The sequence below is a fragment of a genome, unplaced genomic scaffold (assembly GCF_019419815.1).
Source record: "Pyrus x bretschneideri cultivar Hongxiangsu unplaced genomic scaffold, Pyrus_bretschneideri_v1 Contig8, whole genome shotgun sequence".
Classification (NCBI taxonomy): domain Eukaryota; kingdom Viridiplantae; phylum Streptophyta; class Magnoliopsida; order Rosales; family Rosaceae; genus Pyrus; species Pyrus x bretschneideri.
This window is the reverse complement of record NW_025999820.1, coordinates 3690691-3762254: the sequence shown is the minus strand read 5'-3', so window position 1 is coordinate 3762254 and position 71564 is coordinate 3690691. Positions and strand designations below refer to the sequence as shown.

The 71564-nt window shown below is 35.4% G+C and overlaps 7 protein-coding genes across 13 annotated transcripts in view; 4 read left to right on the top strand and 3 right to left on the bottom strand.

Moving 5' to 3' along the window:
* Window positions 1-6639: 6639 nt before the first annotated feature.
* On the bottom strand, window positions 6640-11562 carry LOC125473191 (BTB/POZ domain-containing protein NPY2-like). Of its 3 annotated transcripts, none has more exons than XM_048575667.1 (5): window positions 11163-11562; window positions 10036-10753; window positions 9218-9287; window positions 7771-8934; window positions 6640-7550 (listed from the first exon to the last, which is right to left on the bottom strand). In XM_048575667.1, the coding sequence occupies exons 2-5, from the start codon at window positions 10095-10097 to the stop codon at window positions 6963-6965; spliced, it is 1884 nt and encodes a 627-aa protein (XP_048431624.1). In that variant the 5' UTR covers window positions 10098-10753; window positions 11163-11562; the 3' UTR covers window positions 6640-6962. The 3 variants fall into 3 exon arrangements, with proteins under 3 accessions (XP_048431624.1, XP_048431623.1, XP_048431625.1); XM_048575666.1 differs by having other exon boundaries at window positions 10036-10701; XM_048575668.1 differs by having other exon boundaries at window positions 10036-10698.
* Window positions 11563-19561: 7999 nt separating this feature from the next.
* On the top strand, window positions 19562-22443 carry LOC125473004. Of its 4 annotated transcripts, none has more exons than XM_048575214.1 (7): window positions 19562-19693; window positions 20122-20302; window positions 20388-20532; window positions 21075-21234; window positions 21489-21561; window positions 21672-21737; window positions 22188-22443. In XM_048575214.1, the coding sequence occupies exons 4-7, from the start codon at window positions 21203-21205 to the stop codon at window positions 22272-22274; spliced, it is 258 nt and encodes an 85-aa protein (XP_048431171.1). In that variant the 5' UTR covers window positions 19562-19693; window positions 20122-20302; window positions 20388-20532; window positions 21075-21202; the 3' UTR covers window positions 22275-22443. The 4 variants fall into 4 exon arrangements, with proteins under 4 accessions (XP_048431171.1, XP_048431172.1, XP_048431174.1 ...); XM_048575215.1 differs by having other exon boundaries at window positions 20388-20537; XM_048575217.1 differs by lacking the exon at window positions 20388-20532.
* Window positions 22444-22753: 310 nt separating this feature from the next.
* On the bottom strand, window positions 22754-24493 carry LOC125473003 (glucan endo-1,3-beta-glucosidase 13-like). Its single transcript, XM_048575213.1, has 3 exons — window positions 24339-24493; window positions 23092-24225; window positions 22754-22996 (listed from the first exon to the last, which is right to left on the bottom strand). The coding sequence occupies exons 1-3, from the start codon at window positions 24400-24402 to the stop codon at window positions 22965-22967; spliced, it is 1230 nt and encodes a 409-aa protein (XP_048431170.1). The 5' UTR covers window positions 24403-24493; the 3' UTR covers window positions 22754-22964.
* An 11548-nt stretch (window positions 24494-36041) lies between these two features.
* LOC125473218 (formin-like protein 6) lies at window positions 36042-40444 on the top strand. Its single transcript, XM_048575749.1, is given in 5 exon segments — window positions 36042-37262; window positions 37265-37730; window positions 37813-38012; window positions 38797-39038; window positions 39134-40444. Coding segments are annotated over 5 exon segments (2643 nt in total). The 5' UTR covers window positions 36042-36319; the 3' UTR covers window positions 39926-40444.
* A 503-nt stretch (window positions 40445-40947) lies between these two features.
* LOC125473219 (BTB/POZ and TAZ domain-containing protein 4) lies at window positions 40948-44950 on the bottom strand. The gene is made up of 6 exons (XM_048575750.1): window positions 44792-44950; window positions 43566-43845; window positions 43103-43233; window positions 42435-42741; window positions 42012-42325; window positions 40948-41338 (listed from the first exon to the last, which is right to left on the bottom strand). Exons 2-6 carry the CDS (start codon window positions 43824-43826, stop codon window positions 41197-41199), a joined length of 1155 nt encoding a protein of 384 aa, XP_048431707.1. The 5' UTR covers window positions 43827-43845; window positions 44792-44950; the 3' UTR covers window positions 40948-41196.
* A 17422-nt stretch (window positions 44951-62372) lies between these two features.
* Window positions 62373-64405, top strand: LOC125473146 (cyclin-D5-1-like). Its single transcript, XM_048575555.1, has 4 exons — window positions 62373-63068; window positions 63144-63230; window positions 63332-63842; window positions 63929-64405. The coding sequence occupies exons 1-3, from the start codon at window positions 62796-62798 to the stop codon at window positions 63656-63658; spliced, it is 687 nt and encodes a 228-aa protein (XP_048431512.1). The 5' UTR covers window positions 62373-62795; the 3' UTR covers window positions 63659-63842; window positions 63929-64405.
* Window positions 64406-70258: 5853 nt separating this feature from the next.
* The window catches only part of LOC125473184, a 5645-nt gene continuing 4339 nt past the window's right edge, over window positions 70259-71564 (top strand). For both annotated transcript variants that reach the window (XM_048575649.1, XM_048575648.1), the window contains exon 1: window positions 70259-71497. In XM_048575649.1, the coding sequence (XP_048431606.1) occupies window positions 70409-71497 (1089 nt within the window). In that variant the 5' untranslated portion in view covers window positions 70259-70408. The remainder of the gene's footprint in view (window positions 71498-71564) is intronic.

Below are 71564 nucleotides of genomic sequence, written 5' to 3'. Positions count from 1 at the left end.
GTAACCCATCAGTTTGATCACTTTCAGAATGATTTAGAAATTGGGCAATGATCTATTGGGGCTGTTACCAACTATTGGTTTACTATAATCTTGTCAGTTAACAAACTGAGCGAGTGCGAATCGTCTTCTTTTATACAGATTAAGAGTGAGCAACAACAGGTATATGACTTGTTTGGTATACATGTGTTGAGTTTAGTATATAGAACTTATGTGGCGCGCAAGGTGAGTAACTACTAAACTAATTACGTTCTTCTGCGATATTGTCGATGCAGGTGTGCCAATTCGCTATTGATCTTGGACGGGGGCGAATAGGATGAATGTAGTGCTGTGGTGATGAAACGCGTTATTGACTTTTGACCAAGGAAGGAACACTCTCAGCCTTGGATTCTAGAACCTAAAGACAAGGCTATGCAATTCACTACTAAGTTTAGGATCTTCTGCTCTAGGTTTGGCTGCTTCAACTATATGTGTAAAGATATAGGTGTGCCGAAGGAATCAGGTTGTAGAGACAAATATGCTCAAAGGAAATGAGCATCTTTACGGTAAAAGTAATTTGGCCGTCTAAATGCCAAATAATGGAATTTTACTACCTGCAAAAATAAGGATAAAAACACTTTAACTTACTCGCAAGAGAACAAGGTAATTGTAGTATAAACAACTCAAGTAAGGTCGTTCTCTACAAGAATTGATATGAATAATTTGTAATTAAATGAATCCTTAATTAATTATTTGAAACAGATTTATAAGAAGAATTGAGATTGTGAAATTAAAAGATAAAAGAAGAAATAAAATAATCAAAAGTGAAAAAGAATTATGTTCGGCAAAAACAGAAAAAAATAAAATAGTTTTTGGAAAATTCAATTATAAATGGGACTAGGATTTACCGTCGCCATTAACAATTTTATATAATTCTACCAATTAGTTATGAATAATACATGCAAACTTTGAAGATTGGGGTTTTTAATGCATATTCTCCTCGTGATGTTCAAGCGAAAAAGTATATCTAACATGCAATTTGTCTGTAATGTTCAGATCAAATGTAAATGCAAGCCTCATTAAGTTTTGTGAAAACCCTTCGAAAGGCCATGCAACCCTTAAGAGCGTAATGTTTGCCTTAGGTGAAGTTACAATTATCAATCACAAAAAGCCCTCCTCAATATTTCAGGGTGATGTTCCAATAGAAATTACATCAAATTACTTGTCTAAATATCCTAATGGTGATCAAGAATTAAGAAATATATAGATAGTTTAAACGCAGTGATTAATAATTCAAAGTAAGCATGCATAGTTTCATAAGCAAATTGATAAAAGACTACATACTCATGCTAAGACTCGTGACCTCGCCCTAGTAAAAAGGAATTAGTTACGCATTACCATAATTGAAAAGAAAAAATATCATTAAGAAGAAAAGATAGAAAACACCCCTGAAAGAAAAATACAAATTGCCAAAGCCAACCAAGTTCTCTAAATTGATGCGTAGAGAAACCTTAATGGTCAGCTGTTGCTTATAAACAACACCTTATTCCTAAACCTACCTAATTAAGGTCTTCTAGAAAACAAGGAAACAAAATAACAAAAGGATAACTTAAAATTACAATCCTAATCTAACTAGGCAATCTACCTAGTCATAAATACTTCACGTTTTTGGACCAAACCAACACCAAATCTGGCTCAAAAGATTTTATTTTTAAAGATCAGGGCGTCCTCTACAACTTCGTAGAAGGGTCCAACTCCAGAGAACGTCATATTCATGCTCAAAAGTCACAATAAGTCCAATAGGTCAATCTGCCAACATTGAGCGCTGGTCCTTTAACTACTCCAACTAGAGATTCTCCAAAACTCCATCATTTCACCACTTTTTGCATATAATAAAGTCACATGTCCTACATTTGAAATATAAAACAAAGTATTAAAATCTCACCAAAATAATAACCAAAATATACTAAGAATATGGTAAAATATATAATATGAAATCGTCATCACCAAAATCTGTAATGCACTTGTGAGTAACTAATCATGGTACACCTTACTTCACTGGGAAAGCTGATGAGGTGACCTCTTTTAGCGAAAGTATCTGTAGGCTTTTCACCGGCTAAGACTTAGGATAGATAACTAATCGAAATGTTAGTGTTGTTTAACCAAACTAAAGGTACTCCTAGATCGACTGATTATAGGGCTCAAGTGATGTTCAACCGAACTAATATGTTGTCGGTTAGCGAACCTAGTGATGTTCAACTGAACTGAATGTGTATAGACAAAGGAGTTAGTGAACCGGTTAGTGTCTTATCAAATTTAAGAAGATTCCGTATAGAGCATTTGTATGTTGAGTTGAAGATCCTTTCTACATTGTAAAATCACTTGTATTTATATAGACATGCTTTGCCTTGGATGGTAAGTTGTAGAAACAATTTTAGTTCCGCGTAGAAACAATCTGGAGCTTCATCCCATCCTAATTTCACGAATCCTCGCAAATAATTATAACCATTTGATGGTGACTATCCCACCTTGATCCTGATCTTTATTTGAAGGTAATGATTATCTTATGAGAAGCCTAGAAACATCATCGGATGCTAGCCATGTATTTTAGCCAAGACCACGTGACAAATGTGTACATGCTAATCCCATCTTTTACCAGCCAAAGATGACCATCTTTTGTCTCATCTTCGTGCTAGTTCTTTGGCTGATCCCAACCTAAAGCCTATGTTCTCCCTGTTTGCATATCCATATACACCCAACCAACCTCATGCAGAGTAAAACTTCTGTCGCAAATAAATTGTATAGATACTTGTTGACATCTGATTACGTACTTATCTTCCTTTTGTCTGAAAATAACATCAAAATACATGGCAACAACACACATAAATTCCTTGCACCATTGGACTCTTCCTACTCGTCCGTTACGCAAAAGATAATTCCACAATATCATCATGATAATTCATCCAAGATAAAAATTTGAATTTCCCTCAATTAATATTCATCATTATATTCGATCCAACGACCTCGATTGCACGATCCAATTACATAATATTGAGTTCAAACAACATGATTGAACTGAAATAGAGAATTCTCAAATTTCAGGGCATACTTAATATGGAAGTAACGGTTTTTTTTATTTAGAGAGAATTAAAAGAGAATTGGCTATGAAAAAAAATTTCATCTCTTCTAATCTTATCATTTTAAGGAGTTGTTTTTTTTTTTTTTTGTCAACACATTTCAAAGAGAATTAGAATCGATAAGTTTTCTTCATGCGCAACTCACCTTCTATCCTTTAGGTGGCCATAATTTCGTATGTTATTCTCCCTTTAACATCTTTAAATTTGTGATCCATTTCAATGCAATTATGTGTACCAAACGATTAAAAGTGGTAGGATTAAACACTTTGAAATTTTTAGTACATATATTAATCTTTAATGAATATCGTTGATTTGCTTTTCCGGGTTGTGTTCTTGTAATAAAGTTCATGTGTTGTACACATCTCTTATGTATTGTTGTCTTTTTTTAAAGAATATCTTGATGAATAAGAGAAAGTTATTAACTATATATTTCAAATTAACCAACTATTTTACCCTTATTTTATTTATTGCAACATCTTTTTCAAGTGGGATTCAAGGAAGATTGTGAATACATAGATGGACAAACATAGGGAGATCTTCTCTTCATATTTTCCCCTCTCTCTCTCTCTCTCTCTCTCTCACACACACACACACACACACAAAGTCCAAAGTGAACTGGTACTGTACGTGATCTCTGTTGATGCATTGGTCTTCAAAAGTATCCTGGGTAATCCTGAGAAATGTTTCCATCCATCTTAGCTGACGGCCAATCAAAACCTAATCATGATTCAGTTGAAAATAAATGGTCATAAACGAAGAACCAACCCTGAATTTAAGCATCTCCATACTTACATGTACCCAACAAAGATAGATTATTGTAAGAAAGTTCGTATCGTATCCTAAATTCCTAGTTAGTTCCCACGTGTACGATGCTCATGAGCACGTGTAATCCAACTTAGCAACAAAACAGTAATCTTGGCATAAGACCGATTATTTTAGGATTAACAAGGAGCACTATAAAAAGAATTAGGCAAGTTGGGTTGAAAAATGTAAGGCAACTTCTAATTACCAGGGTCGTTTTCATTAATATATGGTAAACCAAACCTATTTGCATATAATATATTAAGATATCTAGCTTAGCAAGTGTGGAAACTCACTATCCAAGTCCTGTCTTTTTTAAGTTGAGTAGGAAAAGATGTTCAAAAGGAAAGGGATTTTGTCAATTTCATTATTTGGGTTGACACTGCCCCTAATTTTTTTTGGTGGAGTTGTGGTAAAAAAAGTTTGGTCGGCCTTATCTTTTGCTGGTCTTCTTGGCAAGTCAATGGCCGAACGGCTAAATTAAAGCCTTTTTTGCTTAAGTGGTGGTGTTTTGTGGTGTGATGTGAGTTTTGTAGAGAGCATCTTCTTTTGAGGTCTTCCCCTTTGTTTAAGTTTCAATGGACTAATTGCTTTTTCTCTTTCGATCGAATCCCACAAAAATTAAGGGAGATGATAAAAACCCACATTGACTAATTGCTTGCCTAACTCCTTCCAAACCATAAGAAAATATTTGAATTCTTATGTTTAGGGAATTCTCTTTGACCATCTAATCTAATATGCATTGTTTTTATATTAAAAGTTTAACTTATTTTATCAGATTAAATATTCTTATTGAAGTATAATTTTTTTAAAGTAAATAGGATATTCATTAAATGGCTACAAAATAAGATAGGGTGGCCTTGTTAAAAAAAGAAGAATGCTATGGAGACTAAATTTATAGATAAAATTTTATAAACTAAATGATGTGGAAGTTGATGATTGGTTTATTAATTAAACAGTTGATAAACGTGCTCATTTCCTATTGGTGACACATCATTTACTTTGCGCACTTTGTCTACAAATTTAGTTTTCCTATCATTACTCGTTAAACAATTATCAGAAATTTCAATCTGGTTGAAGAAAAAATATGTCATGCATGCAGCAGTAATGTTACATAACTACACAATCCTCTAACAACAGATCAACAAGCATGTCAGAAGGTTCTTCAAACTATAGAAACGCATGATCCTAAGCCACCCCATTCCGTGCTAGTTGATGTGCTTCCCCATTAACTATTCTTCATTCATAACCCATAGGTACGAGTGGTTCTCGGCTTGTTGCTTCAAGGTTGTCAACACCATCAACAAATCACTTTTTGAAGGTATATGATTTAAGGTAACAATTTGTCGTTATCACGTGTAATATATTTGATAAGAGAACATTATTTTTATGTTAAACTGGTTGATTAGTAATGAAACATATATAAGTTAGGCTAGTTGGCCAGAACCGTGTGTTCATCTCCTTATATTTAGCTGAATCACCCACCATATAGAATATTATAGTTTAGAGTATTCCAACTTCCTATTTTGTCAGTGTAAAACGATTATAGAGAGCATTCCGCTTCTAGTGTTGCAGCAATCTCCAACCCACTAGACAGTCACACCACCCACCGCCACCGACAGTTTCTTGCACCACCGATGAGCTTTCTTCTTCCCACCATCGACAATTTGTTACACTGTCAAAGTTTTGAGTTTGATTCTTCGTCCAATATCACTTGTATATAAACAAAAATTTAAGAAAATAGAAATAAAAACTAGTCTATGGCGATCTTTTTGGATAAGGCCTTTAAATACCAGGTCAAACATTCAACAAAGTAGGTTTTCAGCCTTTCACAACATTTGATAGACTGATATTGGACTGAGTGTGGCCAATTTAGGTTGAAAAATGGAAAACGTTTTTCTCGTTGCCATAGTGCGCTTTTGGTTGTAGCAGAATTTCTCCCCTGAGCACGTGCTGTGCAGGGGGGTTTAACACCCATCACATCCGTTCGTTTAAGAGCCTTAGAAGTGGAAGGCAAGGATTTGATTTCCAAGACACCATGCGCACATGTGAATAAGAGCCGTTAGATTACACTGATCAACCTTCCAGAGCCCCCAACAATTCAACACAAAACCAAATTATAATTTATACCAAAAACGAAGGCAAAAAGGAGAATTGAAAAAAAGGGTTGAGATGTTTACCAAACGAAAAAGGTACCATCTTGGTCTTGGCCCCTCAACGAGGATTGAAAAAGAAAAGTTCCATGATTAGCATAGACATTAAACAATGGGAAGAAGCATGTATGAAGTTTTGGGTCACAAGCAACATAGGATAACATTCTCTGGAAAAGATTAGTTTGACAATGTCACAATTTGCCAGACTCTGCGTCTAATCCATTGACGAGTTACTAACTAGAACTATATTTGTATCGAGTTCGATACCTAGTTAATGACTTGCGTATTGTGTGGCTCTATCTTCCTTCCCCTTATGTAGAATATTGTTGCCTAAATAATGATTTCATGAATGGTTTAGACTCACAGTGCTTTATCACCGGAGATATATTCGTTTGTCTCTACCGCGGTTATCATGTGACTAGACACAAGAATTTACGCCCGGTTGTAGCATAAATTTTCTCTATATGGTGAGATTACTGGACGGTATGACACTTGGATGCATATATAGGACATAGTCTTGCCTGAAGATCACCTGATATTGCAGCAGTTGCTCTGCTTAGACTAGAAGAGCAGATGACAATTGCCAATTTTGCACTAGAGTAAATTAAAGCCCAAGGAAGATAGATAGGCAATTACAAGAAGAAACTTCTACTTAGCTGTTAGAACTGAAAACCAACAGGTAGTCTGGGAACATAAATGTGATCATGAGCTCTTCTTACAAGAAATGAAATACCAAATCTCCTTTCTTCTCCAACAACACGACCTCTTTGGCTCAAAATCGCAGTGGAAAAACAGCTAAAACATGTCAGTTGATTCTATTCTCCTGATGTCAGATACGCGAGGCGGTTTTACAAGTCAACAGTGTATACTTTTAATCTACTAAGCATGCCTGTAACTAAGATACCGAATTCCTCCTACTCCTCGAACGGGTGAATTTTGTTTCTTCTGCATTGCTAGAAGAACCAGGGCTCTCTGATGTATTAGAACTACTGATTTCACCACTCCTTTCTTTGCTTGACCACAGCTTAGAAAATATCTTTTTCGAGATGAACATACCTTTCACTTTACCGGATGGAACTTTATCAAGATTTTTTGAAGCACCGGGGTTCCCATTTCTATCACTTCCAACTCCAACTCCTCCATTCACTTCGCCTAACCTTAGAGAAGAAATCTCACATTTTAAACCCTTGATTTCTTCTGCTGTTGGCACAGCATCCCAGTCGTCTTCTGTGTTGGTTGTAGACCTTGAGCTCCCATGAGACCCACCAGGGAGCAAGGCCCTGATGGAGCCTTGTAGATCAGGTGTACTGTTGCCACCGGATGCCGAAGCCCTAATCTGTTCAAAGAAAAGGACCTGCACAACAACTCTTAAGGGCAGCCGCTCATTTTGCACAGCGTGCATGCAGGCATCTACTGACAACTTCCTGCAGTCCATTAATTTGCACATTCTCTTCCTCTCACCCTTGCTGATCCCCGGGTGTTCCTGCATCAACACGCAATGGATCAGTTACATTTCAAAACTGAGAAAGCTCCCTACTGTTAGCTTTTATGTGAGTCTCACATTTAGACTTGAAATTATGTTTAGAAATTCAAGTGATTAATGATTATGGTAGTTGTGCAGGTTTCATTGGAACAAAGGTACACTGAAGCCTCAACAACCCAAAAAATGAAATGGGGGGGAGGGAAGAGTATCATGAACTAACCTTTAGATACATGTCAATGGCACGGTAAAGACCATCATGAGTTGGTCTCGAGAAGCTTGATACCATTTCAGCAAGATGGACAAACTTTGACACGGGTAAGTTGGGATCACGTGAAATCTCAGTAAGATAGCCGTCAACCAGCTTTGCCACCTTCACCTTGGAAGAATCCGATAACCTGGGACTTCTAATCTCCTGGAATTCACTTTCCATTGAAGGATCAGTCTGAGCACTTCGATCGTGTGTCACAAACTCTTCAATTAAGCTCTGCACTATATCAACTTCATATTTTATTGCTTCATCGGTTGGGGCTTGAATCAAAAGATCAGAAACTGTAGCCTCGTCAAGCTGCTGGCCAATTTTGCGAATTAACTCACATATTTCGACCTCTCCACATTCCAACAGTCTTGCTGCTTTTAACAATTTAAGTAAGAAACTGCAAGGAACACTGCCTGCAGGAAGTAAGTGGATTACAGTCTCCACCAATGATTTATTCTTTAGGACATCCCCCTGAATCATACCCTTGCTAAAACCTGACAACCTTCTGGTGGTATATGCCTTTAAGGCTTCCCCTATTACATCACCAGACATTCTTCCTTTGGTCTTAATTATTGTTATCACCCGCTTGTATAAATCAAGTTGAAGCCCACAGAGGTCTTCCACCCACCAGTCTTTTGGAACCATCTGTTGTTTTGCCACACCATTCCAGTGTGAATCATCCCCATTATTAGACGGTAGTTTTTTGTGGTTATATGTATATGACCACTCCACCTTTGAAGTATCAATGGTAGCCTTGGAAGCTATGGAATCGAGGCAGTGGCTCACCACCTTAACTTCCTCGGACCATGGAAGAAGAGACCTCGTAGTCTGAAGAACAATAATCAAGTCTTTCCAGCTCCGGAAGATGCTAGAGTTTAGGAACACTTCAACCTTGTAGACTAGGTTTCCTTTATCAATAGTTTCGTACATCTCCAGGTACTCTGCTGCGCATCGAGTTGCAACCACATTGTATGCATTGAGAGTGACAGTCATGCCATAACAGAACTTGGCACATATTTCAAAAGCAGCAGGTCCGCCAGGAATATCATGGATGTGGATTTCATCGCTGTTTTCATTTGTGGTTGCGACCAGTTTCTGCAGGCGTGCACTCTTGGACAGAAGAGGAAACTACAGAAGCATCACAGATATATTAGAATGGATCATAACTAATGTTTTATATTAGAATGGATCATAACTAATGTCTTAAAGAGCCTAACAAATTAACTAACGAACTATTGGTATCCCGAAACACCATCAATGTGTCTAAATTCAATGCAAGTTTGGCTAGTTAAGTAGTTATGGCAATCAAACAGATGCCATTACTGTCTACCCCATCAATCCATAATGTTAGAAAACAACAAGCTACCGACCAAAAAGTAGGATCCTGTTTAAGACCAAACAGGTTTCATACCTTGTGCAAATAAAACGTCACATCTCCGACATTAACAGCTACATCAGTTGCCAACTCAGTTGCGACATATCTGGATGCACAAAGGGTCACGCGTCAATCATAAACTTGACAAAATATGCACTTAATTGAATTAGAATAACCTGAGCAAACAAATAACAAGAAGCAGAAATTACACAAGTAATGCTAAGCAGAAAGTTCACCCGATGAAATGTAAATTTTCTTATAAGTTTAACAGAGAGCACGGGCCATAACCTTTTTAAGACTACAATTTTAAAAATTTAGTTTAGAAAGCATTATTGAACATGAACAGTGAATAATTAACTTTCATGGAGGAAATGGTTTTGCCTTAACAGTGAGATTTCACATAGCTCTACAATTTTATTTAAACTGATATCACGTTCGAACATTTCCATCATCAAAACTTCAAATACAGTAACACCGTTGAATCATAAGATAACACTAAAGTCGCATTCAATGACCTTGCAGAACTTAAATCTTGGTTCCTCATGTACCTACACAGACAACAAATCTACACCAGAAAAGGCGAGCGAGTCTAAAACGTGAAACAGGATTATTCAGAAATTCCGAAAGTTCTAACTTTTACCTAATCCATGTTGAGTAAATGAGGTCAACTACATTGTGCCTCCACTAAGAGTAAACATCTAAATTTAGGAAGGGACATTGGTACACATCTCACAAACTATGGCAGAGGGCTAAATATACCAACAACCGGGTTAATAGCACACTTCGATTCATTTTCCAGCAAAAACTAAAGAAAAATAAACCATGTTACTCAGGTGGCAAGATCTGATACTAACCTTATATTGTCTCCATCGGTCTGAAAGAAATCCGGTTTCGATCCAAGTTTCATGAACTTCATTTTTGGCAAGGAAGAGATCTACTTCTTAGTTTTCTCTCCTCCACAATTCCTGATTCCTGCTAATGCTACAAATATTCAACCACTACTGCGAATTCGATACCAAAATACCCCCGAAAGCAAGGGGAAACTCCCCGAAAGTGGCGATTGAACAACTGACGACCTTGGATTTTAAGGGGGAAAAAAAAAAAAAAAAAAAAACAGATCTTAGGAAAACTCTGGTGTTGTTCTACCTAGTGTGACCGAATCCTTCCCACAAAATGTTCACTTCCCTTGAATGAAAAGAAGGGAAGGGGTTGCTTCCTGAAATGGTTACACGACCCAATGACTCCGGAGAAACAGGGCCAGCTCAGGAGACATTAGCCATTACCAACTGACCATCCCAAAACATATATAATTCTCAAAAATCCAGAAGCAAAGAAATTTTAAATAAAAAAAAAACCCCACTTGCTTAAAACTGACACCACCGCCCCTGGCCCTTATTTGTTTATCCTTCTCTCACTCCAGATATTTGCCTTCTCAATACTTTTATTCAGAACCCAAAACCTCCACAATCCACATTCCACCACCAAAAAATGTTCCTTCCTCTTTGAAATCAGAACACCTGCTGCAATGGCAATTAGCAAACAATGTCTGTGGTATTAGTTGAATTAAACCACCTGTAAAGTAGACAGAAAGCATCAATTTTTGGGGTGTTTAAGAATCAGCATCAAACACCACCAAGTAAGTGTGGGTGGTTTGGGGGGGGGGGGGGGGGGGGTGTGGGGGGTTGAAATAAAGATGATCAGAATTGGTCAGAATATACCATGTCGCTTACCAAAAAAAAAAAAAAAAAAAAAAGAACTGAAATTTCATCCCAAGCAACTCATGCTGCAGATTTTCTAGCATGCGACCACGTGGTTTTCTGGGAAGGATTCAATGCCCAAGATTTAACGACTAAAAATTCGTAAACATTTCGCCTATGCTGTGATACATATACTAAATGCAAGAAATCTAAACAAGCACAACTCAATATTAATTTTTGAATTTGCATAAATTTATTTAAACAAGAAAGCACCGAAAACCCACCTGAAATGAAGATCAAGGGGACCAAAACGAGCAAAAAGTTGTCAACTTCTAAAAACTGAATGATGGTATGAGCAAATGGATCAGAGTGTGTGAAGAGGAAGAAGAAGGAAGCGTGAGAGCGGGAAGTAGTGGGTTGTGGTCGGTAAAGTACAAGGAATCAAATATTCAGTGGCAGAAACAAACAAACGCAATGAGGCTGCACGATATATGAGTATATCCTTTATCAGAATTAGGCGGAGAGAGAGAAGGCAGCAGCTAGCAAAAGCTGAAATCAGCCCAGAAAGTAGAAAGTAGAGAGAAACCAGGCAAGCAGAAGCGAGAGAAAGAGACCATCCATAAAAAGGATGAGGTGTTGCTTATCTTTGACAGCCACCAGAGCTAGACAGAACACATAAAGCCAACCTCAGTCTGTTCCCACTTCATTCTCTCTCTTTCTCTCTCTCTTTGTTTTAACCCCTTTTGAATCAGCACCACCGCCCCCACCACGCACATCATTTTCCGCTCCCGACACGTCTAAACGGTTAAAGATGAAATCATGCAACTTTTTTCTTTTTCTTTTCTTTTCTGTAAACATGCGACCTAACTATAAACATGAACTCATAAATCGTCAAACATTACTTGTTGCTTTGTCGGTATTAGTTTAGTGGTACATACTAAGGGAGATGTAATTAGGATTAGAATGAAAGTTAGTTGCAAGTTAGGCTGAATTTCCACAAGATATTACTTGTTTATTGTTTATATATAAATACTAAATTTTATCATAAGTTGAAGTTGAAACATTTCACTTACAAGTAAGAAAGAATTTACTAAACCGTATCCTAATTGCAAGATGATTTATGTTTTTCATTTCTCAAACACTGAGGTGGGCCAGAAAACATAAGAGCCGATATCTAGCTCCACTATTGTTTATTTTCTTTTGACAACAATAGAGAAATCGATTTGCATATATTCAACTCAGTTCGACTCTAAAACCGATTTGCATATTTACAAAAGACCGATCGCCTCAACAAGCTTCATATTTTGATTGCCTTCTTCATTAAATTCGATCGATTTACAAACCCAATTACTCCGTAAGAACACTATAAAACACATCCAAAGAACTAGCTATATGCCTCACTCCCTCCCTTCACTAACACCATGTCTTCTTATTCATTAATTCCTCATTCTCTCGCAGCCACACCTCGTCTTCTTCCTTTTGACTTATTTCATTTGTGTCAAATCTTATAGGTTTAAGTACGAGGTGGGTTGGCTTTTTTGTTTTAGTTGGTACTTTGTTTCTCTCTATGAGTTGTTTCGTGCTTCTTAGGGGTTATTTTGCATGATGCATATGCACTTCTGTGTTGCTTCTCTTTTTTGTTATTTTCTTAAAAGAATTTGTCAAATATTGTTGATCATGTCGAGGTTATAAGAAAAGTAAGTAAGTTACCTCCTTTAGGAGCATTTTATACTTTCTCAAGTACTATCGAACTCTCTCATTCAAGGCACTAAACGAATAAGTTTTTTTCACCTCTCAAACGGATTACATTTTTTATTTTCTAATTTTACATTATTAACGTGGTAAATTTGGGATTTACATATCGGATTTTATTGAGCTCAAGCAAATTGAAAGCGCAACATCTGTTGCTTGAGCTAGAAAATAACCAACTAGGGCTACAAATATGGTCTGAAAACCAAATGCACATGAAAACCACGTGATCCATTGATGCATTCCATTGCTATATACTCTACTGATTCAGTGAACCTAGGGCAGGATATGACTTCAGTCAGTCTTGTTTTCTGGAAAAATCTGATTGGATAATACCTCAATTGTTTATTGTCTGGTCCAATCAAAATGCTGGACCTATTTTTCTTTTTATCTTATCCAATCTTTTATATTCCCTCACATGTAATGCTCCAATCCACTTCTCCAATGTCACTACAAGATTAACCAAAGTTTTATTCAATCACTAGGGTTAGTTTTGTCATATATCGTATATATATTCTCCTCTAACACACATCCCCAGATTAATGCTTTCATAGTTTAATTTTTAATGCATATATATATATATATGTATGTATATATTTCTTAGCATCGAGAATCCAATGACCTGCACGTAATACACACACACATATATATAGATGTATGTATGTATGCAGCAGACCGGAATATCAAATGTGAAAGAACGTTGCACCCTTAATTAAGATCTATATACGAAGATCCATGCAAGATGAGATTGATTCCTGAAAAGATGTCTGGACTCTCGACAAATTCTGAAACAAGATTTGAGTCACAAATCTTTGGTAAGATCTTCTCCATGAGAATTGGTCGGGTTGAGACAGGCATTATATTAGGGTTTAGTCAAAAGGGTTTCATTATATCGTCAGACATTGCAAATTTGCACAACATGATCTACAGGTCATTGGAAGTTTTTAATTAGGTCCTACATTATCAATGGAATTGGAATACCACAGAAATCTTATAGGGATGTGACCACAAGAAGAAGATAGGGGGAACATTGTGGATGCCAATTGTACTTTGATTGACTTATATATGTACACTGTGACCCATACCATGTGGCCTTGCTAGCTAGTTGAGTTTCTTTGCCCAACATTATCTAATTTATTTGTTTTTGTTTCTGATAAAATTATTTCCTTCGAGCTTAATAGAAAGTTCGCTAGCTATCAAGTTAAGGGACCACTTGAGTAACTGTAATTAAACCTACTTATGAACCTAGGTTGTGTGTTTGTGTGACTGAGATAGTTCAATTTATCTTCATGCAGATGATAGTGACTTTTCAGATTCTAAAACAACTAGATAATTTAGTGTTGAAAATCTGAATAGTGCAAAATAAACCAACAAACGAATTACAAAACTACGATATATTAATCAATTAACTGAAGAACAAAAAAACGCTACAAAAAGTCTAAGAAGATGCAAAACTCAAAGAGGCAACATCTTATCAGACTTACATCTAACTGAGTTACAAACCACCCTATTAAAAACAAGAGCCAACGCTAATCTCAATAAGTAAGGAATACAAATATTCACTTACAAGAAAATTTTAAGACATAAAATACCACAGATCCCCTTAAATAACTAATATTATTTTTCCAAACACTAGGGCTTGAGTGGATTTCATACGATCCAAAGTAGCTACTTAATTTACGTGACTTGTAGTCCAAAATCAACCAAATGAAAACCTGGGTTAAAGCAGAGATGATGAACTGGGCTTAAATTATTTGCAGACAACATTATAAAGAAGGGGGAAGAAGCGGTTTATGCGAATTCTTGTAATTATGGAAGGGCACATGGCCACAGATTGTTTTATAATTCATGTTGATGGCATCAGAAAACTTAATCATAAATATGTTCTTATAATATTGTGAGGACCATATGGAGTCATTATGGTAGCTAATGGTTTCAATATATATAAATATATAGCTTAATTAGAAAAAAATATTCTGACATTATAGTCTGTGATCTGTTATCTGTAATCCTTGTATTTTGATGCTGAAATCTTTTCCAAAGTTCATATATATTCAATATTGTAAAGCCGTTCCATCCGTTAAGCCGTCCTAATTCTTTCCTTTGGATCCCTAGCTAGCTACTTAGTTAGCTAGATCGATGTTAACAAACTAAATCATATCTGCCAAGATTAGACAACATACAAATTGCATCTAGAAAATGATAAGTTAAATTCACTGCCAACTAGTCTGGTGTTGATAACCCTAAAAAAACTTTAGAATCTTTCCCAGTTGGATTTCATGCATTTGTTAATTAATTTTAAGTTTAGGAGGTGTCCACTGTGTTGAGCACATCCTTTAGGAAGTACTACTTCTATATTTCATTAGCAAGTCAAAAGCATGAAATGATTATTTCCATCATTTCTAGGTTGAGTTTGGGCACAATATTATTCATTCCTATGGCTCGCCTGTTGGCCTAGAGGCTATCGTTTGGCTTAGTAACTTATAATCCTAAGTTTTTGGAACTTGTTTAACATGTTATCCGATCCAAGCCATGTTTCCAAGATGACATGTCCTATTACACCAACTTCTTGTTGGTTTGCACGTACGATGCGTAGTGAGGCTGCATCTATATGTTTATCTTTCGATTGTCCAGTTTTTACGTGCATGATGAAAGTGTAGTAGTAATTTGATATACATTGTTGATTTATTCCCTAACAACTTAAAATTTAGAATTATTGTTGTCTAGCAGTAATTAAGTTGGAATAACGGTTGGCTTAATATTAATTTAATACAGTGTGCATGTCAATGCCCCAAACGTCAAATTTTTTCTCTTTTGGTTGTAAGCATTCAAGTTTTTGGTCTACTGAACACTCCATGAGCAGCTGCTATTGAGCCCATGAACTCAAAACTAAAACAAGCATGTCCTACAACATGATTTCTGTATTGTTAATTACTTGGTTTCTTTACATTAACCTTAATTAAGAGTTAAAGATACTTTGTTGCGTGGAACTTGGTTGTGTGGTCCAAATCCTGAAAGTTAGGCTTTCGTTTTTCAGCTTTATAGCTTTTTGCCGAGTGCCAGCTGCCAAAGTACTTACCAAAATCATGAGTTCATGACCATGGTTTTGTTCCATAAATAAAGTACACAAAACCAAGTTCAATTTTTATGTATTCCGTTTTGGTAGTATGGCAGTTTGCCCGCATTGCTTAGAGGCCAACTCAAACTCAAGTCCATAAAAGTAAACATCTAAGAAATTCGCAACATCGTTCCATCTTGGTGCTTCTTTTGTCACCCTGTTTTTCCATAACTTAACCTGTTAATTCATTTACGAATTAAATTATTTATTTGAATAAAATTGTTTATATGAGTTGTGATAATGATATATTTACACTAAGAGGTGTGGAGAATAAATTGGTATCAAGCTCTCTATTCATAAGATTCGAATCTGAGATCCCTCACTCCCAAGTAAAATGGAATATCACTAGACTGTAAAACTAAACGGTGACTTTTGTTTTTATTTTGAAGAGATGCAACTTCTGTTTCTTCAAGAAAGGATACAACCTTTCTGAAGTGTTGCATAGGAGTGAGTTCGATTCCATTCGGTTCAGTTCAGTCTTAGTTTAGTTCGGCTTTTTTCAATTTTGTTAAGTTTTTTATAAAATTGGAAAATTATAATTATTTTTTAAAATATGAAAATTCGTTCTAGAGTCGAAGGCGAAGAGGCGGGAAGAGGAGGCCCAATTTCTGGGAAAATTGTAATTATTTTTTAATGGATTGTGTCATGCCAAACTTATTGAACAGGTAATGTGACCTGATTCGAACTTGATCCATTGAAATTAACGAGTAATATGACTCAACATGTTACCCGTTAAAGAAATTATATTTTACTTTAATAAATAATCAAATGAAAACCGTCATTCTAAATTAGTATCTACATACCACGTTGCACTAAAATAGTATCCACACACCCCAAACCTTAAAACCCTAATCCTAAAAACCTAAACAACAATGTAACCATTGTCAAAGCGTAGAGAATGAGATCACAAGTATCAACACAGCTTTTTCATTTTTTATTATGAATTATTATACATTTTCAACTCCACCTAAAAAATAGGGTTTGGAGGGTTTGAAAATTAAAACAACAATGTACCCATCGTCAAAGCGTGAAGGATGCGATCACGAGCGTTTGCATATTTGTTTCACATTTTTTGCACTTATAAATTAGTTATTATGAATTTTAATGTAATTTTATTTTTCCTACAAAATATAAAAGCACATTAAAAGAATAATTAATTTATAAGTGTGAAAATGTCAAAAGATATGCAAACGCTCGTGATCACATCCTCTACGCTTTGACTATGGGTATAGAGTTGTTTGGATTTTTGAAACCTTCAAACCCTCATGAACAGTGTTTTTAAGGGAGTTCAAAATAAATGAAAATTCATAATAATTAATTTACAGTATGAAAAATGTGAAAAATATACAAACACTCGTGATTACATCATTTACGCTTGAAGATGGTTACACCGTCGTTTCGATTTTTAATTAAAGCCCTCCAAACCTCATGAATAGTGCTTTTTGTCTGAGTGCAAATTAATAAAAATTCATAATAATTAATGTACAAGTGTGAAAAATGTATAATATATATATAGGTATACACACACAATACTCCTAATGACAAGCTCTACAACTTTCGTCGAGGGGTCAACTCCATAATTCGACATTATAATCTATAAATTCTAGATTTATATTTAATCGTATATTTTACGTTTATACTCCATTCTTCTCACTAGATTTTGTTTTTTCATATTTATTTTTGAAAACATGATCTTTTAGTTGATTCAAAAAGATGAATTATTTGGATCGTTGACATCACGTTCAAATTTTTACAATCAACGAAAATATTGCTCGAAGTTTATAAGATTTATAGAAATTATATAACATTGACTCATATTTCAGTTAACCATAAATATCGGAACTTGATATTAACAATCTGAATTGTTCGTAAAGGAAGCATTAAAGCATATGGCAAGGGCCATAAGTAGATAGTCTTCAATGGAGTCTGGAACTTCAAGACCTTAGAGGGCATTTGATTCAACAAAAAAACAATAATAACAACAATATTATTCCAATAACTACGAGGAGCATGTGATCCAATAAGTAAAGCACATGCAGTTTCAAGAATACGTCGAATTGTACCCTTGACCACACCATTTTGTTGGAATGTATGAGGGCAAGTCGTCTCATATAGAATGTCATGAGCCTCAAACTAATGTTCAAAATTGTGATTTACATACTCTCCACCATTATCAGAATGCAAGGCTTTTATTCTTAATTATCAATACGTATAAACATGTCATATGTGTGCAATCAACCACGAAAACGCAATGTAAAATGTCATCCTAAATTAGTATCTACATATCACGTTGTCACTAAATTAGTATCCACATACCCCAAGCCTTGAAACCCTAATCCTAAAAGTCCAAATGATGATGTAACCATCGTCAAAACGTAGAGAATGTGGTCACAAGTATTAACATTGTTTTTTCACTTTTTATTATGAATTATTATACATTTTCAACTCCACCTAAAAAATAAGGGTTTGAAAATTTAAACAACAATTTACCCATCGTCAAAGCGTAAAAGATACGATCACGAGCATTTACATATTTATTTCACATTTTTTCGAACTTATAAATTAGTTATTATGAATTTTAACATAATTTTATTTTTCGTACAAATACAAAAGCTCATTAAAAGAATAATTAATTTACAAGTGTGAAAATGTCAAAAGATATGCAAATGCTCGTGATCACATCCTCTACACTTTGACGATGGGTATATAGCTGTTTGGATTTTGAAACCTTGAAACCTTCGTGAATAGTGTTTTTAGGGGAGTTAAGAATAAATGAAAATTCATAATAATTAATTTACACGTGTGAAAAATGTGAAAAATATACAAACACTCGTGATTACATCATTTACGCTTGGAGATGGTTACACCGTCGTTTCGATTTTTAATTAAAGCCCTCCAAACATTTATGAATAATGATTTTTGACTGAGTGCAACTTAATAAAAATTCATAATAATTAATGTACAACTGTGAAAAATGTATATAAAAAAAAATACACACACAAATACTCCTAATGACAAGCTCTACAACTTTCATGAAGAGGTCAACTCCGAAATTCGACATTATAATCTATAAATCCTAGATTTATATTTAATTGTCGATTTTACGTTTATACTCTATTCTTCTCACTAGATTTCATTTTTTCATATCTTCATTTTTGAAAACATGATCTTTTAGTGGATTCAAAAAGATGAATTGTTTGGATCGTTGACATCACGTTCAAATTTTTATGATTAATGAAAATATTGCTCGGAGTTTATAAAGTGTTTATAAAAGCTATATAATATCGACTCATATTTCAGTTAACCGGAACCTGATATCAACAATCTGAACTGTTTGTAAAGAAAGCATTAAAGCATATGGCAAGGGGCCATACGTAGATAGTCTTCAATGGAGTTTGAAAATTCAAGACCTTAGAGGGCAATCGATTCAACAAAAAAAACAATAACAACTACGAGGAGCATGTGATCCAATAAGTAAAGCACGTGCGATTTCAAGAATATGTCGAATTGTACCCTCTACCACACCATTTTATTGGAATGTCTAAGGGCAAGTCGTCTCAAGTAGAATGTCATGAGCCTCAAATTAGTATTCAAAATCATGATTTACATACTCTCCACCATTATCAGAGTGCAAAACTTTTATTCTTAATTATCAATACGTATAAACATGTCATATGTGTGCAATCAACCACAAACCATCAGAATCCACGTGGTATTCATGTACTAGATTATAATTCCTCGTGCTCATGCGAGGTTTGGGCCGGGTTGTACACCTCAATAATATGGGCCCTCTTTTTCAGTTAACTTGGAGAAAGAAAGACAAGGCCCTGACTTGTAAGGCCCAATACCTCCTCAAACGTCAAGCGTTCCCCTCCCAGTCGTCGAATTCCTTCCGCGGTTGCGTCGATACTCTTGAGCCGCCGTCGAGGCGCATTTGCCCATCTGCTGGTAAGTTTCAGATTTGATGATATTTTTTAATTCCTGTGATTATTTTAATACCTTTAGTCGTTAAGCAAATTCTGATTTTTTTTTTTTTTAAATTTTAGATTTTCGGATCCTGATATCATACTTGTTAGGGTTTAGGGTTTACATAAAACCTTCAAAATTGTGCTAAGTTTCCATTGTTTTCTTCATCAACGCATGCAATTTTATAACTTTGATGATCTCGTGCTGTTTAAATCCTAAAAACTTTGGATATGAACTGAAACTTTCTAGCTAATCTTGAATTGGTGTTAGCATTTGATATGAACTTGTGATTGAATTTGTAATGTTTTATTGGATGAAATAGTTCTGGGAATTGAGATTGCATTTGGTTTCAAACAAAGCATTAGGAAATGTGTAACTGTAAAATTGAAGTAGGCGAATTTTTTTGACAGTCCCTTCAGCTTAATCATGGACCGAGCAACATTTCCCCGCTAAATATGGACCGAAAATATTCCGGGTCAAACTCTACATCTTCAAGTAGAGGACTTATTTACTCCTGCTTATATTCTGGCAGCTCATGAATTTCTATATCTTCTACCATCTAGGTGACCTTTACCGTCATGATTCTTCATGGTAAGTCAATAGCGAGCCAGGACGTACGGTAGCATACCATTAGCACTTAGCACTAGCAATTTTCATTTGAATTTAAAATGTGCAGGCTGATACACAGATCAAATGGCTAAAAAATTGGTATCGGATATTGAACACCGTCTGGCAGTATTCTCTTCTTTTGTTTCTCCCAGCTTTGGCATTAGACACTTAAATCACATGAGATACGGAACACACTTTCGTATTGGTGAACGGTACTGTATGGTTTCTTTTCTTTGATCATTTTGTTTTGCATCTTTCTGTACCTCGTAGGCTTGCTCTGTTCCTGCTTGGTTTCTCAGATTAACTGATTCAACAGTAACAGAAACTCTTTGTTTCTCAGTGACAATTTGATCGCATGCGTGGATAGCTCTTGATTTCTTGTTTCTTCTGTAATTAATTGGTGTTTACCGGACAACCTAAAAATATATCAATTCAGTTCAATACAAGATTATGATCGAGACCGGTCTGGTGTACCTAAAGGAGCCTAATTTCACTCCTTGTCCTGTGCACCCATTAGCAACTAGGATTTCAAAATTTGAACATGAACCCTAGTGTCAGCTCTTTTGTGGTACATTTGCTTTATTGTGTAGATTTGGGTTGTAAATTCATCATAGTTCTTTAAGTCATACCGTCAGCTTGTGTGATGGTGTTATAGTTTAGTATTTTCTGTTAGTAACTTAGTGCTGGATTTTATGTTCGAGTTCCATTTGAATCTGTCTCTGATTTCCTTTCTTTGCTTAATTGGTATTTGCAGGACAGAGCCAAATTATCTTGACCCAGTCCAAAACAACACCAGACAGACCCAGCCAAAGGTCCCTAAATTCTCAATCTTTGTCTTAAGCTCACATCAACATCTAGGATTACGAATTACAGATTATTAACATGGACCCTAGATACACCGGAGAGATTTTGAAGTAAGTCTTTCAATCATACATGAGATTTCACCTCATACGGCTCCTTGTTCAATTCTTTTGAAGTCAATTGGATCCTTTTCCTAGTTCAAGATACTCTTCCCTTCTTCCACTCCGTTCGGAAGCATAGCTAGGGCCAATTCGGTCGCGTTTTCATTCATTTGGAACCTGCGCTCTTTTCTTTACATGAAATTTAATTTTGATATGTATAACTTTTGTTTTTTGTAAGTTTATTTTGGTTTATTTTCTGTGTATAGGCATTTGGAGAAGCAAAATGAGCTCCTTACGGAAGCTAAAATATCAATGTCTGAGGAATTGCACCAACTGAAGGTTGTTTTTCATTCTACCAATTCTAAAACACTCTGAATTAAAATATGCCTGCTTGTTCATATGTGCCGAGTATAAAAACAATCTAATTTAGATTGCTGTACAATCTGCAGGTCGAAGAAGAAATGCTGATGCGTAAGTTTTATGAGATAATGTCAGCTCATGGTAAAGTTAAAAAGGTACAGTTCTTTCTTAATTCTGTCGTCCTATACTTCTGCTTACATATGTTGCGTAGTTCTGGAATCTGGACCAACTATTTTAAATGATCTGAGTTGTTTGTATATTTTGTTTTATATATATATATATATAAACGGTGAAGGTTGGGTTGTATCCAAATTACTCTTATCCCATTAGGATGTCAAAAAGAAACAAAAAATTCACCCAAAAAAAAAATCCACGTAGTGGGAATGGGGGGTCTAGGCGTGTGGCAAGGGCTAGTATTTCCTTTGGGGATTATAAGATTGCATTGAAATAAAGTACCAATATAGTCAGCATGTAAGGTTAACATTAATCTTTTCCGTTGATGATCTTTCCTCAAGTGAGTGGATACTTGTTGTTTTAATCCTGGCTGTTACTTCATGTAGTTATTTATTATGTTTCCGTTTGTCTGATTGTGTGCGTTTTTGCAGAATGAAGGTTGTGGTAAAGTTTCAGATGATGGTGAAATTGGAAGTTCCGCAGCACTAGCCGGTACAACTAACGACGACGAATGTTGATGACTTCAATTTCTGCTTTCACATTGTCGAATGAATGTGTATGTAGTACTGAATATTGAACCTCCTTTTACTACTTAAGCCAAGTTTCGATCAACGTTATGTTGTCAAACGGATCAAATAGTTGCAGAGCGTGAATGCTATGAGATAAATGCCGCATTCGGTTTCAAGATCCGAAATTTTTTGCATCACGCCGATGATGCTGGATTCTGCATCTGTTGTAGAGTTACACTTTCTTGTTTAGATCATTTGTTTGATGCGATGATATACTCTTATCTTACAGCAGCACCACTTTTATTCAATGTGCTTCCAGGCTGCTTATTACATTGGGAGGTTAAGTTTTGATTGAGCTCTTCCTTTTATCTGCCGTGTTCTTTGACCGCACACGACTCTAGCTTCGAGTCAGTGCTTGCGGTATTTTATGTTGCGGTTTTGCAAGATCATGCGACAAACATATCGTTCAGAAAACCAAAAGTTCGATGTTTGGACGGGTAAGCTGAATCTCTCCGGTTATAGCAAGAGGAGCAGGATTACATATCAAAAGAAACCAGATATTACTTGGAACTAAATAATGCTATACTAAATTAAACTAGTAACATAAACTAATGGCTGAAAAACTACAAGGTCACCTCAGAATCTGATTTCCCATCGTAGAAGAAGAGCTACCAGTCTCAGTTTCCGCTCCGACTGCATTCAGGTGAGAATGAATCGACACTGAAGATAACCTGCAATCGAAAAGATAACACTCCCTATCAGCAAGCTTGCAAAAGAGGAACATTTACAGACTAATCAAAATTGGGAGATGAAGAGGCTTTTTTACTTGGATCATTGTTAATCAACATTGCAGTGCCATCGAAGCTGCAAGTCCCTCCGGTCTTCTTGTTCTTCTGCCAGTAGCTGTTGAAGGCGTAGGAAGCATGTGCCACAACAGAATCGGGGCTGTAGCAGTTGCCGTCCGGCATGATCTCCGAGCAGTCAGCACCGCCGTCTCCGCAGGCGTAGTCCATTGCCACCTGCAGAGTGTCTGAAGGAACTGTTGGCTTGGCCACACACCACAGCTTGTTGTGCACTGCAGTCTGAGGGGCTGGGGTAGGAGGCGGCACGTGTGTCGGCCTGCAGGGTGGAAATGTGGCAGGGGACGGCGGAGGGGAATCATCAACAAAAGGAGGGCTTTCTGGGGCTGAGGAGAACCCCGTATCTGGTGGAGAAGCTATTTGGAGTGGTGGTGGAGAGGCTTTTTGTGCCTCTGGGGAAGGCAGTAGGAGTGGTGGCGGAGAGGCGGCGCTTCGGGGTTGTGGGGAAGGAACTTGGAGCGGCGGAGAGGCAGTTTGGGGCAGTGGAGGATGAGGATTTTTAGCCACATTGGCGGGAACAGAGAGACCAACAGTGGAGTGAAGTGGGGTTTCTGAAACTTTAGGCAATGGCGTCGGTCTCGCTGGAAAGGGGTCCGCAGAGAGCTTTCTGCCACTGGGTTTTCTCTCTCCGGAGTTGTCAAGAAGGACAGTATAATCGTCAAAGTTAAAGCTAACGCCCATAAAGTCTTCAAGGCTTTCGGAGTGAGAAGACACCAACGTTGGAGAGACAGTTTGAGATGCTCCCTTGAGAAAATCTAGGACAGGCCTCACAAATTTCCCAAAGATATCGGAGCTTCTGTCGAAACAAGAAGGAGCGAAGGCGGGTGAGAGTTTGATGTGTTCCTGGAGGCCCCACCGTGTGAGGGAGTGGTGCAAGTTCTTGACGGCCGGGAGGATGAGAGTGAGAGTGTGTTCTTGCTCTTTCCGGCAGAGAAGAAGAGGGACGCCGCCAACGCCGCCGACGACAATGGCGGTGATGGGGGTGGAAGGGTAGTGAGCAAGGACGTGGGTTTTGAGCCAAGTTTCTGCCTTTAAAATGCTGCTTGCAACCTCACTGAGATCTGCAGATTGTACAGAAACAATGGAGTCTTGCCCTTCACCTGCACAGAAAATAAAGACCCAGAAAATTTTCAGAAAAATAAAAGATAAAAAACCAAGAACTTTAATAACAAAAAGTGAGATTTATTTGAACTTGGTTGAACCTTTTTCTTACCAGAAACACCAAAAGAAAGGAGAAATAGAAGATGAAAGAAGAACACCATCTTCTTCTTCAACATTGTAGCAGTTGAAGATCCTTCAACTCTCTCTCTCTCTGGTTTTCCTTCCTACACTACTTGTTGGAGTTGGTAGTGTTGTAGAAAAAAAGCGAAATGGTGCTTTTGTAGTGAAAAGACCAAACTGCCCAGTAAGACTACGGAAGCAGACTATTTTGGCTTAGAGTCAAAGCAAGCCAAAAATTAACACAGGGGTAGAATTGTCCTTCGACCTATGGGCATATTTAGACGTGTGGGCCAAGAGTCCAAGACCCAACTAACAGAGTTGTCCCTCTGCCCCGTCTGCCCCCTCTGCAGATTCACTCTCCATAATTTTACATGTTTGTCTTTATTTGCCTTGAACGTGGAATGTATTATAGCATTCTCCCGAGTATTATATATTTTGAAGTTAAACTTTTGGTTAAGAATTAAATGATTAAAATTCATCGGCTAAAAACTCACGGTATATGATATCTCAAAGCAGGGGCAGGGAGTTAGAATTTCAGCCTAGGAAGAGTCTAAATGTCTCAATCTGAAACGCTTTTTTAAACTTACCAAAATTACTCTATCATGTAATGAGTAACTGACCAACGTTGTTCGGGTTTGATATGATGTCATCTCATCATCTTCTTCTTATACCTAAACCCCAAGCCTCTCTAACTTTCTTCTCCTCTCCTCCACTGATCCCCAGACTAAAGTCCTCCTCAAAACTCACAACCAACTCAGTGCCTAAACTACATAGGAGCTATCAACCTCAAATCAAACAGAAATAAATTAAAGTAAAAATGTTGGAATTGGGCCTGAGCCTACAAAAACCTTGAAAATCATAAGCATAACACTAAATTTTTATGACTGAAAAAATGTCATGATGGGCCTGAGACTATCCTGGTCCTTTCATGGCTCCGCCACTACCTCAAAAGATTATAAGTTTTTTGCAAACTATTAAGATATGACTACATTTTTTCTACATTATTGACTTTCTTAAAAACATTATTCTTTTTTAGTGTCATTTAACATTCTAAACCATTCAGTATCTAAATTCTCTTTGAAAAATTATCTACGTAAAAATTAGTTAGCCCTAATTGTTTAGTCATTGTATTGTACATACCATATAAACTTTATTTAATTGATTACAGATTTTTGCATGTTTTAATGATTAAATATTGTTGGAGTCGGATAATCTTTTACAAAAATGATCTTTAAATGATAATATGAAAAAAATAGACGATTCGAATTGTTGAAATACATAACAAAATAGTGTTAGAAAGGACTTTTTTGTTAGGACTATTTTGAGCAAAGTAATTAAACTAATGAAACGAAATTATCTAATCTTGCCTAGAGATTTTTAACTCTTACTTTTATTGGAGTGGAGTGAAGATGGCCGTTATCGTTGTACGACCAGTGGGACCATTATCATGTGGTAACAAAAGTTAAAAGGGCACAGGTTTAGTGGGGCCAGAGATAACAGAGGAGAAGAAGAAGATTCCAATTTGAAATGGGCCTGCACAAAGATAATGGGTTGGGCCTGATCTTAATATTAATTCAACCCCTTTATCTTGCATGTGACAATCACTATGAGTGTACAACCCATTGTAAGCACTTCAAAATACTCGCTATGCACTAATTTATTTTATTTTTTGGAAATTATTTTTGGTAATTCAAAATTTTATTTGTCAATTGCTCGTAAGAGATTTTTTTTAATATAAAATATATGGAGTACAAAATTAGATTTTTGGAAGATTAATAATATATATATATTTTTTTTGTCAATTAAATTGTTATTAAGTATTGGTGCCTAATCTTGGTTTTTTTTCTTTTAAAAACAAATGATATTATCTTATCTACACTGAGGGGGGAGGAATAGATTTAGTCTCACAATAGGCTAGCAATAATGTGGTTCAAATTCGACTTTGACGAGAATCGAACTAAGATTTCTCATATAAATAAAAAGGAATATCATTATACCGTAATAGTGGCAACCTTGGTTTTCTTATAGTAATTAGAATACGACTATTTTTCAGTGCCAAATAGTTCCTGGGCTTAAAAATATATTTTCTTGTAGTTAACACTAAATAATAAATTATTAAAATACAAAGTGAACTTTCTATCACAAATTATTATGGACCAAACTGAACTGATTCGTGGGCTCTTACCCTTCTCCCTTCTTATGGCCCAACTCTGACTATTGTACCATTTTTTTCATTCCTACACGATTTTCATCCAATTCCTTCTAGGGTGGGCATCAATATGGCCGAACTAATCAGACCGACCGATCCGGACGATAGTGACCGGTTTGCTTTGTTTTTCACGAAAGAAAAAGTCAAAGTGTTTAAAAGATGAATTGAATGAATTGGTTTGATTACAGATTGACCACTTACGAAATGGTATTTAAACGATTTTATTTTATACAGTATCTTTTTATGGGCAACTAGCAGGTATGATCACTTTTTGACATGCATAAATGATTATTTGTAATTAACGATCACATATTGATCATAGAATGACGACACAACAATAACATAACGATCACACAACAATGACACAATGACACCTGAATCCTTTTTGCAACAAAATATCAAAAAGTGATCAATTCTGCTAATTGTCTTTTTTACTGTTTAATAACTATGCAAGAACGATGAATTTGAAGGTTAATTGAACATTAAAGATCTTTGACTTGTAATTATTTTAGTTGTTAAACTTTAAACTTTGATGATGGATTTTAGAATGATTTGATGTGCAATAAGAAAAGTATGTAATGATTTGTTGAATTTTTGTTATTGTTGGGTTTACCATTTTGTTTTGGTTCTCTATTCTTAGTATTTTTGGTCAAAACTGAACCAAATCAAATCGTTATGTTTTAACTGGTTTGTTCTAGTTTTAGGGTGAAACCAATCCAATCTGGATCGTACACATATCTACTTATGTTTTCTTTTAAACTAGGAATTATGTGGTTAAAATAGGAATTATGTGGTGTAAACTTCACAAACTTTGAAATCTATGCTACTTGATATCATTTAAGCATAATGGTGGAAATACACATTACTTTGCAATTGCAATCTTGTGAATTAATCTATCTTTCTAATAATGTATATATGCACCTGAAAATAAACGAAAGATTATGATCTAATGCGACATACTTGACGTGTGTGTTTAGACCTTTAATGATTAAACCTTGGTGCTTGTTTTATTTCTGATTGCATGGCAATGAAGCAAAGCTAGATGCTTGACGTGGCATATGAGATTAGAACCTCTATACTCCACATTAATTACATGAATAATTAGTCCTGTTTGCATGCATAAGACATCTCGTTATGTGATGAGAGATGCAGATATAATCGTTGCATATAATAGTTTGTGTTAAATTTTTCTCCGGATTCTAATCACCTTGTCACCTAAACAGATGAAGACACAGCCGGCGCACACAACGGCTTGTGCTAAGTTCTTCTCTAGCTAGGTGGGGTTTTATGTACCATATGGCGAGTGAACTTCATTTTCTATCTCAATGGAAATTGGACTCACATTGGCAATTATAACTACGGCTTCTGACCGTTGCAAGCGATATTCTAATTACACTAAAGTAAGGAATTGGGGAAGCATGAAGTTGAAGAAGACGGCCCTAACCACGTTTTAAATTTTTTAGTGTGTTCCAAACACAACCACATACGTAAAATGTCATTATACAAGTGGAATGACATTTGAAATAAAAGCTTCTCTCTACTTGTATAATGACATTTGGCGTACCATCTCGTATTCCGAACATATTGAATAATCTCTCCAAATCACAAATCAATCCACCACCACACCCTTAATCTTTAATTAATTAGTAACATTTGCTTATTTGTTTAAACTTTAAAGGATATTCTTAATTCCTCTTGGAAACTCTGTTGCTTAATTATTTAAACCTCACTAATTAATTAATAAATCAAGTCCTTAACCATGAGCCTACTATTGCTTCCAAGCCAGTAGGCCCCCAAGTAGCAAAGAAATCACACTGCTTCGCTTGCCTCCAGCACATTCCATGATTAATAATTTATCTCGATTATTTTTCCTTTCTTTTGTTTGTTAATGCTGTCACAGAGTTGGCCTTTTCGATGATTTAAAGGGTACAGTTAGGGGAACGAGGATCCTCTTCGGATTCATTTTGTAAGGATCTCAGGAATTCATTAATGATGTATGTTTATCGTATATCTTACGGTTAGAAATTATTTAAATTTTATATTTAAAATTGAACACAAATAGTATCTGATAAAAACTAACCAGTACGATTTACAACAAACGAATACAATTAAAACATCTCCTGAATCCTCACAAAGAGAATCCAAAGAGAATCCTCATTCCAGTTAGGGCTTCCGTGATTAAATTTTAACAATAAAATATAGCCAATCACCATTTTAAAGATAAATCAACTCAAACAGCAAGTAAAATTGTCGGTCAATAGGATCTCCTGGCAACTAAAAGAGCCAATTAATTTTATGTGATTAAGGAGTGTTCCTTTGGTCATATTCCTAGTTTGTAACCGTTACACTATGTCAGAAGCAAACTCTACCATCCAAGATTCCAATAAAAAAAAATATATATATATATATATATATATATATATATATATATATGCTCTAAGATAGTGGCATTATGCATTATTTTATAGGATGCATCAATGTTTGAAACGTTAGATAGTGACTATTACAATTCAATCATTCACATACCTGCAATCCATACACAGATACATTTTACGAATTTTTTCATTATATGTAAGGAGTCGAATATTTCTTTCCTTATTAGAACCTAAATTGCATGGTGCAAGTTATTGAACTACATCAAATGTGAGAATTGGAAAAAGTGGTGTGAGAAAAAAATGGATTTTTGAAGCATCTTGAACATATCGTCTACATTGTTTTGTGGAGATTACATTGATGTGAACTGTTAAATTCATGTGGAGAATGGATGGTTTGAGATTACTGCACCATGACAAGTCTTTCAGCTTTTCAAATCTAGTAAATATAACCCTAAAATCTTAAATCTCAAACAATAATATGCAAATGGATGGTTTGAGATGCTTACATTAATCTCTATGTATTAAATTTCAATTCGTATTTTGCCAGCCCAGTAAATAAAAAGTCTTTTGGTTTGAATATTACGATTTTGATATCAATTTATGTATTGCAATTCTCAATATAAATATATCGTTATATAAAAGAATTTTTCAAAAAATTCAAATATTAATTGTATGATTCCTTTGGAGCATTGAATAATAGTATAAAAGAATAAATGAAGAGAGTGAATTGAAAAGCACAAATTTAGACAGCCTTAGGGCATTTGGAGATTGACATAATTTTTTACTTTGGTCACTGATAATTAAAATCGATAAAACTAGTCTATGAGTTTGTTCACTATCAATCATTTTGGTTATTCCGTAAAAAATCTTTGTTAAATAAGAAAAAAATAACAAAATGCCCTCAATTTTGGTCAAATCTTTTTGACCCAATGTTTAATATTGTTGATAATACATTGTCATTTTGATCCTTATTTAACAGAGATTTTTCAAGAAAAGACCAAAATAGTTAACAGTAAACAAACTCAGAAACCACTATTAATTTCAAATCTTAAGTATTAAAATGAGGATTTATACCAATTTTGAAGATCATTTTACAAATTTGTTTACTCGTATTATAGAACTAGAAACTATGTATACGAAGGACATATAGCATTGTATTGATTGTCCTACAAAAATACCATTACAAAAGAAAAAGTGACAAATAAAAGTGAGAAAGCATATGCCATTGGGCGTGTGCATGTCCCCCATCCACACCAAAGAAAAGGGGAGAGGTATACAGAGAGAGGAGTATGATTCTCTTCCTTCTTATTTTCATTTTTTTTTTCTCATTTCACATATTATTTTTTATCTTATTTTCTTTATAAAAAAAATTAATATAAAATACTAACGTGATTTAACTGTAACTTTTTAAAGTATAAAAGAAGAAAAAGAAAAGCGATTAAGAGATGAGAGAATCCTCGTTCTATAGAGAGTCGGTGGATATATCTAATCAGCAAAAGAAACTAAGAAAAGCACAAACAAACAAAACGTCTGCTGAGCAAAATAACCTAAGAAAAGCACAAACAAACAAAACGTTTACTTAGCAAAAGAAACTAAGAAAAGCACGAACAAACAAAACGTTAACTTAGCCCATTTGGCTTTGTCCTAAAATCACAAAAAGATTTTAGATTTTACGGTTACAATTATACGATAAGTTATTAATTTACGTGTTATAAGATAAATAGATATATAATGCATAAATTCCTTAAAAATCACATGCATGTTGCCTCACATACATAGGCTTACAGTGTCGTATTGTAAATACATATATTATTGAATCATTCATTATGTTGATTTTTCTTAGAAAAGACGTGAAATCTGACCGTTTATATTTTTGCATGTAGATGCAAAATAAATCGTGAGGATTTTACAAGTTGCGGAAAAATTTGTAAATAATGCCAACAATTTATGTGTACATTTGAAATTGTTTTTACAATGATTGAAAATGTTTTATTTTTTTTAATGAAAGTGTTTTTGAGTAAGCACTTGAAGTGCATTTTGAGATAAACACTAGTTATGTGCTAGGGCTAATTGCAGTAAAACCAAGGGGTGTGTTATCCATACATTCATTTTTCTCAAACACCTCTTGTTAATTTATGTCATTTGATATTCTCCAATTCAGTTGATCTGATGATCGCAAATTAAGAGAAATTTGTTGAAGTAAAAAGGAGAATGTAGATAATAAACCCCAAAAACCAATTCTTATTGTGAGTTAATTGATCAATAATTATCAACTAATGATCAAGATAAAAAGGGAAAATATTTCAGACCTCATTTGGCAACTCGAACTGCATTGATTATTTCAGTCGGATATGATAATTACTGACTAAATTGACCAGGTGTTTGGTACATTATCGAATTAAAGACTCACCTATTTAATATTGTGCTTGTAAAAGGTTTTCCATTTTGTTATTTTTTGTTTGTCCATTGCACCGACAATAATTTAAAAAAAAAAAAAGGATTGAAAATGGAAAACCCTGGTTGTCCTCTTCCTTTATTCATATCTTTTCCACCGGTAAACCCCATTGATGGACCTTCCAATCCAGTGAACCTAACCTCCTAGTTTCTCATACCACTCTACAAGAACCTTTTCCTCCGCGAAATCCAGAAAAACAGATAACATATACCCCGCATTTTCATGTCTGCAATCATCCATTGATTACTGAAGAACACTACAATACAAGCTCCAAATTCCAAAAATTTTCAATTTCCAGGAAACATGTTTCCCGATTCAATAAAATCCACTCCAAAATCTAGCATTCAAAAATGTAATGGCCACAACGGCCCGTAATTACCAAAAAGAAAATCAATATCGAATTTGATTGAAGATTTATACTTTAATTAAAACCCTCAACTCAGAAGAGTACAAAGCTCAGATGCACATGAAAAAACAAAAAACAAAATGTTTGTATTGAAATTGGTGCTGCAATAAAAATAAGGAAAACTAATGAAAAAGAGTATGAAAACTTTGAGTTTTAACGATAAGGGCGAAATAAAAGGTAAAATGAATTGTATTAGGATTGACTTTTTAATGTAAAAATGTGATTTTTCGTTAAAATAAACAGTACAAATTAGAATTAGAATTAATCCACCAAGAAGAAGAAGAAGACGACGAAGAAAAACTTGGTTAGAGAAGAAGACGACGAAGAAAAGCTTCGGCCGGAGAAGAAGAAGATTGAACATAGCAGGCGTTTTATATATGGAGTCGACTAATTATACAGACACTTTGGAGTGGACTATTTAGCAGGTGTGAAGGGATTTGGATCCTCTCCTGAGCTAGCTAATGGAGAGGATCCTTCTGATCCATCATCGTGGGTCGTTGGATTTTTATCCAACGACCACAAATAGAGGGATCCCTTTAAAGTTATAATAATTGTAGCCGTTGGATAAAAATCCGACGGTCTATGATAATGGGTCAGGAGGATCAGGAGAGGATCCAAATCCGTTGTGAAGCGTATTATTTAGGTGGGGCCAGATTATTAGTCAGGTGGCTATTTATCCGGTTGGGGCACCAAATAATTGGCTCCGTATAACTAGGCCCATCGAGTGCTTTATATGGTGTGTCAAACCAAGCCTAATGTAGCCTCTTGAATCAAATTTGTAAATTATGTGAAAATTTTGAAACACTTGACATCGTGTTAGCACACTGAAAATCTAGCTTATTTTTTTGATACGCCATCCGAAACTCGATTTTAATCTCACTTTGATCCCTATAACTCAAAAGTCGTCACTTTACTTCCTGAAACTCAAAGTTCGCATCACTTTGCCTCCTGTAAATCAATTTTGATCCCATTTTGCTCTCTAAAACTTGGAAGTCGTCTCTATAAAACTCAAAATTCTCTCAATGTTGCCTACATCTATTAATTTCTTATGTGGGTTTGATTTGAGTGCGGGTGTAGTAGGCTAATCATTTTTTATTTTTCATCTCTTCAATTTTTTATTTTTTTACTTAATATTCTCTATTGTTAAATGTTAACGCATAATGAAGATTTATAATCAAATTTATTGCACATATGACATAGTCTTATTGGATGTTGGGTCCCACATATGTTTAGGAGGCGACTTATAAATTTTAAAGAGAAGAGAGAGTCTACAAGTCAAAGTAAAACGAGTTTTGAGTTTCAGAGACTAAAATGATGAGTTTTAAGTTATAGGAGCAAAGTGAGATCAAAATGAAATTCGAGGGAGCGTAGTTAAAAATGAGTCTAAAAATATAGCTTAGTTTTTGTAAAGTGAGATCAAAATGAAATTCGAGGGAGCGTAGCTAAAAATAGGTCTAAAAATATAGCTTAGTTTTTCTCTATTTGTGATGGTAGCCACCTGAGCATTGGGGCTTTTTTTATAAGCGATACTCAAAAATGGGAGAATTGCGTATAGATTCTGAGAGTTCAAAGCACCAATTTTATTTACTAATTGAGTATTCAAGATATTAGAGAAAAAAAAGAAGACGTGAAAAAAGTTACAATAAAATAAGGGTAAATTACATTTTATTCTCTTAATTTTTCACTTAATTTCAACTTCATACAAAAAAATTTAATTTCATACAACGACTCTCTATTTCGTATTAATTTCATAAAACCGTTTTAAAATATATATATTAAGTTGGTTGGTGGTGTGTAAATTTGGTTCTAACAGATACCCTATTCTATTTTATATGATTCACACCGGTCCTCCTCCAATATTTGAGATTACTCGGCAACAGCGAATATGTTTTTCTTGAATCGATACTTCAGAATGATATTCAATTGAAGTTACTTCCTAAATATGATGACAACATCGTCCTGAAATGACTTATTTCATTTTTCAAAAGCTTCAATTCAATGCTTTTCTGTTGAATGTTGCAATTCGGTTCATCTGTTTAAAAGAATGCATTTAAAGAAAAAAAGGCCTACGCTAATGTTGTTGGTTCTGTTTTTCCTACAATATTTACAATAGGGTGATGCCCATGTGACATTTATAGAAAGAAAAAGAGGGAATGATAGAAGAGTCAAGTTCTAACTATTTATAATGATTTAAAACTCATGTTATTTGTATAAAAAATATAAAAAAAAAAAACTTGTGAAAAAAAATTGGGTCAAAAGAAAAGTCATTTTGGAGTTTTATCAACAATTTGTTTATGTAGGCAAAGGTCCAGTAATTTTTGAATCCTTATGTAAGGAATTACAAGAAAAGAACCCTGAATTTTATTATTATTATTATTATTTAAAATTCTTTTTATTTATATACAATAAGGTCCAGATATTGATACAATTCCTCTAATTATTCTTTGTAATACAATCCTTCAGGAAATTTGGATTAAATTATTTACCCCCTATTCCAACTAGGGAAAACAAGGCGTTCAACAAGGAGATTCCGAAATTGTAGAGGCTTGGTTCGATCAAGCCACCAAGTATTGGAAACAAGCAATAGTGCTTACTCCTAGTAAATATATTGAAGCACTTAATTGGTTGTCGTTTTATAGATTAGAATTTTTCAAAGAGATTTATGGAATTCTATGGGTTCTTGTTCGTATTTTGACTCTTGTAGTGGAAGTCACAATAGACGTACTGGTACATTAGCCTATGCCTAATAAACACAAATGTTTTATTGATTAAGTGAAAGAAAAAATACAATTAGTATAAACAATAAAGTTTTTATTAACTTTTAAATTACTTTATAAAATATCATTAAATCATAATTCAGATATAAAAGACGGTAAAAGCAGTCGGGATAGTCGGGATCCAACGGCAGCAAGTGGAAACATGAAAAGAATATGTGCCTTGCCTTGCCTTGCGTTGTTGGGCCTCGGCCTCGATGAAAGGTAAAATAAGAGTTAAAAATAAAAAGGAACAACTAAAGACACGATTGTGGCGCTTTATTAACATGGAAAAGATCCGGACCACTACGTCGTCATCAACGTCCATTCATTTGTTTGATAACAACAGCCACCAAACTAGATTCTCCTCACTACAACAACACTCTCATTCTTTCCTTTTCACCACTATAAAATAAACACTAACAAAGTAACACAAAAAATCGTTCCATTTGTTTAGTTTATACTGTTAATTTATATTCTTTAATTTATTCGATTCGATTGTCAAAAATTAAAGTGTCAGAAGGTAAAAAATTTATGCATAACACCACCATTTGTCTAATATAATGATAATTAAAATGAAAGTATTATTGTTAGTAATGCTGTTCACATTCTTTTATTCTCCCCTGTACTTTTATGTATTTTTAAGCTTAAATTTTTATTTCTGTCGTTTGTAATAAAAGTAATTCAAGTAAGACCATCTATATAATTTATAACGCAACGAAAGAATGTATATTACAGGTCTGAGAAAGTCATAGTTAAGTTTATTTTTAAAGAATTTAAATATCATTCCTCAATTAGATTAAAATGCTAAACCTTTTGGTGACTGTATTGTATAGTTGTTTAGGACTACTATGAAGTTAAGCTCTACAAATTTCAATAAGAAAATCCTATGTGGTATACCACATCATATAATAACTGCAAATTAATAACAAAAATAAAACTTCGTAACCTAAAATGCCTCTAGCAGAAGGTATAAACAAACCATTTTTTCTTGATTTAAAAGACGAATTTGTCTTTATAGAGGCAGAAAGTCTTTGAGTTAGCTCAAATGATGAATGCGAGTGACAAAAATGAGTCAGAGATAGGTCACATTCACGTAATAAGAATTTTGCATCTCTTTCTCTAAAACCCAAAAAAAAAAAAACAAATTATGTAAAGTATTATAAATCGAGATGTGACTCAAAATTTTCATATCTTCCATATCAACCACGATCGGTACCCTACAAACTCAATTTTATTTGAATCATATGACACGACCTTAACATAGTTCACAAGAGATTAATTTTTCTAGTGTTCTTGGTAGAAATTAGTTTTCTATTAGGGGATTATTTAAAAGAAACCCCACTAATAAAATACTTAGGTATAATTTGATTAATTCATATGTTAACTTTTTAAAAACTAATGAACAAATCCACATGACAAATAGGTGTAAAGAAAATTAAAAATAAAAAAAGGAAAAAAATAAAAAAAAGAGGGAATGCCGCTTACTGCTGAGGTCAGAAGGTACTCTTGGGCATCCGCATCCCAGATCTTGCAGCCGAAAAAGCTTCCCTTCCCCTCCAACTCACACTCTCTCTCTCCTCTCTCTCTCTCTCTCTCTCTCTCTGTGCCAATTTCTGGCTTTCAATCCAACCAAAACAAACAGAAAAAATCAAAATCCCAACAACAAAATCACTGAAAGAAGAAAGAAGAAGACGACGACGACGATGCATTGGGTTTATTTTGCGAAACAAAAACAAAACCAGAACCCAACACTCCGCCATTGAAACTCCACCATGAAATTGCGAGCTCCTCGTCACCAGCTCATCTTCTCCATTGTTCTCTCCCTCTCCCTCACTTCCCTCCACGCTCTTCGATTCCAATCACTAACTGCAATCCACAGAAGAATTCTCCACCAGCCCCTGTTTCCAGACAGCTCCTCCCCTCCGCCGGACGCCCCGTCGCCGCCGATTCCACCGCCGCCTCCGTCCGACAGTTCAAGCGACCAGCCCTTTTTCCATGAGTTGCCATCTGGGTCGACCCCAGATCAGACTCAAACCCCTCCGCCGCCGTCTAATGCCACCCCTGTGCAGAACCCACAAGCGCCGCAACCGACCAAGGGGACGAAGAAAGTCGCCATTGCCGCCTCGGTCGGAATTGTGACTCTCGGGATGCTCTCCGGCCTCGCCTTCTTCCTTTACCGCCACAGAGTCAAACACCCGTCCGAGTCTCAGAAACTCGTCAATGGCGGAGGACCCGATTCCCAGAGATACGCTGACGACCCAAGAATCCCACCCTCGAGCTTCCTCTACATTGGCACAGTCGAGCCCAGCCGCACGTCGACGACGAGCAGCGAAGCCGTGAGCGGGCCGACAACGGCGGAATTGAACCGGTCTCCTTATCACAGGCTCAACTCGGTCAAAATATCGGATCGGTACCGGCCGAGTCCCGAGTTGCAGCCGCTTCCTCCTTTGACCAACCCTCCTCAGAACCTCAACTCGCCGTCAGCCATGTCGTCCTCCGATGAAGAGAGCAACGAAACGGCGTTTCATTCGCCGAACTGCTCCTCCATCAGCTACGACGGCAGCTACTACACACCGAAGCAGTGCAGCAACAATGGAGTCGCCAATTGTGCTCCGATTCACGTCGCCAGTTCAATTCACAACTCGAAACGAACTTCTCCAAAATCCCGGCTTTCGGTTTCTTCCACCACAAGGAACCAGGCCGCGCCGCCGCCTCCTCCGCCCCTCCCCCGCCGCCAATGCCAATTCAGACTCAAACCCACGACGCCCAACAGAGAGCTCCATCGTTTTCTCATAAGAGGCCGAAATTCTCCTCCCCACCTCCACCAAATTTGGCGCGTGTATCTAAAGCCCCTGTTCCGCCTCCTCCGCCACCGCCGCCGTCGCGACCGACGATATTAAGGCAAGTTGGGGATTCAGAAAGAGTGGTTTCTGCAAGGCCATTTCAAGTTCCGGTGAAGCCACAGCCACAATCCTCCTTTGCAGCAATCCCGAAAGGGCCTTTCGAAAATGGGACAAGAAAACCTACTGAGCAAGTTGTTGAAAGCTTGGCGTCTGCAGAGAGTTTTGAGAATGAAGATTCAGGAGGGGCAAAGCCCAAGCTGAAGCCTCTGCACTGGGACAAGGTGCGGGCAACCTCTGACCGTGCTACCGTGTGGGATCAACTGAAATCGAGCTCATTCCAGTAAGTAAAGTTCAGCTGAAATCAAGCTAATTGAATAATGTGTGCACATTCTGATTTTTGGTAATGTCTAATTTGTTTGCAGGCTAAATGAGGACATGATGGAGACTCTTTTCGGGTGTAATCCGGGGAATTCAGTCCCGAAAGAGACTACTAGACGGTCAGTTCTTCCTCCTGTTGAGCAGGAAAACAGGGTTTTGGATCCAAAGAAGTCACAAAACATAGCTATACTGTTGAGAGCACTGAATGTTGCACGAGATGAGGTCACCGAAGCGCTTTTAGACGGTGAGTGATTACTCCTTTCTCATTTCTGATGATTACTTAACTCCTTAATTCTGCTTAGTGATATAGAAACTTTGTCATCAAATTGTTTGCTCAATTTACTGAAAGCATAGCAAGGTTAGGGATCCATTAGACTAAACATGGATATCATGAATTCTTAACTCGTTTCGGAGTAATAAAATTAAATGAGTTTCTAGTAACACAAATTGTTCGGAGGCACGAATTCTATATCGAGCCACTGTTTGGGAAAGGAAAGAAGACAAGGAGATAATGGAGGATTTCAAGACAAAAGTGACAGTTAAAAGCTTAAGCTGGAAGTCATTATTGTTACTTGGAAAATAAGAGTAAAAGCAACAGTATGTTCCACCCACAGACATGATCATGTCAGTAATGAATATGAGGAAGAAGAGAGAACGAACGCACTGTAGCACTATAAGAGCAAATTACTACCACGAGGACTCAAGCTGCTAATATTTTTTTTTTTTTTTTTTTTTTTTTGTAATATTCAAACTTTACTTTCTAATAATCCTGCAATTTTTCCAACAGAATTTTTTTGATTCCCTACAACCTCCCTTGTGAAATGACATACCGTCTTTAAAGTTTTCCGTTAAAAGAAGCAATAGGTTCAGGTGAAATCTTTGTCAACAGAAATGGATTGCCCTTTGAAAGTTCGATCACTTGGTGTCAATGTATCACAGCCACTAGTTAATCTTCTCTCGTTCCCTCCGTGTTTTGGTGGTATTTATATTTGCTACATCATGTGCATTATTTGTTTGTACATCAACAGGTAACCCCGAAGGCTTGGGCGTTGAGCTGTTGGAAACTCTGGTGAAGATGGCTCCAACAAAGGAAGAAGAAATTAAGCTTCGAGACTACCAGGGTGACGTCTCAAAATTAGGGACTGCTGAACGCTTTCTGAAGGCTGTGCTCGATATCCCATTTGCCTTTAAGAGAGTTGAGGCAATGCTATACAGAGCTAATTTTGATACAGAAGTGAAGTACCTGAGGAAGTCCTTTCAAACGCTGGAGGTACTTTGGCTGAAATTAAATATTTTGTTTTATGATCTCTTAATTCTATAAATATTGACATAAAAATTGATACATAATATCTTGTCATTCTTCAGGACGCAAGTGAAGAACTAAAGAGCAGTCGATTATTCCTCAAACTCCTTGAAGCTGTTCTCAAGACAGGGAACCGAATGAATGTTGGGACCAATCGTGGCGACGCTAAATCTTTCAAACTTGATACACTATTAAAACTAGTAGACGTAAAGGCAACTGATGGAAAGACCACATTGCTCCATTTTGTGGTCCAAGAGATCATAAAATCCGAAGGTGAAGTTGTTGATTCTACAAATGATAATGCTAAAAACATGCCTGCCAAGACCAAGGAAGATGGTTTCAGAAAGCAAGGATTGCAAATGGTTGCAGGGCTGGGCAGAGACCTCAGCAACGTCAAGAAAGTAGCAGGAATGGACTCAGATGTTCTAAGTAGCTACCTGTCGAAGCTTGAAATGGGGCTTGAGAAGGTCAAACTGGTTTTGCAATATGAGAAACCCGATATGGAAGGGAAATTCTTCAACTCGATGAAGGTATTTCTAAATGAGGCCAAGGATGAAATTCTTAGGGTCAAGGCTGATGAAAGAAAGGCTTTATTTCTGGTGAAAGAGGTCACTGAATATTTTCACGGGGATACAGCAAAGGAGGAAGCCCACCCTTTCAGAATCTTCATGATCGTGAAAGATTTTCTGAACATATTGGACCAAGTTTGCAAGGAAGTGGGGAGTATGCAGGATAGAACACTGGTGGGCTCTGCTAGATCATTCCGCATAGCATCAACTGCTCCTCTACCAGTTCTCAACAGGTATAACGTGAGACAAGACAACAGTTCAGATGATGAAAGCTTGTCACCGTAAAAATATGTACATGAAGCACGCGAAGACACATAAGTTAGAGGATAGTACCAGGGTCATCGACATGTCCAAACTGAAGAAGCGGCAGCACCAGTATATTTGTTTTGTTCTGTTACAAGCATGTAAAAGGAGTAGAAGAAACGCAGGAGGGAAGGCAGTTTTGAAAGTCTTCCAATATAAAGAACATCCCGATTCAGATCAGAGATTCCCCAGTCAGTTCATCAGGTAAGGCTCTCGGAGAAGCGAAGCAACAGATTTTGTATGAGAATTTCGGGTGCATTGTCGAAAAAGCTAAGCATCGAACGATACTTAGAAGAGCTGTACACTCATGCTAAAAGAGAAGAAAAGGGGGGAAAAATTGAAAGTATAAACATTTATAATTAGGATAGGATTCTTCATCCAGATCCAGAGAGTCCCACACATTTTGAAGGAAAAAGAAGAATGTTTTGGTGTTGTGGTCTGCATTAATTTCACAAATTAAATATAAATCAATAATAATTAGCAGCTATATATATTTTTTAATCATTGGCTTGTTTAATTTCTCCCCCTTACCCCACTTGAATAATGGAGTTAATTTATTATTTGGTGAAATAATTGAGGGGGAGGAGGAGACATATTGTCAATGTCTTCATATTTATGTTCTACTTTAAGGAAAGCAAACAAAGACTACATCGTTCTAAAGATCTAATCACCTTTATGAAAAGGCGAAATATTCCAGAAGTCATGGGTTCAATCTAACAATATTTTTTTGTTGTTACATTGGAGGGAATCAAGCTTTGTACGTATCTTAATTTCTAACTCATTACTTCACTCACACTCAACGATGTAATGACATGTTACTTGGTAAAGTGCAACGAGAAGGAATGTGAATGAGAAGTATTGGGTATGATTTTTTTGGTATGCCACCAGGATCAATATGGGACTCACTTATCTATTCATTTCTTAGGTTTTAGTAAACGCATGAATGAAAAATTTCCCGATTAGTTAGGCATCCCTTTTTATTTGTACGTGAGAAGTCTTAAATATATGAACAAGGAGTTCAATGCATTCACATATATACTTGAGCTAAACATTATCTTACATATTTTGTAGAACCAAAATACATATTTGAAATTTTGGTATTTGTGAGTTTACCGGAATTCCGGAATTTCATCTCCGCGTCTTATTAAATTACAGATTAAAGATTACAACGGAACACTGGTTACATTGATAGCACAACAAATTTGTAACACTAAAATCTGGTGTTCCATTGCGCGGGAACAAAGACGACGACTTCACTGCCACAAAGTGCTGACAAATGCCGATGAAACGAATGGCGCTCCGGCGATTCTCTTTGTTGTCAAAATCTTCTTCACTAACATTTTCCACATAATCTCGTCTTTCTTGCTCTGCTTTTGTATTCTCTCCTTAAAATTCCTGAATTTAAAACAGTTTCCAGAATTAGACACAGGATGCGTAAACAAAACAAAACAATCCATAACGTGAAATATGAAGCTTTCGTGCTCAAAACAAAGCAAATGTTTTTGCTCACCAACCCATTGATTACCGTTGGATGAATTTGATTTTATCTATCTACTAAGCATCGCCATCACTTACCTAAACTTGTTGCGTATAAAATCTCACATTGGGAACTCTCGAGCCTTGTCACAAGTCTCAAAATATACATGGTCTCGGGCCTCTCTATCTCATTGACAATTGGTTTTGGTTCGATGCTCCTATTTCTAAAATAGACAGACCATGTAGACCCGATATTGGGCTACATGACCTAATGTAAGTTGTCTACGTGATTGGCTCAAGTCCTACATGTGAGGAGGCATGTTGAGAGCATAGACTCACTTCAGGAATTCTAAAACTTGTGTCATTACAAGATTCTAAGCCTTTCCACCCATTGTCGGTTTATGTAAGATGGTCTAAAACTCAAATCTGCAATGCTTATATGAAACTACGTGGGGGAAAGATCGGTGCATATAGGTCTAGTGGTTGGAGCACTTACTACCACCACGCCCACACCAAGAGTTTGACCCTCGCGTCCCCCACCCTAGAATCAAAGGAAAAAGGAGAAAATACAAAGAAAGATTAGTAGGTACACCTGCACAAAGGAACCCTGCAGTTATGGGAACCAGAACAAAGGCGGGAGTGTAACTCCAGCAGCTGCCACATTCTCCTGCAATGGATGCAACCGCCTGGGACTCTCAACTTGCAGCCAGCAAAATGGCGAACGAGCAATTCCAGTCCCTTACAGGCTACATACTTACAAGGTGCCTGGTTCTCTTTAAAGTCCTTATCAGATGGTCCAATTGTTCGACAACCATCTTCATATATATGCACAAGAGCCTCCATTGCCTCGTATAAGAGCATATAAATTTTTCTCTCATTTATCTTTTTGATCCTCTCCTTTTGCCTCTGAAAATAAATTCAAGCATGAATGAGTTTTAGCATCACTTTCCATGGCCCTGCACACAGATACAAGGAAATGAAAGAAGAAGAAACCAAACGCATACAGATCCCTTACAGTATCTTCTTCAATCATTAACTCCACGAGTTCTTTTTCTAGTGTCGGGTGACTCTTCTTCATTGTTTTCCATCCTCGAGTTGTACAAACAGTTTTAAAGTTCTTCAGGATCATACGGTGACAAATGAGGCTAAGCCGAGGGGCATCACACAGTAGTGCCAGTTGAAAGATGTCGACAACATTATCTATAGTAAGCAAACCATGCTCCAGCTTCTTCTCACATTCTTGCTTCAAATGGGGAACCACATAAACATGAGCGAGCACCAACAAGTGCACAACAAAAGCCTCCATTTCCTTCATCTCGTAACTAAACACAAAAAACCAGTTACAATCAGTATACTATCACATTGTGCCATCTTACTATTACAACAAAAAACTCGTCGTAATAAAATTGGCATATGGATAAATGTTTTATTATTGCACTATGTTTGTGCAGGTTAATGAAGAATTCAAGCAGAAAACAGCCACAAAGTTGATCATTCAACATTCATTACAAATGCCAGCTAGGTACGGTAAAAGCTTTCACCGTTTCATAATTCAAAATGGGTTCTCCATGTAAACCTCCTAGGTTCAGGTATGAAATCTCACCCAAAGGCCACTTTTAAGGCATCAAATGCACTCCAAGAAATTCAGTAAAAGAGAAGCAACGCTAGGGGAAGCATTGTTACCAGGAAGAATACAAGAATCGAATAAAAACCCGAACTGCATCCACTGGAACTCCACGAATTGAGATTGATCGTTGACGACGAAACCGGTGTGATTGCTTCAACTGGGCTTTGATTACAGGAGAAGCCATTCCCTGTCACAATAGCATCAAGTTATAGCTTTAGCATAAACAGTAACTCCATTGTCACATCTTACTGACAGGTTACAATTTCAAACTGAAAAATCAATGTTTCCTTCTACAACCGGCACAACTATACATGTTTTAGAGTACTATATCATTTTGTGGTAAAACAATGTACAAATAGGTAAGCATATCAAATACAATTTTCCACATTCAGATAAGGGATGTCCAGTTGGATATAATAAGGGAGATAAAACCCCGACTCCTTAAATCTCAAGGAGAGATGAAACAGAAAATAGAGAGGCTTAACATATTGTAAACGAAGTTGAATAAAATAAACTTACAAGAATGTTAGCATGGGCATAAATAATTCCACCGTCATCAGTATTAACAGAAACATCTGCTTTATAACCTTCATCAAAGAGGCGATCCCACAAATCTCTTGTTGCTGTAGAAACACAGCTGTACCCCTTTTGTGGTGATCCATCATTTGATGACCCCTTATGAAGACTGTTTGTCACTGGACCAGGCCATGGAGGAACCGTTGGGGAAACATCCTTGTTAACTGGGGCTGGTCTCTCGCAGATGTTTTTCACCTTACACATTGGCGCCTAAGTTCCGGTTCTGCAGAATTATGATAGCTAGCTTAAGAGCTATATCAGATCAAAAGGATTCACTGATTCACGGTATACGTTAATTGCATTTCTAAAATATTATGGCAGGAGAGGGCTTATCAAATTTTTATTTATTTTTTTTTAAATTTGAGAATCAACTCAACAGTCATCAGAAAATTGTCTGTTTCTAAGATTTGGCTGCAGATTAAGGCATTGTTGCTAAAGGATAAGGGTCATCAAAAAACATCGATCCTACTTCTAATAATTCACAGTTGCCCTCATATATTATATACTGTAGAAACCGATAATTGAATGGTTTTGTTCATCCCAGTTAGAGTTCTACGTAATGCTTACAATAGCTATTGCAGAAATAAAGCTAATTAGAATCAATTATAGTGCAAATGACGAGCCTTACCGGTGGATCCCAGGGTTTGAGGCTCTAACACCATTCGGAACCAATGAAACTAAGCATACAGGAGTCAAGCAACGCAAATGAAAATATATCCAACACCAGAACAAGATCTCTCCCAGATACAATGCAGACTTATTATGTCTCTACAGAAACGAAATGCCGGCCCCAAAGCATAATCAAACATTCAACACACTTCAAATGCCTAACAAACAGACATTTCAGCTCCCATAATGCTCCTCAATTCATGGATCTGATAGTCCCAACAAAAACTAAATTATACAAATCTAGATATTAAACACACCTCTATGTCGCTTTCATGCAATTTGCATCACTTGAAGTATAAATTATCATATCAAAAATTGATAATTTCTCCATTTTCAATTCGATTCGAAAATTTAAAAAACCCACCTGTAATTATCAAGTTCTTATCTTTTGAGCTTAACCCAATAACCCATGAACCCATTTTTTCCCCAGTAATTTAATTGAATCTTCAGAATGTAAAATTATTAAAAAAAAAAAAAAAATAGGAACAATTTTCACATACCCTTTTGAAAAAACGGAATTTTGGGAGCGTAGCAGAGCAGTGGAAGAATCAGTTCCCCAAAGAATATGTCTGCGTTTCTCTCCCTCTGTGTTGAGAGGGAGGGTCGGGGCTTCGGGAACGACACGTGAGATTTCTGCAGCATTCAACAACCTTTATACAGAAATAGACGGCCGAGGGGAGGCGGTGAGAGAGAGGCAAAACGTGACCGTTTCGAGGGGGTCCATTCCGGTCCTGATGTACGCGCTTCCCGCGTTTTGCACCTCAACGTTCCTAATGACTTTGACCGTCGTTATCAAAAGAGGAAACAGTTTTGCATGGGATTTTTGTGTCGAACTCAAATCCAGCTCATTTTTTGGGTAGTGATCGAAACGAATGCATCAATTTAGGACTCCATTAGAAATGTTTTAAAAATGATCAAAGTTTTTGTGAGAAAATATTTTTGGATTTCAAAAGCATTTGAAGTATTTTATGTAAAAAATATCAGCCATGTGCTTTTTTTTTTATGCAAAAAAAATCAGTTATGTGCTTCTTCTAAGAAATACCAGTTGCATGTTTCTTTTAATAAGCATTTAAGTGTTTTTCCATGATTCACTTGAATTTTTACAGAGTATTGATTTCAAAAATGTTTTCACTAAAAATACTTTTAACCATTTTAAAAGTACTTCCAAATAAACTCATAATTAGTCTGATGGTCAAATTGCTGGTTGGTGTAAGATCTGTCTCATGTGCATGCATGCATTGCATGTCATGACCAATTGGCAAATATAATAAAAGTCGACGAGGGAAACATGTGACGTGCCTTATTATCAACCACATGACAAGGACATGTCACATTGGCAACAATATAAAATGACACAAGAGTCTCATGATATCCTGATTCCTAATATTGGGATGAGACATTATTTTTGGATTCTCTTGATGAGGATTTCGATGATCAATCGTGTCCATTTATTATACATCATGAAATCAGTTTTTATTAGGTACTATTTATGTTTAATTTTAAATAAAAAAAATTCAAAATGATTTTTGGTTGTACGATGTACGATAAGTGGACACGATTAATTGGTCCTTCAAATCTCTACAAAAGAGGATCTATATAGAATCCTAATCCCTAATATTGTAACTCTATCGAAAATTTTCAATTTCATATGAATTATTTTGAAATTCAAATAGCAGAATAATAAAATTGACGCTTTTTTTAGCCTCGTGAATTACTCTACAAAAGTTTATAAAAGATTTAGTTTAAACTGCAAATGGTTAAAAAAAAAAAAACTAAAAATATGAATTTAACCCTTCAAATTCAAAATTTTCCATATAAAACCTGACATAATTTTTTTACCAAAAAAAAACCCAGTGACTAGGATCCTGAATTCATTAATTACATATTACTTTACACATTTTACATTTTGAGATGCCTAAAATACCCCTATTGCATATTTGATGTGCACAATTAATTCTATGCATATTTGATGTCGAATTTTATATGAAAAAATAATTGAATTTGAGGGGTTAAAGTCATATTTTCAGTTATTTTATTCATTAATTTGGTTATTACTAAAACATGAATAAGAATAATACATATTCCTTTCAACTGCGAATTTTTTTTTAAGAAAAATGTCCAATTCGCTGTTAGGTTGTCCAGCTTTGCCGGTTTGGGGCTCAATCCACAAAACTAACCCATGGGCTCAACCCAATACCAACCAATTTTATAATTTCTTGCCAAAGTATTTTACAAGTATTCTTTTGAATCATACCAAAATTAAACCTAAATTCGCTCAATACCTTGAAAAGTTGCAACCAAGGCTTGTTGCAGAATTGCAAACTAAACAACAACAGTAGTGGAAAAGTTTCAAGATTCAACTAAACAAAAGCACAAAAACTTATAAGCTTGTTACAAGAGGCTTGTCGCACATGTAATTATATTTAATAATGCAATCAAGGTTTTGTGTTCGAAAATCCTCTTTCCGAATAATATTGAAGTTTAAATAAAAATAGAAATCCACCAGGGTTCATTATCCATTTATTTATTAGAAGTCGAGCAAGGAGTTGAACTAGGATTAGGTTAGTTCGAGGGGGCAAGGCCTGAACCCAAGCCAACTCGAAAATTGATCAGCTTGGGTTCATACTAGTTCTTACCTAATTATAATTCGTCCGATGGTGCTCGGCCTGATGGTGGAAATTGAGTCGGGTTTGGATGTATTCACGTTGATTGCAACCCATATGGGCCGAGCACCTATGTTCTTTGTAGACCTAAGTCACCATTTACTAGGCCCAAGTTTGATATTACACCGCCCACCCCAGTAGATTGATGAGGTGCAAGAAATAAAAGACTCCAAATTCAAGGTGAACTTTCTTTTTCATATTTCTCATTTTCCCGGCAAAATGACAGGACACTTGCTATTGGTTCTTCTTAGTGTAACTGGTGAATATATATCAAATTTCTATTGTTTTATGATTTGATTGAGAATTTTGGTGTTCTTAGGGTATCAGGACACTTATTGTTAGGGGGAGGTGTGCATGGATATGATTGCTTTCCACCACTTTAGTAAACGTAATTTGCTTGAGAGAATCAAATCAATGTTACGTCACATGTTAATAAAATTTAGCTTAAGTGATAAGACACGTGCGATGTCTTTGACTAACAAAGGTCCCTAACCAATGACCACAAATTTTCATAACTGTCAACTTATAGTAGCATTCTAACCAATCTATTTTGCAACTGCATTTAATCAAAACGTAATTAAATTAAATTTCACATAATCTGTGGGATTCAAGTAAATCCGAAATAAACCAGGATGAATTGAAGATTTGTCTCTCTTACTACTTGAGTTATTTATAATCCGATCTTGGTTTAGTTCGATACTTTATGGTAGATTAGATAGTTACCGGTTTAAATTCTCACCAAGAAAAAAAAAACAACAACAACTAGGTTATGTTTAGATGAGGTATTTGCAAGTACCAACATATTTAGGCTAAATAACTTAGAAATGCACTAAAAGAGATTAATTGAAGGGATTTGATCGATGCATTAACGGGAATTTGCAAATTAGTACTTGTCACTTGTAAATTCCTTGTTTATGTCTTTATAATGATCATGTAGATTGCATTTTAAATCCCTTAGTATAAGGTTTCGTAGCTCATTCATTTCTAAGTAATTTTGCTTGCATATTTTACTATACTGGACGGAAGAAATCATTTAAATTTGGATCAAAGTTGGAAAATTTAATTAACAAGTACTATTTTTTTTTTGTTTGGCTTTACAAACATAAAAATCGAGAAATTCTACGTAGAAAAAAAATATAGAAATTGGAGGTTGTAATTGATTAAATTCCAATAGAATGAGGTTTCACAGAGAAAATTAAGTCATGGAGGTGTGGGGTGAATTTGTCTCAGTTTATGGTAGGCCGTTGTACAATGTGGATTCCTAAAATTTGTTTCACGAAAAACTATTGGACCGTCTTAGGAACCAACAAATCTCAGGCAAGAATCACTATCAAAATTTTGAATTTTAACCATTTAAGCTGTGCTTGGTTATGGGACGAGTTCATTGGGGACAGGAATGCATTTGGGTTTTTAAATCTCACTTACTATTATAAACTCATTCGGTAACTACTTTCAATTTTCAATTAAAGGAAAAAAATGAAAAATACTTTCTTCAGTTAAAAAGAAAAAAAAAAGTAGTTACCAAACCGATTTTCAATTTTCAAAAATAAAAATTGAAAACCAAAAACGAAATTGTTATTGAATGGCTCCTAAATTTTTCATTATACTGCTTGAAATTGGAAATGCTACAGAATGATAACTAAGTAGTACACTTTTTTCCATTCTCATCTTTGGTTGTAAGAGTCAACATTTGTTCAGTATCTTATTAGACCATCTCCAACACTTGGGTTAAAATTTAAAATTTTTTAACACAAAAAATTTAGGTTCTAACCCATAAATAGTTTTTCTACTCTAACCCTCCTAGGTTAAATTTTTAGCTTGAGATTACCAAAGAATGAATTTAGGCTAATTTTTTTAAAAGTAATTCATAATTTAATTTTATGAACATTTTAACTTAAAAATATTTAGATTATTTTTTTGGGTGAATTTTGATTTAAATGATTTTTTTAATTGTTTAAGCCGTGGGATTTAATTTTGGGTTGTTAGGTTTTTTTTTTTTTTTTTTATTTTTATTTTTTTACTGTTAGATTTGATTATATTGGATCTCAACTATGTAGTTTAAATTAGATAAAAAAAATGAATATGGAACGTTGGATCAACCAACGATCCATTAATCTTGCCCATTCAATCTCGAAAAAGGCTGTTGGGAGGCTGCACGTGGCCAACAGATGCCCTGACAATAGGCCAATAGGTCCCCCACTGTCATGCGCTGTAGGTAGGCTGCAACTTTCTTCTTTTTTTTGGGGAGTCCATGCGCAAGAGTAGGCCAAGCCATTTACCCTGATCGGTTTCTTGCGTTAAATTTGCTCCAAAAATCAGTTTTAACCCAAAATTAAGGCCACGGGTTAGAGTAAGTTGGGATGGGTTTAGAAGCTAAAATTTGAGTTTTACTCTAAAGATTGGAGTAGATCTTAATTGGGGTGTACACAAAAGGAAATATCAAAAAAAAAAAAAGGTCAAAAAGTAACAATCATTAAACAGAAATGAGGTTACAAGCCAACTCAAAGGAAGGCAAAATAACCCAAAACACATTGGGGAAATGGATACACAAAGCCTAGCCCAATCAAATAAACAAAAACTCTAATCCCTAATCTCCAACCAAAGAAAGCAGTGCTCGCTTCCGTCGCTGCCATGAAAGTCTTGCCAACAACCATCGAGGGAGCAACACTAAAGAAAACGACCGAGTGGTCAATTCGACCTAGACATCGCAACTCAAAAGTAACAAACTTGTAACAAAAAATACACCCCAACCCAGAATGTCCACCTAGACTCCGAATCGAGCTGTGTTGGCCAACACTAGGAAGGTGAGCCAGAAAGTGTAGTGATGTGGAAAAATATGAATAAATGTAAACTTAAAAGTGCCTAAACATAAGAGTGCGCATGTGAACGGTATTGAACCCAATTCACATGTGATGCAGAGCATAAGTAAAGTACAGTAGAGGTACGATAAGAATTCTGCCATCAAAGGTAATCAACTATACCAAGATTTGCCAAGAATCTTCGTCGACACGAAAGCTCAGCTATTGAAACCTGGAAGGGCAAAAAACAAGGGTGAGTGGACCTAAAAATAAAGCCTTGTCAAAACCTTTTCAAAAATATAATATCCCTTTGCTGTAAAACAAGTATAGTTTCCATAATATACATACTACGTATAGTATGAAAATACTTACCGTAGCCTGCAATATCTCAAGAATTCAATACATCACAATATTTTGTAAATAGACATCTAATGTTCGGTAATCACATAATCTCGCATACACAAACACATCATATCGGGTGCTTATCGACATATGCTGACACACGAGTTCATGCATAGATATTCTGAGATGAACATGACTGAGTGTAATAATGATATACGCTCTAGTACTACAATCATGTGAAGACTGGTGTTATGTGCATCACATATGAGTCCTATTTGCCTACAACAATCTAAGACAGGACTGACACCTACAATGGATCCAAAGTGAGCGTAAGGTGTGATGCGAACATACACATGAAAGACTGGTCCTGACCCGGGCGAGTACTAACACAGGTGCATCAACTTTGAGTAGATAACGTAAAACAAAATCATATAATGGTAAATCAATAATTTACGTCGACATAATACTATTCACTGCCGTAAATATAAATAAGGCATCCCGTAAAAATATGCATACTTATGCATCCCATAGGATTCATAATAATCTCACAATTTCAATCATCGCAACAATTTTTATAACATCAATTTAATTATGGCATCACTTAGAAAATGCATTATTAATCTATGTATGGAAACTCAAATAATATATATATATATACACACACACACTATACAAAAGAAAAGACCCACTCACAGATACTTGTGAGGTCGTAGCCATTCGAACTAGGAAAGTTGGACTCTTCGATGGTAATTGCACCTAAGCATAATATTGGGATCCATTAGTAAAACTCAACTAAAACGATTAAATTTGGGAAAATAGAGTGCGGTTTTGGGATCAAGACATCGAAATACGCTAAGAAGGGTTCTAGGGATTTTTGTAAAAAGTCAACAAAAAGTCAACGGTCAACACTGAAAAGTCAACCGAGGTGCCGAGCCGGTCAACTATGTTAAATCTTTAGAATTTCACTAAACGAATGTCAAAAACAGACTCAGGGCGTCGAAATTAGCCTATGAGGGTTTCTGAGAAAATTTCGAAGATGTCAACATAAAGAATATTCCAAATCCATTTAGGAAATGGACCAAGTGGGATCCCAGGTTTGGATCCGAATCCGGGTTGCGGATCTAGGCTTTTTCTTTTATTGGGTCGGGTTGACTTGGTCCTAGTCGCGGTGATAAATTCCAGCTTCGATTAAGGTTAAAAACTCAACCATTTTCAGCGTATAAATAGTCAAATTGAAGCTAGGGAGATAAGGAGTAAGATTATACCATCGTGGTCTCTCGCCATGGCCGGACTTGGCCAGAAAAAAGTTGAAACTTGCGAACTTTGCCGGAATTTAGGAAATAGTTTCCCCGAGCTATTTTCTGTCATAAAATCAATCTAAAACACACAAGCATGCTCAAAATCGAACCATGAAAACAAAAGTATAAGATTTAGATTATTCCCGAGGCTTACCAAAGCTGTGAATGACGGAGGTTCATCGGGAAAATCATGGTCTCGACGAGAAAATATGGAAATCGAGTTTTGGGGTTCGAGTTCGTAACCTTGGTTCTAGTTCTGGGCTGGAACGTTGATAACCTTCATCAACGTGGCTAGATTTGGTGGTGGCTTGAAGGTTTGACTTGCAAAAGATGGCGAGTAGTGGTGATTCGAAGCGGTTGCACCCTCTTAGTGCTTGCTGAGGAAGAAGAGAGAGAGAGAGAGAGTTGAGAGTTTGAGAGAGTTGAGGTGGCAAAAAATGAGAGGTCCAAGAGAATGGGGGGACACGAGATAGGTAGAGTAGGGATCCCACGAGGGTGAGTTCCCACAAGACAGAGAAGAAGAAAAAAAATCTCCCCTGAAAATATTAGAATAATCATGGCATATCTACAATAGTGAATTTACCAAAATGTCCTCGATAACTGCTGTTTCGTATAATCTTCATCGAAGCTCCAAATTAGGTTTCGCTTGCGCCAACATGTTTGTATAATTGAGTATTACAAAGATGCACTAAAAGAATAGGTCATACATCTCGCTAACCGACGGTCAACGAAAGTCAACATTCTCGCCTTTAGGGGTATTTTCGTCAATTCACTCTTTTAAAATTTATAAAATCGTAAAATTTGGGATTGGGTTGTTACAACACATCCAGATTTCTTCATGAAAGACGCATAACCAAGAGATAGTCCTCCACAAATATATACAAGGACAATAACACATGGATAGAAGGAAATATCAAATGAGGGTCACTATTAACAATGTTTTTCCGGTCATCAAGTGGCCATAAAATCATGATTATTTACCATTAAATTTTATATCAATGATGAAGAATAAAATAATGTATTTTTAAAGTTCTACCCTCAACCTTTAAAATGGACCAAAATATTTTAATTTTTAATATTTAATTTAAAAATAAGAAACTGTGAATCATTAGTCACTAAATGAAATCCAGACTCCTAAACGCATTCCCAATGCATGAGAATTGCATACAAGGTCAAATCCCGTCTTCATTCTCATGTGTTACCTTGATAAAAATGAATACCAAATTATGGTCATATGATAATAAGAAGCATGAGAATTGAATAACCATTCCGGCTCAAGGATTTCGAGTTCTCATAATTATTGGATTACTAAACATCAGAATGTATTCTTTACATAGACTCTTGCCACTTGAGCAAAATAGGGGGATCCACAGTTGCCACTCTATCATTTAACGGTCAAGTTGACGATTTAACTAACAGATTTATGAAATTGCAACTAAATTATAAGTGTGTGTATAACATTGTAATATTTTAAAAATGATATATAAAATTGCAACTGCACCCAAATTTAAGCATGTAAAATATAACTTTACACCCAAAATTAAAGAAATGAGTTTAAGATGAAATCGATAGAAAATTGACAGAGGATGCCACAGTCAGTTGCAAAAACAAATTAGGGTCCGTTCAAGGGATAGTGAAAGAACAAGTAATAAAGAAACAAAACAACTCGCAATTTGATTGTATAAAAACCTTTATCTTGGAGCTATGATTTTCCCCACCTCTGTCTCTCTCTGTCTCTCTCTGTGCATGTAAGCAATACAACATCATATTAACGGTCAAAGCTAGTTGCTGACCGTTGCTGACCATCTTGGGCTTCGCAGCCATTGCACGCACAGTCAAGGGAATTCCTTCCCTACGTCTGTCTTAGCATCAGGACCCATGTTTTGCTCCCACCCATCTTCCAAACTTTCAATATTATTATCGTAAATAATAATATTGATCATTATATATTAATATCAACTAATTAAACAACGTATTATATATTTAACTAATTAATTAATAATATTCAATAATATCCATTGCTATGAGTGGGAAGCAATTGGATCCTCCTGAGAGGAGCGTCTTCTTGTTCCTTCTCCGCAGGTCCAACCTTTTTTACACGTGAAGACGCTCCTCCCCCCTCCCCCCCCATCTGCAATTATAATTTTTGTTCACGCGTGTTATGATCATATCTTCATCAATTTTTTTTCATTGTCTTGTTTTCTTCATAATTCCCTGGCTAGATCCTATTTAATTGTGGCCCAAACAATTCCAAAGCTTTGGTTTTTTCGGTCTCTTCCAATACAACTTACTGCTTTACAAGTGTGGTGGGACTATACGACTGTGTCTTGAACTTTCAAAGTCACAAGAGTTTGTATATCATTAGAGCGTGAAAACTTGGTCTTAATACGTAGTATTTATATTTTAGTTTTTTTTTTTTTTTTTTTTTTGGAAACTTAAGGAGAAGTTTTTAAGGATACCTTTACAAAGAGCCAACACACTTGCAGCACTATTATGCAACACTACAAAGATACTTTGTTCCCAAATCTATATATGTGGTGATATTGAGACCTTCATCAATTAAGTGAAGATTGTGGTAATAAATATCTACCGTCTTTAGTCTTGATGAATTTATACCTATACTTGAACACATTTGGTTAAGGTCAAGAACCATGCGCCTTGAGAAAAAGGTGGTGGAAGATGAAAACAATGCGATAAATCATTTCCAAAAAATATGTTATATTATGGTTTTGTCTATTTTTTTTTTCCTCATTTGGTGGTGATACAATTGGAAGCCAAATAACGAAAATATAAAAAGTGCCTTTATTGCGACATGTTAGACGTACGTATGTTACGATAACAAAATTGATTTAAGTAGTAAGAGGTTTGCAAAAAAAAGGATGCAATCAATCCTCAAATCCTAGACGTCCAGAATCAAGAGGGAAACGTATCCTTAACCGAAAAGAGCAAAAGGTAGGGAAAAGATGACAAGGTTAATAAAAATTATGTTTGGACCATAATTCTTTCAAAACTCGTCTGCTTATACGAATACAATTATATACGTATACCAAATTGGGTATGCAAATTTGCCTTATCTCAAGGTTAAAAAAGTTTGTGGAAGCTTCTTGCTTTGAGTTTTAAGAAGAAGCTTTTGTTAGCAGAACCGAACGTTTGACCTAATTTGATTTTAACACATACATTTATGCATTTACTACCACTCTAAATGATGGAGTTGAGAATACATGACTAAGAGAATTGAGGAGTCTAGAAACTCACACAATATGTCGTTTTGAAGAGAACAATTAAACAATCTATTTTTTTTTTATATATTTTTAATTTTCATATCGTTTGTTAGTTCATGAATAGGAAATGTGTTTTGTACCATGACAATAATTTTGCATGACAATATGACATTACAAAAAAAAGGCAGACAATAATTCCAGCTGGTACAAAACAAGCAAGCTACAAGGTGTTTTTCCCTCTTCTTTTTTATTTTAAATAAAATTAAAAATAGAAATTAACAATTTAAATTAAAAGAAGCAATATTGCATTTGGAATCTATATTCTTAACTTGATTTTTATATATTTTTGGTTCTACATGCTCAACTTCTTACGCAAACACCAACGACACACTCTGTCATCCTCCACACTCCCTCGGACCCTCTCCCTCGTCCCTTAAAGAAATATAGAAAGAGAAGGTACATAGAGAGAACTGTCGAGGACGATGAACATCATGAACCCTAGGACCGAAGTGCCAAATGAGACTCTTTAAATCATGTAGGAAAAAAATTCCCATCCTACAGCTCTCCAGAATTTAAGGGTACCCGAGAAGAAGTATACCATGTAAGAATAGCATAAATGTTCAAAGGTGACCAAACAAATCATGATCACTCACTCTTAGGTCATCTCCAACCGAGGGCTGACCAGAGGGCTCGTTTTAGCCCTCTGGCCCTACAAGAAATTAATATTTTAATGAACAATACATGGCCATATTTGCCTTCGTCTCCAACCGAGGGCTAAAGGGCCATAGGGCTCGTTTTAGCCCTGTCACAAAAAACCGTCTCCAACCGAGGGCCAAAGGGCCATAGGGCAAAACATAATTTATTATTTAAAACCTACAACTTAAATTCAAATCCAACGGTTAAGTGACGTCAGCTAGCCGTTGGTAGTTGACATCATGCTGACGTCAGCTAGCTGTTGGATTTGAATTTGTCTTTTGATATAAATAGGATGGATATTGGGCTATAATTCACACAACTTTGAATTCAATCTATTTCAATTCAATCTTTTTCAATTCAAGTTTGCAATGAATTCCAACTTTAGATCCCCTTCGGATTCCGACTGGGGGTCTTCATCCAATTCCAAATTGGAAGCAAAATGTGTGCAAATGAGATGAGAAGATAAGGAGTCTGATGAATAAGTTCAAGTAAGGCGCAACAAACAAAACAGAGTAGCAGCCATGGTGTGTCAACCAACTGAGGAACAACCTCAATGGGGTGGCTCTATTGCTGGTCGCCCAATGGAGAGTCTAATGACGACCAAGAAGATCCAAATAGGTCAAGAAGGAATCATGCAAAAATATATGATGGGCCTAATTTGCCTTTCAATCCAAGAACTGGTAGTATCTCTATAAATGAGTACATGAGGCGCTATAGAATGATACGTTCTCGTGCTACAAACAAGTACCTACAACAGAATCTTGTTGCACATCTTTAGGCCAAAAGAAGCATGGAGTAGGCGTTTTATGTTGTTAAATGTTTTTTAAAATGTTGTTTAAGTTTCATATTGTTAAATGTTTTTTTTATGTTGTAAAATTTGTATGTTGGTTAATGTTATTTAATGTTGTTTCATGTTACTTAATTTAATTTAATGTTGTATAAGGGCTTAGGAAGTTATAGGAAAAAATGGAATTTAAAAAAAAAAATATGAAACAAATTTTGTAAAATAAAAGTTATAGGAAAAAAAATAGAATTTAAAAAAAATGAAAAATAGAAATTATAGGAAAAAATTTGTAAAAAAATAATAATAATAAAAATATGAAAAATATAATCGACAGGAAAGATGATTTTTCTAGCCAGCCCTTCAGCCCTCTCTAATTCCGTGGGGCTCCCTCAAATTCCACAGCCCTTTGGCCTAGCCCTCGCTTGTAGATGGTTTTCGGGCTATTTTCGATCATCTAGCCCTCTGGACCCTTCGGTTGGAGATGGCCTTAGGTTTGATGTCGATGTATGCATAGTTATTCACCCTTCAATTTAATATCAAAACAAAGAATAAGCAGATGTGAGTGACCATGAATTCTATTGACCAATAAAACAAGACTCGTAAGAATAATACCTCTTTTTATATTTTGGGTTTCTTTATAAAATAACTAGTTTAATGTTATTTATCTTCACTTAGTACCTCTTTTCGTATTTTGCTTCAACCTTTAAGGCAAATATGAGTTTTAACACAAAACTGATTTCTGAGGCAAATTTAGGCCATGATTTTCCCTTAAGTTAGTGAGGGCGGCCCACTATGTATTTTTTTTAGTTTTATATTTATAAATTCATTGAATCCAACAGCTAAGATATAATATGATCAAATCCAACGGTAAAAAAAAGAAGATCTAACTGTTCAAATTTAAATCCAACGGCCAAAGTAATTAAAAAAAATTCTTTTACGTGTTTAATTTTTTTTTCATAGTGTTACACAAGTTTCATGGTGTTGGTGTAATGATTTTTCAATATTTATCATAATTTAAATATTTTTAGATTAAAATATTCATAAAATTAAATTAGGATAGTCTATATAATTAATCTAGGGCTAAAAATTTAACCTAGAAGGGTTGGAGGAGAAAAACTGTTTATGGGTTAAAAAGTTTAGGTTTTAATCGAAGGGTTGGAGATGGTCTTATAAGTGCAAGATTTTGGGTTTCATTTTCGTAAATATCGAGTTTGATATCAATTTTTTATGGTCAACCCATTGTGTGACTTAGCTGAAACCCTCCATTTTTTAGTGTAAATATAGTGAGAGAAATTAGGGAGTGAGAGCATGAGTGTGCAGTTTGAAATTGAATTACTATAATACTTTTAAAATAAAATAAAAAAGTCGTCTGACTATAAGCACTATGATGAGCATTTAACCTCCTTGATGAAAAAGATGATTATCTTAATATATGGTGCATAGCATAATCCATTTGGAAACTACTTCTACCCCTTTTTTATTTTTTATTTTTTTAATACCAATTGAGAATTCAAAATCGGATTTCAAACTTGATGAATGTAGATCCTTCCCTAATGGATTCGGGCTATTCGTAATTAGGGTTTCAAAATTGCAGCGTTATCCTCAGTGGTGACTAGGCGTCGTTAGAGCAGATAATCATGTACAACTTGAAATTTTTTCAAACATTAAAAAGAAAAAGTTACTTAATAAAAATTTACTTGAATGTTGGTAAAGATGTTGAAAAAGGTTTCTCAGAGTTTCCTTCAGGATCCTTTCATTCTCTCAGAGACATGTCGTGCTGATAACGTGTTGCAAAACTAACGATAAAAGTGGGGGAGAGAGATGGGACGACATAAAGAGAAAAGGGCTTGGCCTTGTACATTTATTTATACTAATCATGATGAGTTTTATTGCCTTGCAAGTAGGCCTGGCAATTTCTGACACGACCCGATAACCCGACACGACACGACACGAAATTAACAGGTGTTTGGGTCGACACGATAACGAATCGGGTCTTATCGGGTAACCCGATAAGCACCTGTTAAGATAACGGGTTGGGTCGGGTATACACGTGGGTAAACACGATACACGATAAGCAGAATATTATTTTTATAATTTTATAACCCTAAAAAAATATTGTAATAATTATATACATTAATTTTACAATTTTATACCCCTAAAAATTATAATAAATATATATATATATTAAATTAACTATAAAATTTATAATAATTATAATAATTATATATACTATAATAATTATACCCCCAAAATATTAAGTCTATCTATACTAATTATATTATATATATATATATATATTAAATTTTATAAAAACTATAATGCATATTAATTAATAATTTAATATGCATGATCATGCATTTGCCAACTTGCCGTCCTTTTTGAAAAAACAATGGAGGGAAAATGAAAATGTTAAGAAAAGTTGAAAATAAAACAAAAAAGTGAGGGAATTAGGGAAAGATGTTGGAGGGAAAAGTGAAAATGATAAGAAAAAGTTGAAAAGGAAACAAAAAAGAGAGGGAAAAATGAAAATTAATAGAAGTGGTGAGAAATTTTTTTTTTTTTAAGTTATTAACTTTTTATCACACACATGACTGTCATGACATATCTCACTATTTTTATAATGAACACGTGACACGTGATGTATGTACTATTCCGTGTACCAGTCAATAATAATTTATACGTACAAAATAAATAGATTTAAATCTACTTAATAAATATATATATATATATACACACACACACACACACGGAACTTGATTGATGGCATACGAATTCTCCAAAACTAATTTCAACGATCCAAACCGTCAAAATTGTTTGTATATGCTTGGAGATCACATCAGCAAAAAATCACAAAAAAAAAACATTCAGAGATCAAGTAACAGGACAAAGCTTTTCAACGGTTATAAACGAAAAATCACTATTTAACGGTTATTTTAACTCCGATTTTGATGATTTTTTATAACTACACTTCTTGACCCTATATGAATACAATGAATGAATTCGATCTTCAATTTAAAATATTTACACAAGTGGATACCACAAAATCTTATGTTATACTTAATAAAAGTATAAATAAACTCTAAGTGTTAGTCAATCTATCGTTTTACGAATTCTCTAAAACTAATTTCAACGATCCAAACCGTCAAAATTGTTTGTATATGCTTGGAGATCACATCAGCAAAAAATCACAAAAAAAAAACATTCAAAGATCAAGTAACGGGACAAAGCTTTTCAACGTTTATAAACGAAAAATCAAGATTTAACGGTTATTTTAACTCCGATTTTGATGATTTTTTATAACTACACTCCTTGACCCTATATGAATACAACGAATGAATTCGATCTTCAATTTAAAATATTTACACAAGTGGATACCACAAAATCTTATGTTATACTTAATAAAAGTATAAATAAACTCTAAGTGTTAGTCAATCTATCATTTTACGAATTCTCCAAAACTAATTTCAACGATCAAAACCGTCAAAATTGTTTGTATATGCTTGGAGATCACATCAGCAAAAAATCACAAAAAAAAAACATTCAGAGATCAAGTAACGGGACAAAGCTTTTCGACGGTTATAAACGAAAAATCAAGATTTAACGGTTATTTTAACTCCGATTTTGATGATTTTTTATAACTACACTCCTTGACCCTATATTAATACAATAAATGAATTCGATCTTCAATTTAAAATATTTACACAAGTGGATACCACAAAATCTTATGTTATACTTAATAAAAGTATAAATAAACTCTAAGTGTTAGTCAATCTATCATTTTACGAATTCTCCAAAACTAATTTCAACGATCAAAACCGTCAAAATTGTTTGTATATGCTTGGAGATCACATCAGCAAAAAATCACAAAAAAAAAAAACATTCAAAGATCAAGTAACGGGACAAAGTTTTTCAACGGTTATAAACGGAAAATCACGATTTAACGGTTATTTTAACTCCGATTTTGATGATTTTTTATAACTACACTCCTTGACCCTATATGAATATAATGAATGAATTCGATCTTCAATTTAAAATATTTATACAAGTGGATACCACAAAATCTTATGTTATACTTAATAAAAGTATAAATAAACTCTAAGTGTTAGTCAATCTATCATTTTACGAATTCTCCAAAACTAATTTCAACGATCAAAACCGTCAAAATTGTTTGTATATACTTGGAGATCACATCAGCAAAAAATCACAAAAAAAAAACATTCAGAGATCAAGTAACGGGACAAAGCTTTTCGACGGTTATAAACGAAAAATCAAGATTTAACGGTTATTTTAACTCCGATTTTGATGATTTTTTATAACTACACTCCTTGACCCTATATTAATACAATAAATGAATTCGATCTTCAATTTAAAATATTTACACAAGTGGATACCACAAAAACTTATGTTATACTTAATAAAAGTATAAATAAACTCTAAGTGTTAGTCAATCTATCGTTTTACGAATTCTCCAAAACTAATTTCAACGATCCAAACCGTCAAAATTGTTTGTATATGCTTGGAGATCACATCAGCAAAAAATCACAAAAAAAAAAACATTCAAAGATCAAGTAACGGGACAAAGTTTTTCAACGGTTATAAACGAAAAATCACGATTTAACGGTTATTTTAACTCCGATTTTGATGATTTTTTATAACTACACTCCTTGACCCTATATGAATATAATGAATGAATTCGATCTTCAATTTAAAATATTTATACAAGTGGATACCACAAATCTTATGTTATACTTAATAAAAGTATAAATAAACTCTAAGTGTTAGTCAATCTATCATTTTACGAATTCTCCAAAACTAATTTCAACGATCAAAACCGTCAAAATTGTTTGTATATGCTTGGAGATCACATCAGCAAAAAATCACAAAGAAAAAAAACATTCAGAGATCAAGTAACGGGACAAAGCTTTTCGACGGTTATAAACGAAAAATCAAGATTTAACGGTTATTTTAACTCCGATTTTGATGATTTTTTATAACTACACTCCTTGACCCTATATGAATACAATAAATAAATTCGATCTTCAATTTAAAATATTTACACAAGTGGATACCACAAAATCTTATGTTATACTTAATAAAAGTATAAATAAACTCTAAGTGTTAGTCAATCTATCGTTTTACGAATTCTCCAAAACTAATTTCAACGATCCAAACCGTCAAAATTGTTTGTATATGCTTGGAGATCACATCAGCAAAAAATCACAAAAAAAAAACATTCAAAGATCAAGTAACGGGACAAAGCTTTTCAACGGTTATAAACGAAAAATCACGATTTAACGGTTATTTTAACTCTGATTTTGATGATTTTTTATAACTACACTCCTTGACCCTATATGAATATAATGAATGAATTCGATCTTCAATTTAAAATATTTATACAAGTGGATACCACAAAATCTTATGTTATACTTAATAAAAGTATAAATAAACTCTAAGTGTTAGTCAATCTATCATTTTACGAATTCTCCAAAACTAATTTCAACGATCAAAACCGTCAAAATTGTTTGTATATGCTTGGAGATCACATCAGCAAAAAATCACAAAAAAAAAAACATTCAGAGATCAAGTAACGTGACAAAGCTTTTCGACGGTTATAAACGAAAAATCAAGATTTAACGGTTATTTTAACTCCGATTTTGATGATTTTTGATAACTACACTCCTTGACCCTATATGAATACAATGAATGAATTCGATCTTCAATTTAAAATATTTACACTAGTGGAATTTATATACTTAATAAAAGTATGAATCAACTACACTCTTTGACCCTATATGAATACAATGAATGAATGAATTAGATCAAGCCAAAGTTCCAATACAATTTCATGATGTTCGATGTAAATTGAAGATTTTGTAAATGGAGGTGTAAACTTTTAAGAAAGACTTACAATCTTAAAAACAAAAACTCTTTATCCTTGCACATTTAATATTTGTAATAGATTAGTAGTGTATGTATTATTTTTTTTATTAGGCTTTCATTTTCGAGTGTAGATATAGTACTTAAACGAGAAATGTTTTAATGTTTTCAAGTAATATTTATGTCGCAATGTGTGATATGTGCAAATTGTAAAAAAAAATATTTTTTTCTTAACGGGTCATAACGGGTCGGGTCACTTTACCCGTTGGGTAAAGTGACACGACCTGTTAAGGACCCGTTAAGATAACGGGTGTGACACGACACGACCCGTTAAGATAACAGGTGTTACACGAAAACGACACGAACACGACAGACACGACCCGTTTGCCAGGCCTACTTGCAAGTGATACAAACCTAAAAAAATTAGATTTCCAAATACGATTCTATTTAAGTTTGCATAATCACATTCCTAATTAATAATTCTATTAACAACTGATTTTGACTTTTTACCAAAATCTCCAAACATTTGGAGAGGATGAGCGAAATCTTAGGATTAGTATCATTATATAAAACAGTATAGTCTAGTAGTACTCTACGCACACTATACTTTCTTACCACTAATTTAACTTCCCCTCCCTCTCCCTATATCACATCCGGTTATTTTGGCGGCACCATAACCGCCACATTTCCATCACTCCTCGCATTCCTCTCTCTCTCACTCTCTCTCAATTTTTTTTTGCACAATATAAACACTGTGGATTTAGCATTTCTTTTAAATAAATCCGTTGATTATTCATCATAGATATTCGAAGAGATTGAGGAGGTATGAGGGACTTTGCAAAAACTTCATTCTCTCTCTCCACCCTCCTCTGCCAAGAAGATGAAACTTGTCTGAACCAATTGGAAGACGAATCTAAAACTTCTGTAGAATCAAATCCATGTTTTCTTTTTGATAACGACGATGAATATGTCGAAAACTTGATTCAGAAAGAAGCTCATTGCTTTGGATCCAAAGGGTTCAAGGATTGCCCGGCCTCTGGCATGAGCTGGTTGAAAACAACTCGATTGGATGCCATTGATTGGATTTTCAATGCATGTCACTCTCCCTAAAGCTCTTAAATTTCCCAGATTGTTGTTTCTTGTTCAGTCCCTAAAAGTTTGTGGATTTTGCAGACAGGGGCAGTTTTTGGGTTCCAGTTGCAAACAGCTTACTTATCAGTGACTTACTTTGATGGGTTTCTTTCAAAACGATCCATTGATGTAAGTAAACCAACACTTTCAATGTTTTGCAAATTGGGTTTCTGTATTTTTGTTGTTTTGCTAAAATATTTGGATTTTTTATGGTTTTTTTAAATATATAGGATAAGAAATTGTGGGCTATTAGATTGTTATCAGTGGCATGTTTATCCTTGGCTGCTAAGATGGAAGAATGCAAAATACCAGCTTTATCAGATTATTCGGTTTCGGATTACGATTTTGAAAGCAAGGTGATTCAAAGAATGGAGCTTTTGGTGCTGAATACATTGGAATGGAAGTTGGGTGCAATCACTCCTTTTGATTATCTGCACTACTTCATCAATAAGTTTTGTGCAGATCAATTAAGACCAAAAGAACTAGCTTCTAATGCTATCGGACTAATTGTGGCAATGGCAAAAGGTAATATGACCCCATACTCCCAATCTAATTAAATTTACATAATTCGTTACATTTCCTAATCGATATGATTTCTGTAACGCAGAAAATGATTTGATGGATACTCGGCCGTCGATTATTGCAGCTGCTGCAGTTTTAGCAACATCAGATGGTCAATTAAGCAGAAAGATTATGGAGCTTAAGATGAATGTGATCTCATTCTTGCAGTCCCAAGATTATGTGAGCCAACTAATGCACTACTAATTACACATTGTTCTTTTATTTACTTAAGTTAATTAATCTTAATCAAATTTCCATTGGAACAGGAATACATATATTCCTGCTATGATTTTATGCAGGAAATACTGGAAAGAAAAGATAAGACACCAGCTCCCAAGTTTTCAAATTCCCCTCTATCAATCCATTCAAACTCAATGGAAGTGCTTGAAACTTCACCAGTTGGCACTAAGAGAAGGCTTACATTCAGTGACTCTTCTGATCAAAGTTACCCAACCAAGAAAATTGACCAGCCATAGTTACTGTTGAGGTTTTTTGAATATTTGTTGGTTTTTTGATTGAATTATAGAGAGAAAAAAAGAATTTCTAGGAGATGGGGGGTTTAAATTATAGTTATAATGAGTGTCATATTTAATTTCTACCAATTTATGGTATATTTGATTTGGGATTTTGTTGATTGGGGTTCCAATTTCCAATACCAAACAAAAGATTTCAGCTGGTGACAACCAGGAGAAAAGTGAAAAAAAGAAATTAATAAAGTAACAAGTAAGAAGTAATTGACTGAAGTTTGTGGATAGTAATTTTCAGTAGTAGTATTTGCTTTCGTAGTGCCACTGTTGCTTACCAACATTTTTTTTGCTTTTGTATCCGTGGTCCGTGTCTACGACATTTTGGGGTAAATTGTTGTATTTTCGTTCGTTAATATGTTATATATTTATTTGTGTTTCATGATCGAGAACATTAAGAAGGGAGAGGGGGGTCTTGGGGTGCTTGGGATGCTTCCCACTTGTCTTTCAAAAGGCTGAAAGCCATGAGGAATGAAGAATTGTTTTTGTTTGATATGTGTGTTGTATTTGGGCCATTGCCAAAAAGTACATGTGTGTGTGTGTGTTGTAAATGATCGAGAGTCAAACTCTTGCCGTTAATTTGAGAATAAGTGCGTGTTTTACCATCGTTAGGTAGAGCGCATGATCTATTGTGGCAGATTTGCACCGTGCAATCTTCTGTGTTTGTTTATTGAGCTTTCTATATAGGGGATTTATTATGTTTGCTTCTAGTACTCAGCTGGCACACTCCTTGTAATCTTGGTGCATTCATGTTTCTATTATTAATGAATTATCGCTATCGCTTTGGTTAAAAAAAAGGTACCGCGCCCTATACAGCAAAAGAAAATGGATAAAGGGTAAGGGTAGGGGTCTGATTTACTTGCAAGCATTTGAGAATTGAGAGAAGTTGTAGGACCCAAATGAACCATCTTCGTGAACAGCGAGACCCAAAATTTTGGGGATGGGCGGTGGAATTTGGGGGGCATGAGATTCATAGCAAAAGTGGGGTCGGAAGGCTCCCACCCGTCCATATGCCTTCTTAGGGTTCATAGGCCAGTCTGGCATAGTACACCATTGTATTTTAGCCTCAAACAAAAGATTACACTTCCTGCTTTAGAAATCTGTTTTCATGTTATATTTGTGTAAAATTAAATTCAAAAGATAAATATTAAAAATGGAAATGATTTTCGCACTCACTTTTTTCCCTTGCTCTGTTCTGACCATCTATGGCCACCGGATTGAGAGAATCAAAAGAGGATAAGTGGACGGAAATAAATGGGAGTATGTAGAAGGAGAAAAGACGTGTATGATTTAGGGCTGAGAGTCTGTGATGCAAAATTTGGGGCAGACTGATCTTCTGGTCAAGAGGTATGAGTGGGGAGAAAACGAACCTCATCAATGAAAGTACATATAAATTTTGGTAGCTTTTAAAATGCATGCTGCAGAAATTGATGCTGTGGTTTTGGGTTATAAGTTTTTATTTGCAATTTTAGCAACTTTTTTTAATCCTCTAGGTTGAAGACAGTTCAGTAGATTCACCCTAAAAAAGCCTTGTATTTAATCTTGTGCAGAATTGGGGGTCAAATGCATTTGGTCACAATGTCCACCTAAAATCTGAACACTTACTTTCTTGGATTTTTATTAGCCCAAAACAGGAGAAACATCATGTGATTAGAAAAATACTAATACCGGAGTATATAGCCGGTAAACGAGAGTAACATTTTGTGATTTTTAATAATTTAATTAGAAAAGTCAAAACCAATAAATGTAGAGAAGACATAGATAACCGTGGGTTGCCATTGGTTGTCTCATTTAAATTTTTTTTTTAAGTTAATTAGAAAATTTTAGGGTCTCAAAAGTCAAAACCAATAAATGTAGGGAAAAGAAACTTAGTTTCATTATGTTATTTTTTTTACCATAAGAAGATGGTTATTGTGATTAAGTAATAAGGTAAGAGAAATGCTAAAGAGATTTTCTTAAAAGTAGAATTCTACATGAATTCTCTGTTATCTTATTTTTTTGGTACAATATTTTGTAATGTTGGTACGAAAATTAATGTTAAACTATTTGGTGATATAGAGAGAAACTAAATCGACTTTCACCTGCAAGTGATTCTTTATTATAATGATAGAAAAATGTTGATCTTTTATGTGATAGCATGAGTTTAAATTTCGTTGATGACTAATTTAATATCTAATTTGAAGAAATCTATCGTTTGACAAAAAATAATAATAATCTACTTTCAGCTAACTAGGAGCCTTAGGACTACCATGGCATTCCATTGTCACAAAATTATGGTGATTCCATAACGCATAAATGATTTCTAGTCACTTATATTATGCACATGCGTGAACTAGTGTTATTAACAAAATTCCAAACTATCTTAAGTTTTGGCGCTTTTAAAAACCAAATGAACCCAGTCGATAGTGACAACAAACAAGAACCACTTTTTTTTTTTTGGATAAATTACATAAAACTATCTCAATTATTTATCGAAACACAATTGTATATCTCATGTTTTAAAAATTATAGTGTTATATTTCATTTTACAAATTTGTTGCAATATCAGATATCCGTTAATTTTTCTATTAAATGCTGACGTGACTAGAGTCAGAATCCACCCCCTAACTGGATTAATTTTTTTATTAAATATTAAAAAAAATCATTTAAATATTTTTTTTAAAGTGTAGGTCCACCCATACAACCCCATCACGCTCACCCTTCTTCTCCAGCTCGCCTGACGACATGGACCTCACCTAATCCCCGAGCACCCTGACGGAAAATTTTTAGGTGTACCGGGTACACCAAATTTTTTTGGTGTACCCTCACTCATTATAATTTTTTTGGTGTACAAAAAGTGAGGGTGCACCAAATTTTTTTGGTGCACCCTCACCATTATGAGTGAGGGTACACCAAATTTTTTTGGTGTGCCGGGTACAACGAAAAATCCCTCCACCCTGACCTCACCACCTGCCTCTACCACACCCACCTCAACCTCGTCCTCTTCTCCCTCACCTGGTCCCGCTCCTTCCTCGAAGAAAACCCACCTTAGGATTCCAATTGAATTTTCAAAAGGAAGCAGCTTTTGGTACCAAAAAAAAAAAGAAACCCAATTTTCACAAAACGTCAACAAAGAGAATTATTCTTGGAAAAAAGCAGAAAATTAAACGACCACAAGAAAATTAAACCCAGATCTCCAAAATTCCAAAGGAACCAACTTTTTGCAAAATAAAAGAAATTCCCAAATGCACAAATGTTGGAAATTTCTATCAAGAATCAAAGCCTCTCACCGCACCACAGTTAATTGCCATACCGAATGCTTGAGCTCTCTTATCTCTTCACTCCCTCTCTCTTTCTCTCTCTAACTTTACTCAATCTACAAACTTCCACACCAATAATCAGGTAGGCTGGATTTTTAGCTGTGTTGAATTCAAATTGAACGTTGGGGTAGAGCTTCTTGGAGCCGTGCTTATTCCAGAAGAGAAAGGGCTTGACGTGGAGGTGGAAGGAAGGGGAGGAGAGCAGGTAAGGGAGGGGGGTCGAAGGAGGGGCGGAGGAGGTTGAAGTCGAGGGAGCGGCCGAGTAAGGAGCCCGGAGATGGGCGAGGTAGTTGGGTGGACTGGGGAAGAAGGGTGGGGTGATGGGTTTGTATGGGTGGGTCCCACATTTTTAAAATAAAAATATTTAAATGATTTTAGTTAATTTTTTATTTAAATATTTAATTAATTTTTTAATCCAGTTAGATTAAGAATTGGATCTGCTTCAAGTCACGTCAGCATTTAACAGAGAAATTAATAAAAAAAACTAACAGAGGTTTGATATTGCAACAAATTCGTAAGATGATGTATGTCATTATAATTTAAAAGACATGAGGTATAAGATTATGGTTAGACGCATAATTAAGATAATTTTATGTAATTTACTTTTTTTTTTTTTTTTTCTCCTTGTACATATATATCTATATTTTTTTGTTCATCGAGTTTAATAAATGAAAAAAAAAACAATATATATGATAAAACAATGATAAGTACGAAAAGAAAAGGTGTGTTTACCATTTTTAATTTGTATACACAGTCCAACATAGGGGTGGTTCGGTATGGGATCCCATACCGAAACCATTGTCCCGATTCCCAAACCGAAATTTTTGGGAATCCCAAATTCAATCCCAATCCCAAACCAAATTTTCGGGAATCCCAATTTTCGGGAATCCCGAAATAATTTCGGGATTTCGGGACAAATCGGGAATCCCAAAATGCTTTTAGGCTTTTGGACTAAAATTTGACATATTATGTTTTTGGGCTAAAATTTGACATATTATAAAGTAATAAATAAAATAACAAACTCAAAAGCAAAAATAGTAGTTACAAGCCAAGGTTTATAAATAAAGTAACAAACCCAAAATCAAAAAAATTAGTTATGAGCCAAAATTGTGTTGTATTCTCCTCACCTCCCAAATTAGCCGTGTCTAAAGCAATAAACCACAAATCATTTACATTGAATTATAGTCTAATAGATAATAAATACTAAGAAAATAAAAGAGGAAATTAAATTGTTTACAACTAATAAATAATGAATAATTCAAATACAAACTTTTCATATCACTAACTATTAGTACTAGTTAGAACTTAAACTACATCAAATATTAAGGTGCATCAATTATAACTATCAGTATACCCTTTATTAACCTCCCTATAGTGAATTACACCACATCAGTTATATTAATTAGTTTTATTAATGTACTAGTTTATCAATTAACAATATGCATGCACAATATTAAGGTACTAGTATAATATATGTATACTGATATATATAATCAAACTTTTCTGATGAACTTAAACTAATATCCAAAGATTAATCACATTAGTTGAGACAACTGGAATATAGAAACAAACAAAAGATTAATCATATTTATTTCAATTCGGTATGGGAATACCGAAAAAATGGAGATGGAATACCGAATCCCATACCGAAAATTTCGGTTTGGTTCGGGATTACATACCGAAAATTTCGGGAATTTTGGTTTGGGATTTTTTTGGTTTGGGATCGGGATTTTTTCGGTTTGGTTTGGGATTTTTGGGATTTTTTTCCAGCCCTAGTCCAACATACCGAACCGAATACGACGATTCAAGTTTGAACTGGGATCAAGAAAAGAAATGACTTCTTCAAAAGCTTAAAAGATCATCCACCACTTTTGAGTACTTATTTAAAAACTTAAAGGGAATCTTTGTGTCGCTAAATGAATATTGTCTCTAATAACAAAGTCCTTATAGTAGAATCTAAATTTGATGTTTTTATAATTTTATGTGATAATTTGATTAGGTGCAATATTTTTTTTTGTGTTAATTTTTTTTTAATTAATCTGGACCCAGGTGAAACAATAAAAAAAATGTCGATTAGAAATGCAGGGCCGACGCTCAAACGGTTGAAAAGAAAAGAAAAGAAAAGAAAAAAAATGGAAGACAAAGCCCATGTGACTGGGACCCACACTTGCAGCTGGCGTCAGCAACTGTCAGCGAGTTCAACTCAACCGGCGCGTCAGCAGCAAGTGGGAATCGTGCTGCATAGCAACACTCATTTTGGTGGGCTACCTTTTTAGTTCCTATATAGTCCTTATATGTGGATATATACACTAAGTATCCGGTAAGTCCATATACTTTAAAGACTCACTTTCTGATTTATTAGAAATTTATTTTATCCCTATATTTATTTCATACGATGATTGTCCTTATTGAGGGACTCTATGTTGTGAATAAGATCAATATCAAACAAAGAGCTTGCTCCTGCACATCAAGGAACAAAAGTAACGGTTGACATTTAAATAGTTCTCATTTAATTAAATCTCAACCGTTCACTTAGAAAATAAAATCTAAACGGTTAGGAAAACAAATGTGCGGGAAAGAATTTCCGATCAAACAAAGACACTTTCTTTAAATGGTGAGCCCGGTTATCTGCATTCGAAAATGTTGAGCCCGGTTCGTCTTCTTCCCAATCGGCGCCAAAAACTTATTTGAAAATTGAAAGCATTTAAAGTGGAACACACCGTTGCTTAGCATAAATAACAGACTAGTCATTGCTCTTTGATCATACAATACATTCTGTCTGATTTGTCTGTCAAATTGTTTACTATCACAGACGGTAACCGTTCTCCCTCGGTTCCTCCAGAAATCGAAACGCATAGGCATTTATAACTTCTGCAACGACGAGAATCCACTTCGAATTTCATCACGGGGAAAACTAATCGCCATGGATAAGCGGCTCCGCTCATCCCTTCAGTCCTCCGCCGACGAATTCCTGAGCTCCGCCACAAAGCAAACCCTAAAATCCTCAAAGCCCTCTCTCAAAACCCTAATCCACGGCATCAAGCCTTCCTCCGAGCTCTCCTCCTCTCTCCCTCTCGCTCTGTCCCACTCCATTTCCCAAGCTATACAATCCTTCAGGAACCTTCTGGAGCCCAACCAAAACCCTAACCCTAAACCTAACTCCCCGCGCTCTCCTCCCACCAAGCGGCCCCGGAGGTCTTCTAGGCGCTCCAAGACTCGACCAGAACCTGATTCAGACGACCCAGACGCTAACCCGGAGCGAGAGAGGAAACACCTTCTTTCGGAAATTCAAGTTTTAGCATTTATCGCACAATTGTGCATTTCGCATCCCCAGAACGCATTCTCGCCGTTGGATTTGTTGACCGGAGTTCAGGCGCTGCACGACAGTCTGATTATTTTGGAGTCGGACTCGGTGCTGGTTTCGGAGATCGCGGGTTTGTGCGAGCAATGGTGGAAGGAGGAGTTGCCGAGTCGAGAATCACTGATTTCTCAGTCGCTCCCTTTCTTGCTCTCGAGATCTTTGACTCTGCAAAAGAAGGCAGATGTTCACAGAGTCTACGCGCTCCGGGAGGCCTTTACTTGCTTTGATTTCGAAGACGAGAGCATTGAGGACTTGAAGCTCTTGTTAATTCGGTGTGTGATTTCGCCACTGTATCTGAAAGCAGAGGAGGGGAAGAAGTTCCTTGCATTTCTATTTGGGTTGAGTTTGCAGCTGTTGAAGGAAGTTTTGGCAATGATTCGATCTCAGGTTCCGTTTGGTCGAAAGTCAATGCTGGAGGCCTACGGGGACGTCCTGTTTCGGGCTTGGAAAGTGGCGGATGGCGACTCGAGAAGTGAGATCGAGAATTGGTTTTTGCAGGGTTTGATTGAGGGTGCAATACATGCCAGTTCTGGAGCTCTTGCTGCTTCGATTAGAAGGGTTTTGGGAGGGTTTATAAACCAGAGGACCACTGCTGGTGTTGAGAAGCTTCTTTTCCAGCTGTCTGAACCTGTGATATTTCGCTCGCTGCAGGTAAATTTTTGTTAATAAGTTTGTTAATACAATTGTCAAATGCTGTGTTTATGTTGTATCTGAATGA

Bases quoted from the DNA above. Each gene is read 5' to 3' on its own strand.
- LOC125473003 (XM_048575213.1), bottom strand. From the start codon at position 24,402: ATGTTGAAGAAGAAGATGGTGTTCTTCTTTCATCTTCTATTTCTCCTT. The intron at 24,226-24,338 runs GTAAGAAAAAGG...TTTTCTGTGCAG, and splicing joins CCTTTCTTTTGGTGTTTCTG to GTGAAGGGCAAGACTCCATT. The intron at 22,997-23,091 runs GTAAAAAAGCCT...TTTCGATTGCAG, and splicing joins GTTGATTAACAATGATCCAA to GTTATCTTCAGTGTCGATTC.
- LOC125473191 (XM_048575667.1), bottom strand. From the start codon at position 10,097: ATGAAGTTCATGAAACTTGGATCGAAACCGGATTTCTTTCAGACCGAT. The intron at 9,288-10,035 runs GTTAGTATCAGA...TTGTGCATCCAG, and splicing joins ACCGATGGAGACAATATAAG to ATATGTCGCAACTGAGTTGG. The intron at 7,551-7,770 runs GTTAGTTCATGA...GTGTTGATGCAG, and splicing joins CCATTGACATGTATCTAAAG to GAACACCCGGGGATCAGCAA.
- LOC125473004 (XM_048575217.1), top strand. From the start codon at position 21,203: ATGGACCCTAGATACACCGGAGAGATTTTGAA. The intron at 21,562-21,671 runs GTTGTTTTTCAT...TACAATCTGCAG, and splicing joins AGGAATTGCACCAACTGAAG to GTCGAAGAAGAAATGCTGAT. The intron at 21,738-22,187 runs GTACAGTTCTTT...GCGTTTTTGCAG, and splicing joins CTCATGGTAAAGTTAAAAAG to AATGAAGGTTGTGGTAAAGT.
- LOC125473146 (XM_048575555.1), top strand. From the start codon at position 62,796: ATGAGGGACTTTGCAAAAACTTCATTCTCTCTCTCCACCCTCCTCTGC. The intron at 63,069-63,143 runs CACTCTCCCTAA...TGGATTTTGCAG, and splicing joins ATTGGATTTTCAATGCATGT to ACAGGGGCAGTTTTTGGGTT. The intron at 63,231-63,331 runs GTAAGTAAACCA...TTAAATATATAG, and splicing joins TTTCAAAACGATCCATTGAT to GATAAGAAATTGTGGGCTAT.
- LOC125473219 (XM_048575750.1), bottom strand. From the start codon at position 43,826: ATGTGTAAGGTGAAAAACATCTGCGAGAGACCAGCCCCAGTTAACAAG. The intron at 43,234-43,565 runs GTAAGTTTATTT...CTATTGTGACAG, and splicing joins ATGCCCATGCTAACATTCTT to GGAATGGCTTCTCCTGTAAT. The intron at 42,326-42,434 runs GTAAGGGATCTG...ATTTATTTTCAG, and splicing joins TAATGATTGAAGAAGATACT to AGGCAAAAGGAGAGGATCAA.